Genomic DNA, 72089 nt, shown 5'->3' with positions numbered 1-72089 from the left:
GGGGTGGGTGGGAGACATGAGTGGGGGCCTGGTGGAGGCTGCCCCTGCACTGCTGGGGGGTGGGGGTGATAGGGGACATGAGTGGGGGCCTGGTGGAGGGTGCCCCTCAGTGTTGGGGGTGTGGGGGGTGGGAGACATGAGTGGGGGCCTGGTGGAGGCTGCCTCACAGTGCTGGGGGGTGGGGTGGGTGGGAGACATGAGTGGGGGCCTGGTGGAGGGTGCCCCACAGTGCTGGGGGGTGGGGTGGGTGGGAGACATGAGTGGGGGCCTGGTGGAGGCTGCCCCTGCACTGCTGGGGGGTGGGGTGATAGGGGACATGAGTGGGGGCCTGGTGGAGGGTGCACCTCAGTGCTGGGGGGTGTGGGGGGTGGGAGACATGAGTGGGGGCCTGGTGGAGGCTGCCCCTGCACTGCTGGGGGGTGGGGGTGGTGGTAGACATGGGTGGGAGCCTGTTGGGGGCTGCCCATGGTGGCTGGGGGGTGGGGGTGGTGGGAGACATGAGTGGGGGCCTGGTGGAAGCTGCCCCTGCACTGCTGGGGGGTGGGGGTGATAGGGGACATGAGTGGGGGCCTGGTGGAGGCTGCCCCTGCACTGCTGGGGGTGGGGGTGGGTGGAAGACATGAGTGGGAGCCTGGTGGAGCGTGCCCCACAGTGCTGGGGGGTGGGGTGGGTGGGAGACATGAGTGGGGGCCTGGTGGAGGCTGCTCCTGCACTGCTGGGGGGTGGGGGTGCAGGGAGACATGAGTTGGACATGAGTGGGGGCCTGGTGGAGGCTGCCCCTGGTGGCTGGGGGGTGGGGGTGGTGGGAGACATGAGTGGGGGCCTGGTGGAGGCTGCCCCTGCACTGCTGGGGGGTGGGGGTGATGGGAGACATGAGTGGGGGCCTGGTGGAGGCTGCCCCTGCACTGCTGGGGGGTGGGGGGGTGGTAGACATGGGTGGGAGCCTGGTGGGGGCTGCCCATGGTGGCTGGGGGGTGGGGGTGGTGGCAGACATGATTGGGGGCCTGGTGAAGGCTGCCCCTGGTGGCTGGTGGGTGGGGGTGGTGGGAGACATGAGTGGGGGCCTGGTGGAGGCTGCCCCTGGTGGCTGGGGGGTGGGGGTGGTGGGAGACATGAGTGGGTGCCTGGTGGAGGCTTCCCCTGCACTGCTGGGGGGTGGGGGTGGTGGGAGACATGAGTGGGGGCCTGGTGGAGGCTGCCCCTGCACTGCTGGGGGGTGGGGGTGATGGGAGACATGAGTGGGGGCCTGGTGGAGGCTGTCCCTGCACTGCTGGGGGGTGGGAGTGCAGGGAGACATGAGTGGGGGCCTGGTGGAGGGTGCCCCACAGTGCTGGGGGGTGGGGGTGCTGGGTGACATGTGCAGGTGTGCATGGTAGTCCCCTGTGGTGTCGGCTGCCTGCAGGGGCCGTGGAGGGTGTACAGGGAATACCTGGGAGCACCCAGCCAAATCGCGTGTAGAATTTCCCGCGTACCCCTGAAATACACGTACCCAGCCAAATCGTGTGTAGAAATTCCCGCGCACGTACCCGGCCAAATCGCGTGTGGAACTTCCCGCGCACCCCTGAAATCCACGTACCCTGCCAAATCACGTGTGAAACTTCCCGCGCACCCCTGAAATCCACATACCCAGCCAAATCGCGTGTGGAAATTCCCGTGCATGTACCCGGCCAAATCGAGTGTGGAACTTCCCGCGCACCCCTGAAATCCACGTACCCTGCCAAATCGCGTGTGAAACTTCCCACGCACCACTGTAATCCACGTACCCAGCCAAATCACGTGTGAAACTTCCCGCGCACCCCTGTAATCCACGTACCCAGCCAAATCGCGTGTGGAAATTCCCGTGCACGTACCCGGCAAAATCGCATGTGGAACTTCCCGCGCACCCCTGAAATCCACGTACCCTGCCAAATCGCGTGTGAAACTTCCCGCGCACCCCTAAATACACGCACACGTTATTTTTCAGTCAGCGGGTGTCCGTGTTTGTGGGTACCCCTTTGCTCGTCATTTGTCCTGGAGGGCCACAGTATAGGACATTCATCATAGCTGTATATAGGTGCTATTTGTTGGCGCACCTTTTGGCGCACATTTATTACAGGCGCAGAGACGCTACCGCCTGCTTTCTTGTGGCGGTCGTGTTTGTGCCTGTGCGCTGGTTTGACCGTGCGCTGTTTTGCCCTATTCGATTCCATGAATACGTGTTGTAGGCGAGCGTGTGGGCGTTCCGCGCACTTGCACCCTGTACTTCCCCCGTGATGCCCACATTTTGGCAAGTTGTTCCCCATTCCGAGTGTTACGCCCCGTGTTCCACCTACTTTTGTTGTGTGCGCCGCGCTATGTGCGATTTTCGCTGTGGCCTGTGCGATTTTCGCTGTGACCTGGCGCACGCCGTTAGATGGCCTGTGCGCCAACGTGCGCCGCGCACTTTTTTAGCGCACATCCGATGGTTTTCTCGCGCACGGCCTTCCATGAATCGATGTGCGCTGCTTTTCGTGCGAATTTCACACTTGCACTGAGATTTTCGCTATTCCACTGCAAAGAGCACGTTTTTGGCCACTTGCGCCGCGCTAATTATTCCATGAATCGGCCTAAAAATGTCCTAGCGGGAAAATGTAATGGTAGAATAGCCAATGAAAACTTTCCAAAGATTTTCCTCTGTGTGGCATATTATAATACTCAGCAGAGACTGGGCAAGTTCTCATATGAATGTAAAGAGTTTTTTTTTATTGCAGGATGTACATTCCTTTTGACAGGAAAGGTAATAACCTAGGGATTATGATGTCACCTTCTCCATGAAGGCTCAAACCAACTATATAGTGTCTTGCACGTCGTACTATTTAAAGCTGCTATTTCGCGTATGCCCTTTTATCTCTAAGGGGAACAGTGCAGCACTGGCACGTGCTATGGTGTGCTCCAAGATTGACTACTGTGGTAGTTTCATGCATGGTTCCACCCTGAGTAACATCTGTAGGCTTTAAGCACTGCAGAATGGTACAGTTAGGGTGATTAATCAACTGAAGTGCAGGGATCATATGACGTAGGCTCACTGTGCATTGTATTTGCTTCCTGTGTAAGAACGTCTTGTGTTTCAAATTGCCACCATTACTCATAAATGTCTGTATGGTGCGCTCGAATAATACTTGCCTGCAGGTAACAACACCTTGAGTTAATCTTGAAAGAACTGTCAGACTGACTTTTGATTCGATTGCTCTGAGCCTGTGGAATAACCTTCCTTCCGATTTGCGGGCAATGCGGTCGCTATTGGCATTTAAAAGAGCTCTCAGTAACCTCTCTAAATGTCTCTCGGACTGCCTGGCCTCTCTGATTCGGTCTGACGTCTGGAGTGCTGTATCCCTCTCCGGTCTGGTTTGATTTTTTATGTTTGCTTTTTGTGTTTTTTCTTGTTTGTCTGACTTGCTGTCCATGTCCTAGCTTTGTTGGCTTTGTTTTATTAGTCTGTTTGTATGTGCACCTCTATGCCCATGGGCCGTTAGTGCAGTAAAAATGTATACTCAATAAAATAAATAAATAAATAGCAAACAAATAAATCGTGTCCAACACACGACTAACATTCAATAAATAATAATCAATCATAGGTATAATAAAAATATGAAAACAACAATAAAAGCAAAATAATAATTAAATAATTAGATAATAAGCTATGAAGTTCAAATAATATACAGGACACACCAACCCATATCAGAGTCAGTGGCATGTCCTGTCTGCCAGACTCCTCTGAGTTAAGCTGTCTAGAACATAGACAGTGCCTTCGCTGCTGTCACATCGCCACCGTCAAATAGGAGGACTCTCATCTTGAAGGCCCGAGAGCTGCTTCACTGACTGCATAATACACATCGGGCCACGACCTCCATACTGCTGGCGCTGTATTCGGTCATCTTTGTCATCCCCGTATACGTAGCCAAACAATATCACTTTGTGTTGACTTATCTAGGTTGGAAGATTCCTGCATGTCTTATTGGTTTGCAAGAAGGGTGAAGCCAGGTCAAGATTATTAAGGGAACGAGCTTTGCCTAGAATTATTCGGCATTATCTGTGAATCCGCCATGACCTCACTCAGTGATGACTGTAATGAGGGGGGAGGGTGGAGAGGCAAAGATGAAATGGCCTCTTGTGGTTCTAGTTGATAGCACGTGTTGTTTTGACTTGAGAAGAATATGGGAACGCATCTAGGTAGATGCCAGTGTCATCAAGGAACTGGATATTGGTCTCTATAATTGTGTATTGAATGCATGTGCTATTTGTATTTAGCCTTCGATTGCTGCTTGTCCATTTCTGCGGCTACATAATATTGAATATCAGGAAAACGATGCACTAGAACTGGGTTTCCAAAAAGACATGTTTGACTGGGCACTTTTCATTCGCAATGTGTCGCGCCTTGCTTTGCTCTTTTTTCGATGATCAGTCATTATAATGGTTTAGATGTATGAAGGGGTGCGCGATTGGCGAAGAATCGTGCTATTATTGTAAAACGGCCTCTGTAAGGTTTCATGCAAGGCAAGCTTTACACTGGCGTGTATGCTTGTCGTGAATGGGTGTCATGCATAGATTAAGGGGAGACCAGGAAGGTTTGGACTTTGTTAAAAGTGCCGATTCAGCTCTTTGATACAGGAAAGTGTTGTAGGTGTGTGGGGATATCACACAGAAAGATAAGCAATGTATATGTATATCGTCTCCCATATTCTTTGTGTACCCACTTGTAGACCCATGTGCAGTGCCACTTGCAGAATTACATGCCTGTCCAGGTTTAAGGCCGAGTTAATGTTTGCACTGAAATGGCTCCATACAACTGAGTCATTACAGATAATTCCATTGCACATGCCATCGTATTAATGTTACAAATCATGTTCTAAATGCAAATTAAGCAAACCTTCCCAAAATCCTCATTGACAAATCGAAATTGACTACGTTTATATTGCAAACTCCTCATCCTACGTTGTGAATGCACGTCTTCGAAATAATGCAGCTGACCATGTGACTTTAGATGCCACACTTCTGCTGGTAAGAACGGAGCTGAAAGCTGCCAACCTACCTACAAAGAAAAAGAACATTTGAAGAGAAGACGCTTGGAATGGAATACCACGTGTGCCTGTTTTGTCTTTTGCTTTGGTTCATTGAACACTAAATTGTGACCATTGAACAACGAGCTTGACACATTGAATGCAGGTCACATTTTCAATTAAACCTCTTTAATAGCACTTATGTAGTGAAACAGATGATGCAGACGTGCACTTTAACTGCATGGCCCCTTGTTGAATCTATAATGCAAATATTATTTCTGTCTGCAATGTAAATTGGAGAAATTGCCTGATCCGTAAACTGTGATATATAAAATATAATAGTATAGTATGTATAATAGCTTAGAGTGCAGAATTCAAATATGCAATATGCATGCAGAAAAGCTGCCTTAAGGTCCATGTTTCAGCTCAATAACAATTGATCGCAGAGACCATGCAATTGAGTTGCCCCGAAAAGGTTTATGGTTTATTAGCAAAGTTGTCAGATTGAAATGGGATTCCAAGTGCAAAGGTCACACGAGCAAATGACATATAGGAAAGCATGTTTGTCAGGAATCATGTGTTGGCTATCCGAAAGTAGACCTTTGTTATGGATGGATTTACGTAGGTCACCTATTCCTGTACTGTTAGATTAGCACAGCGTGCAGGTTGACAATATATGCATGCCTTCCACAGGAAAAGTACAGGGAGCAAAATAGCCTCTTGCTTTTGCTATAAGGCACCTCTTACCAATGCAGTTTGAAGGAGGAGGTCAAGAGCGTTTAGACGAGATAGGGAAGTGGTGCTCGCCAAGGCCAGGGACGGGCTTGAGAGTTATAGTTGGATAAGGAGTAGAGAAGACAAGATGAATGCATTCCAAGTGAAGGCATGGATGAAATATGCTCGTCGGGGTCCTGGAATAGGCACACGAGGAAGATAAACCAAAAGATTGATGGCAAAGTCGACCAGCTGGTGGTAATAAAGAATGGATGCAGGGGTGGGGAATCAGCGAGATCCGAGAAACTGTTTCTGCTGAAGGTGGAGAGTACCTGTTTCTATGTTGTGTGTGCTGGAGACCCTGAAAAGCCCAGCACTGCTGTGCCACATCCCCCCTTGCACCACCGCAGACATCCCAGTGCTACCATCCATGCTTGATGAGTCTTGCCCAGCTGCTCCACTTTCTGGTTCTCGTTTTCTTCATTTGCACCTAGCGAGCAACACTGAGCCAATCATTTGTTGTTTCACAAATCTCATACATGTATTCATTTTCCAAAATGAACAAAGGCTTCTCTGCAAATCCATCTGCTCATCACTCTATCCCCCCGAGTCACCCACACTGACACAGGTGGCAATTGTGTCAGATGTCCTCATTATTCACCAGCACCAGAAGCCACTAACACACTAGTCACCTCAAGCTGTGGTCAAAACCGCACACCTACAGCCATCTACACCATAATGTACATTCAGAAAACACCACTATACCTTTTCACTCAATCTCTAACACAGCAACTAACAAGAATCCCTCACACACAGACACCTACAAATCACGCATATGTGCTCACATCATCATTGAACCAGAAATATTGCCACACAGCTCTATCTATTCTTGAAGAAAACTCACCCATACTCGCCAACATCATCGCTCCATCATAACCAATCAAAAGACCATTTAGTTAATTGGAATACAGAACACAACTCACCTTAGTACAATGTACTCAAAACCACTTGCATTGCCATTCATTTACTGAAACAATTTTTCACAAATAGTTTATCAAGCAGTGTTGCTTCCAAGCCACGTACAATTGTCATGCAGTCCAACCTTCTGACAAGATCACCCATCAATAGCACTCCAAACACCACCCGTATTTAACATTTCTTAACATAACTGACCGATGACACTAACAACAGCATAAATCCATAATTATCTAAGAAAAATATGCAAAACACGGCTACTCGAAAGATCGCTCAAACACACCATGTAATAATGTTAATAATACTCATCCCCTCACTAAAATGTTTATCCAAGATACACTGATGACGACACTGGCCCCGTATTACTCAAATTAACAAAAACTGACTTCAAATCGCAAAAACACACATATGCAAACATCCAAAAATCCCACTGCCTTCAGGCAAGCAGAACACTCCTCATGCACAGACACTTATTATAACACCCATCACACACACCTATGTCCACAGTTTGAAACCAGTTCCAATGCTGGCAATCATTACTCCTGTTATCAAAAATAGGGGAGCTGAGATTACAAATACGGCTTTTTAAGCAAACAAACATTTTAGTGTATTCGTAAGAGAAGAATATTATTTTAATGCATTCAATATTAGTCCACATCACTAATTTCTGTTGTGTGCAACAACATACACATATCTAATACATTCTTACAAAACTAGAAAAAGGATGAGTGCCTTGCCTAAACAATATAGTCCTAAATGTCCAGAAATTCAACCAGAATATAATACTACTACAATTGTTAACGCATATACTGGTGCTGTTTGTACTGATTCATCAATATACGACTGCATCAAACGTCTACATGCATGTTTCACCCTTTTCAATTAATTAGGAAATCATAAAACAGCCTCTGCTTTCCACGTTTTTTTTCTTTTTTTTTTATCCTAGTTACATCAGCTAAGAGAACCTGTAAACAACAAAATATCAATAAATACATGAGGATCCCTTCGTTTTATGAAAGGCTATAATATCCTAGACACTTATATCTAGCCTTAGGAGGATGGCTCAGGAGCAACGCGCTCGTCTTGGAAGCATTGGAAGTGGAGCAACACAGGTTAGATCCCCAGGTCTGCGCTTAGAAACCTCTGGGTATTAAGCAAGTTATAAATAGCCAATTACAATCCTAAAATTGTGATATCATGCATCATATTTTATTTTAAGAAATATGTTTAAACATGCGCCTTCTTCTGGGTGGCATCTTGTAGGCTAACCTCAGATCACATGTGCATATGCAAATTTACTGCTATAGAGGGCCCTTTAAGAATGAATCTGTGACTCTGGGCTGCATGTTATAAAAGATAACAAAAATGGATTGGTTTCTTGAAGCCCAGCATTGTTTACCTGTGGCAAATGCAATCTAACAGTAAATACAAGGCCACATTGTATTATTTCACTTGGCAGTAGAAAATATAACTATACGAGTCATTTGTAGGTCTATAGTGTAGGTGGAGGTGAGAGGTGGACGCAGACAGGAATGCCAATTTCAGTTATATTGTATATTAGTACCCGGCGAGAGTCAAGCAGAATGCAACACGCACTCTGATTGGCTCTCGCCGGGTCCTTACCTGGTCGAGAATCCTTCGATTCTCGGACGGGACTCCCGCTGCCTTGTCCTCGGCGGGGGGGCGTGGCAGCCCCTCCACCAATGAGGAGGCTCGAAGCGGGGCCATCCCCGCTCCGAGCCTCCCCACGGCTGAGAGGTTACCTCCGCCCCCCGCTGGGGACTCGGGTAAGCTTTTTTTTTTCCCTTCCCTTCCTCCTCCCTACCCCACCTCACTTACCTTCTAGCTCCTGCGTCCCTGGTGGGGGACGATGGCAGCCTCCAGCAGTGTGGAGACTCCGTGCCTCCACACAGCTGGAGGCTTCCATCGTCCCCTGGCAGGGGCAAAGGTACTTCGCTCGGGCCTATAACTATGGGCCCCGGGGCATTACCTGAGTCGGTAATGTCCCCGCCGCTCGGGTCATATTGCTTAATAGGGTGTTGCAATGATACAATGTGGGCTCGTGGATACTGGCAGACGTGATGTTTCCTCAATTGCATATTCTCAGACTTCTAATCATCAGTCAATATTTCTTGCTTTGTAAAAGTTGCTTTGGCTTGGCAAGAATTAATTTGAAAATGCCTCCCCTGCAGATCCCTATAGCATTAGATTGGGCGGTTTGTTTTCAGCCTAATCTACATATTTATTTGTGGTCAAATTGTATTCTTCAAAGGGGCTACCCATGATTACTTACATTTTTAAAATAAGATATAGGTTGCTCCTCCTTTATAAAACAAAACCACCAAAGGTACCACAACAAATACGCTAAGTGGCAACTTGGAGCACAAGGAAAAAATAACAGTTTCTGATTTCTGAGGAACTTATTCCACGCAACAGACAGACTTGACTGCAGCAAGCCACGCACACACATGTGCATTCCCGGCCAGGGACATTAACTAAAAAGACATGTTTACAGAGATTTGAAATGGCATATAACTTTTCCTCTGACACTCACATAGTGGGAGCATATTCCAAAGACGAGGACCTGCTACTGAGAATCTGCCATCTCCACAGGATTTCAACTTTGATTGAGGCATGGAAGGAGATCCTTATTAGCTGACCTGAGAGACCAAACTGGGTGGGTAGGACCTATGAACCTTTTGTTCCAGATAACTCGGAGCAAGATTTTTCAAACATTTAAACACCAAACACAGCACCTTGAAAGCAATTTTGCTGCTCACTGAAAGCCAATGAAAGGAGTGAAGAAATGGGGTCATAAGAATGGTCCGTGTCAAGTTAGCAATGATACAGATCGCCACATTCTGAACCTTTTGCCACTGATTCATTTGGTATTCATGAAATAATCAACTATAATGAATTGCTGTAGCCCAATAAAGTCAACTAAAGGCACCTGCTAAGACCGGAACGTTGTTTTTATCTATGTAGAGGGATATGTTCTTGACGTGGAGTATTCTATATAATGCCGTCTAATGCCGTCTCTCTTGATGGTCTTACTGATCTGAGAATTCTTATCAAGGTCGGATTGCCCAAAGAAGCTACGATTTTTCATTTTAGAATGCAAAGCACGAGGGAAGGCCAAACACAGCAGAGGGGTGTGGGGAGACATCTCACAGTGATTGTTCTGTGGCTTTTTGATGCTCAAAGTAATACCCTCTGTTTTGAAGATTGTTAACTGAAACTGAAGGTGCTGGTTACCCCTCCTTTAAGAAACAAAACAACCAAAACTGCTACCACAAATTCAGTAAGTTGCAAACTGGAAAACAGGGAAAAAAACAACACTTCCAACTCACGTGTTGAATAACCTTACTCTGCTTCTGGATGTGACATTGAAAAGTTACTCCATCTTTAAAAAAAACATGTCTACCACAACAAATACTCTGGCTAGTTCACCGATATTCCTACACCAGTGAAATAAGTAGGTGTAACTAACTAGTACATCACTCTGAAATCGTTTTACTGTGTATTGTTTATTGCCATCTTCTCAGCAAGCTAATCAGGGTCTCTTAGACATTAAAGCATTATTCATCAAACACATCATCCAAAGAAATAATTGAAAGACAGTCTAACATATTTGTAATTTAACTACAATTAAGTGTAATGCTACCTACCATCCTTATATCAACAGGCTGTACAGACCCATGTTCAACCTTCATAAAATATGAGAGCTCTCTGACCACAATGGTGTAACGGTTTTATAACACGGCACACTCCAGCCGGGGACTCTTTCCCCTGAAAATGAATGTGGCACACAATAAAAAAAACTTTCTATCTTTAATCAACCACGGGTTCTTTTATTTGAGTAGGCACCCAACCCATCTTGCAACCAACCTTCACAAACACCTTGTGTCACAGTGGGCGAGGAACCAGGCTGGTGTGTATCAATATGATATGTATTAATTTGATGGTTTAATGAAAATAATAGCAAAATCTAAAAATTGGTCAGCAGCCACCAATCTTGTGGCAATACAAATGCAAAGATTCCTTCAACACAGTTAGTTAAAAATCCCCACAATTCACATGAATCTTTAATGGCGAAACAGGAAAAATTATTTTCAAGCATGTGATGGTACTAAGGTTAAGCACTCCCCCTGCAACACTCACCCCAAACATCTGCTAACTTAATTCTTTTTGGATGGAAGGCAGTGGCAAGTCAGGATAAAGAGGGAAAAATCGGATTTAGAATTCAGCCCACCACCCCAAGATGGGAGGCCAGAACACAAAATGAAAACCAGATATATGAGCAAAACGGCATAATCAGATTTTACTTGTTACTCGCACAGCAGCTCATAACCGCGGTGGGACAGCTAGAAGAGAAATTCGTGTTGCTACACTTGAGAGCTAAAGAGGCTTACAAACTACTAAGCAGAGCACCAAGGCAACATAAACACCAGGTAAGAAAATTGGTTTTGGGGAAGAAAACAAATACAAAAGAATAAGACACACAGCAGAATGTAAATTTGTTTTTTATACAGGATTTATGATGACAGGCAGCCAAGAAAAAAGGCTTTGCTGTCAAAATTGGAAATCGGTTTCAAGGAAAAGGAACAAACGCAGACAACAGGTAAGATGCTATGCACAATGGATTGCCCTCAATGGGACTACAGTTTGGGTTTTCACTGGGACAGATGTAAGCTAAGAGTTAATGGGGAATGCACCCAAATGCACGGACAATTTGGTTTTCAGTGACAAGGATACTACTTCTTAGAGACTATATTTTAAAGACTATAGTTATTAAAGAAAGACACTAAGTGCAAGGGGGTTAACTTTGGATTTCAACCAGCTTACACTGTGAATTCCCTTATAAGGGAATTAATTAATTTACTTCCAAATAATGCTATGGATTTATACAGACAATTGAAACATTTATCAAAGGCACAGGCTAATACAGATTTATCTATGCAAAGGTGAATGATCTATACTGGCAATTTGAGACTTTGAATGGGATTTTCTATGGGATGAAAGATTCAAAAGAGAGGGGTATGCCATTTGGGACTGGGGTTATTTGCTACTTCCAATGTAAGCTTGAGTTTGGGATTCTGGAAAGCCAGCAAGGTCTCTGGTCGCTTGGGAAAGCTAGGCCAAGGGATCTTGTCACTCTGGACAGCTAGGCCAAGGCCTGGTCACTCTGGACAGCTCTCCTAGATGGGATCAGCTGGGCAGTGAGGCACGGGGTCTGGTCTGGGCACTCTCTTGGATAGGATCAGCTGGGCAGCTAGGCCAGGGGTCTGGTCGCAGCACTCTTGGATGGGATCACCTGCCTCCGTCCTCTTTCTCCTGCCTCCCTGAATTGTTATGTGGGTATCTGATCCTGTGTCTAGTAGAGTCCCCCCTCAAAGAGCCCAAAATGTCATCATTTATTTTACAAACTGGGGGAGGTGTTCTAGAATATCTCCTATCCTGGGATAGGACAACCAACCATTCCTTTCCCCACCTCCTGGTGTCATTGGTTCAAAGGGAGGGGTCACCATCTGTCCATTTGACTTTTATGACAGTTCTTTGTTCCTCAGGTCCACTTTTTAGCAAAACTGAGTTAAGCAGCATAGCTTCACCAAAAACCAGTAAGTGATGGATACACTGCCTATATGAACCCAGCGATTTGCCGGCAAAAAGGACACCCCTCAGCTGGTCTTCTAACTTTCATCAAAATGGGCTCTCATCTTAATGTAGCAGAAGCGCAAGATATCACTCTGTGAATCCATAGACTCATTATACAACAAGAAGGGATTCCTGAGAAGAATTCTGTACAAGACCTTTTGATACCCGGCCACAAGCAATACATGGGTATTTTCAATCTATATTGGAATCCCCAAAAAATATCTGACAACCTCTTCCTAGATTCTTTCTTTACAACAATGGACGAAGACACCTTGAAGTATCCCGGAATCACATTTATCATTTGCAGTGATTTGAACATCCACCTTTTTTCCTCCAATGGCGAAGAGCTCGATGACCACCTGGTAGAACCTCGCGCGCGGCGATGGTCTAAAGAAATGACGGATCGAAAAATGATGCGACTTGACGCCCTAAATGCATCTTCTAACTCATTTACTCCAACGTGGTCACACGGAACCAGTTCTGGGATCATTGACTATATTTATCGCTCACAGAGCATCAAAGAGCCCATACGTCGGATGGAAAATATTGCCACAAAAGATAGCGATCATTACATCTTGATCAGATCATGGTCCAACAGCAAAGAACCATCATTGTGACTTCAATTACCTGAGTTGGAAGTCAATTCTAGGGCAACAAGATTGAAATTATCACAACCTGAAATAAAGTCTCTCCCAGATAAATTCATTAGTACAATGATGATAGACGAATCCAAACTAAACTACGAATGGATACTACAAAATTTCCATCAATGTCCAACTGTTGGACATCAACCGAGGAAACAACATCATCATGCCTACAGCCGCATGATAGCACTAAGGAAAAAAACCCTAAGATCTCAGATCAGGCAATTGAACAAACAACTAAATCCAACTAAATATATTCAGATTAAACACCTAAAACAAAGCTACAAGAATTGGTTGAAAAATGCGAAGGCAACACTCAAACAAAATGACGCAGAGACCATGATAAGAGCTATGGGACCGCGAAAATACACAAGATCTCTGGAAACACCTGAATGAAACAACAAATATAGCCCACCATATGATCTCCGAGGTCCCTGAAACAAGCTGGATCACCCACTACAACCATCTATATCAAAAACGCCCCTTGGTCGGCTGTGAGGAATTAACAACCATACAACCAAAATGGTTGTTCGAGTGGGAGCTTGCGGATTTAAATGATGCAATACGTCATCTAAATGTATCTCGTGCCCCCGGTCCAGATGGCTTATCAAATGCCATTATAAAAAAGAATCCTGACACATGGGCAGCTTTCTGCAGCCATCTATTTGCGCTGATAAATCACACAAAAAAAATCCCTGCGTCATGGCAAAGAGCGACAATAATCCCTATCTACAAACAAGGACCAACTGAGAATCCACTAAACTACAGGCCCATTGCGCTTTTGGACCCATTGGGCAAAGTTTTCGCAAACATCCTTCTTTTGAAACTGAACCACTGGGCCACCATAGCAAACAGACATGCCATCCGGCAAACTGGTTTCATTAAGAATGTTGGGACCAATATCAACTTATTCATTTTAAACCTGCTCAAACATGAAACCATCAGATCCAGTACTCCGACCTATGCAGCCTTCATCGACCTCCATCTCGCCTTCGATAAAATTAATAGAAACATCTTATGGGACAAACTATCAAAATAGGGCTGCCCAAACAACATACTGGAACCAATAAAGTTTCTATATTCCAATACACAAGTGCAGATCCGTTTGAGCAAAAGTGGTCTTGTCACACAACTAATTGAAACCTGGCATGGACTTAAACAAGGCTGCCCACTGGCTGCTGCCCTGTACAATTTGTACACTTCAGATTTTGAAGAGACTATAACTACTCCACAAATGAATCCGCATAAATTAAACTCAACATCAATTCCTATGATTCTTTATACTGATGATATTGCAATCTTTGCCAAAACACTGAGAGGCCTGCAAACTGCCCTGAATAACATTCAAACATATATGCATACAAATCAGTTGGAAATAAATACCAGAAAAACTAAGATCATGTCACTAACAACACAAAAGGGCCCTTCCCAGAAAACACCATCATTCTTTCTACAGAAGGAAAAATGGGGCAAGTTTAAACAATCAAATATCTAGGGGTTTGGCTCAATAAATCCTCTGTTGAACAACCATGGATTGACCACCTGAAAAGTAAAGCACATTATCTAGCGCATCAGGGCTTATTACTACATAAAAAATTTGGGAAATACTCCACGAAAACAATCATCATTTTCTTTAAACAAAAAGTTGTACCCATCTTGACATACGGCGGAGAGACAATGATAAACCTACCGACAACTGTATGGGATCAATTGGAGTGAATCTTTTGGACAAAGGTCTTAGCCATTCCGAAATGTATTCCATCATCTAGAATTCGATTCGAACTTGGCCTCCAATCCCTCCAATCAATCACACGGTGGAAACAACTAGATCTTCTCAGGAAAATAAACAATAACGACCAGATTCCCGCCTTGAATATTCTTCGTCCAATCGCTGGAAATATCAACGCAATGGCTCTGAATAAATGGAAGGAATTTCTTAACCAAGAAAGGATAAGATATGACATTTCACTTGAAACCCTAATCTGTAGACCACAAAGAGCCAAACTCCAAATTGAAACACTCGATTGGATATCAACAATAAAAGAGAAAAATGGATACAAACTTACGCTAAATTGTACCACAGAAGTAAGAGCCTTAAACATGATCCCTCATTATTTGAAGCTGTTTCCTGACCGCCTTATTAGAGACACCTATATGAGGCTGCGTCTTAATGTACTTCCAACACAGCAAATCCTTGGGATACGTGTACAGAAAACCTGTTGACACCAAATATGCAGGTATTGCAAGGAGGATGACACTATTGAAAGTCTACACCATTTATTTATGCAATGCCCAGCTTTGGCAGACAAACGCGTTGCAGTTGCTACACTCTACATGAAATTCAATAAATACATGGACCCTAAAGAACGATGGACACACATCTTATCTGGAAACAACATTTCTATGACAACTGTGGCTATCCGCTTCTGGCAAACAATCCAGATACAATTAATGCCTGGTCATGGACAATTGCCTTGCATCGGATAAATCCAAATTCATTTGTTAAACTTTTTTGTATGAACTACTTTAATGAGAATTTTTCATTGTTGATAAATGTAAGCTTTAAAGTTATAAACCATATGCATTAAAAAAATAAAAATAAAAATAACTTCAAATTTATACTAATCACCGCCATAAGAAGTAGATAGGTGGTTTCAGTGGTCCGCAGGGAATTAGACAGTCCACTCGAAAACTCTGTGCGAGTTAGCATCGCCCTTTGGCACCGTTTGGTAATTTTCACAAAATGCATAATTGTTACAATTCTTCAAATAATTCAACATGTTCAGGATATACTTCTCCACATTTCCACTGACTGTCAAATTTGTCATATTTTAAAATCAGCCAGAAATGAGTCTTGACTGGCCATTTCAGTTCCTCACGTGCTAGAAACATGCACTTGGTCTCTTTACATTTGTCTAAAAATCACATGGAAAACTAGCATAATACAAAAGTATGACTTATTGAGGGTGCTGGGCAAAATGTCTTAAAATGAAGAAGTTCTTCAAGGACAATGGGGAGGATTTGTCACATACGGGGGAGGTGCTGCAGCCATCTACAGCAAATTGTCTCCTCCTGGCTCTGCTTGCAAAAAAGGGCTTTTATGATGCCTTTTGAAGTTTGACAGTTCCTCCTTCAGAGTAGGTACTGGGGGAAATCACACTTCTTGGTCACGCACTAGCCCCACTGGCTTCATTTGTCCCCTCTTCCAGTAATGTCTACTAGTCTGGTAGAGCAGAGAATCCTCACACTCTCGACCACCTTACATGCCATTGTGGGCCGGTTCACTTATTGGTGTGACTTTTCAGTGGGAGGGCTCTCACTTGAGCCCAAAACTGGTTTAACTGGTCTGCTTGTCTCCATAAAGTATCACATGCCACGCCTAGGAAAGAGTATACATTTGGACACTTGCAAATAGCTATAACGATATAACTACTTCACATTGTGTCTTTTACAAGTACATTGAGATTTTGCTTGACCCTAGAGTTCGGGTAACCAGCCAATTGACCAAATCGATTCTTTGTGAAATATTATACCAAACTTGACGATTAAATGGAAAGAATAGCAGCCAATAGATGTAATTGAATTTCATTAAACTAGTCATTAACATGAATCCCTTGAAAGTGCATGTCAAGATTCGGAAAATGACAAGCTATGATTTCTTACTATAGTGTGATGAAAGAGTTGAAATGGCATTCAACGTGACCTGGTCCTTTTCTGAGGTGACACAGGTGGCCTGAAAGACTGAGCTGCTGCACGTGAGGGAAACTAGACAAATGCACAGACCCTTGAGTGAGCCAAGTCTGCTCTCCGTGGCCTGAGGAGCTCATTGTGGGAGGAGAATTGTGGGAGTGCAGCATGGCTCCTGTGAAGAGGCTGAGCAGGTGGTGTGACACAGTGAGGTGCGGTCCATTGCTAGCCCAGCCAAGACAGCGATACTCTCCAGTGAGTGACATGCTTTCTTTTTTTATCCGCCTTTAGATGCGCATCGGGCCTGCCGCAAATAAACTACAACAAATAGCCCTGCAACTGAAATTACTGTACAACACCCCCTATTAGACATACTGGACTTTCCAGCAGTAAATCGAACAGGCTGAAATTGTTGGTCTTTGAACACTCACTCAAATAATGCCATCTGAAAAACAACTGAAAAAAGAACTTTTCACTTTGAACACCCCTTTTCCCCTCCCAGCTCCAACTTGGATCCTTCCTTTCCTCTTTCTCTTTCTCTCTACCTGCGGTGTTCCCCATGGGTCTAACCTCTCACCCTGGCTTTTCAACCAATACCGGGCAACACTCGCCCATCGCATCCCTGCTCTCTGCTCCAACGTTCAGTTCTATGCCAATGACAGTCAACTCATTTTCAGGCTTCCCTCTGCCTCCACTTCTCCTTCTCTCATTTCCGATTGTCTGTCTGTTATTCAGGAGTGGTGTGCCACCAACAATCTCTGCCTTACTGCCAGCAAGACAGAGATTCTCCGCATCGGCACACCTTCAATCTCCTTTCCTGTCACTCTCTGGTCATACTCCCTAGGCCCTCTTCCTACCCCACCTGCGAGGCTAAGAACCTCAGGCCATCTTCGATTCCATGCTTTCATTTTCTGCCCGCATCTGTGATGTCTCTAAAAAGTCAAACTTCCAACTGCACCTCCTTAGAGGTATACTGCCTTTCCTCTCCTTCCCGCAGAAGTTCACTGTCTTTCAATCCCTGGTTCTCTCTAGGTTGGATTATTGTAACAGCCTCTTTCTAAATCTGCCTGCTTCTACTCTACACCAGTGGCAGCAAGTTTTAAATTCAAGACCCATTGAATTGTCCACAAGGCTTTCTGGGGCCTGGGTCAAAAATACCTTCAACTCTCCCTCCGTAAATATCTTCCCACTGGAACTCTTCTCTACTCCACCTCCAACTCCCTCTGGGTCAGTCGTTTCTCAAAGAAACGAGCTGGGGGTAGATCTAAGTCTTTGGTTGGGGACACCCTCTGGAACAGTCTCTCTAGCCCTCTGAACTTGATGAGAACCATCTCTGGTTTCAGAATCACCTCAAGACCTTCCTCTTTGCTTCTGCCTTCTCTCTTCCTCTCCCATGCTGATCTGTTCTGCTTCGACACCGTGCACCTGGTTACCCTCTGATTTCAGGCCCAGGTATGTGCCCACCCTGCCACTCACCCACACGGCCTACTGGCAACCTTTGCACTTGAGTCTGTATCTGTAACCCTACAGTCCTTTCTCTTCTGAACTAATCAGACACCCCCTGTCTGTGCCTTAAATCTAGCACTTGCCACTTGATGGCTGCACTATCACTTGTTTTTTTATCCTTTGCTCAGGACTTTCCACTTCTCCCTTACATCCCTGCACTTTCCCCCTTCCCTCTCCTCTGCACTTGCACGTTCTCAATGCCACTGGGCCTAGTAGGATTATTGTTTTGTTCTCCCTTGTTCCCGTCCCTTGCCTCCTGCACTCTGAGGACAGGAAAAGTTGCGATAACATCTGCTCCTTTGGAATTCTGGAAAACTCAGAGGGTTGGAGAAGATATAACGTTCATGGAATCCTGGATACCACAGCAAATTAACTTTCCCTTTCAACCACAGCTGGAAAACCAGGGAGCCCATAGCATCCGTCGGAGGGAGCCCAATACAAAGGCGGGCCTAAGACCAATAATAATTAAGGCTTCCGTTTTTATGGTATTTGTTGTTGCATCATTCCCGTCTGTATTTATCCATATTTATTGTTTGCCCTTTTTTTCTGTATTAATCCAAATGTATTTTTGTCAGATAAAAAGATAATTCCCAACCAGTATTTTTCTGCATTTATTCTAATAAAAATGCATTTATTAAAGCACACATGCTGCCATATAGGAGAGAACTACTAGCTCCATGGTTTTCCATAACAACAAATGGTTTCTCCTGTGGGTGCTGTGGCTATTTTTTATACAAGTCCTACACTCTACTTGATGCCAGTCTGGAATATGATTGGCCTGTGATGGATCCTATGGATGAGTGACATCATAGAGAACCAGACAGAAAGCAGATGGATTTATGTCTGTATTTATGTGTAAAAATTAGTAAAAATGGAAAACTGGATGCCTTAATTATAATATGTCTTCTAAGATACTAGCAAACCCGACAGATCCACACAGTAGCAAAAAAGCACTTACCAATCCTATGTAATTGTCTTAAGATATTCACATAGCCTGATTTGTCGAGATACATGATGAACAAAACAAACACATTCTTAGAATTTATACCATGTCTTTGTCAGAAACAATTGTGATCCTGCCACACAGGTACATTGAAAGTGCCCATTGAAAGTGATCATAACAGATCATTTAAGTAAGAGCTATACATTCGGAGACCCAGAAGAGGTATCTATATTCATTCTTCGCCAATAGCCAGAAGAAATGCACACCACAGAATAATTACTCATGTACAAGCAACAACACTACACAAGGGAGTACTCCCAACCCTACTTAAAGCAAGATGGAGGGCTCAGTGAAGATCGATGGAGAAGATTTCAATGTCACAAATCCACATTGCCAAAATAAAGCTTTTACGCAATGTGAGCAGACATTTCCCCTCAGCCCCATAACCTTCAGATGCCCCTAGCAGATACAGGTCCAGTCACAAATCCACATTGCACGAATACAGCTTGGACGCAATACAAACAGACATTTCCCTTCAACCTGGCAGATACATGTCCAGATCACTGCTTTTGAATCACTGGATCACCCCTCCTCAACGCAAAATAGGATTTTACAAGTGGGGATAGAAGAGGTACTCTTGATGTCTTAATAATTTAATAAATCCCCCCACTGGAGGTATTGCTTCTGTCAAACTCCCCCATGCAAACCAACTAGTGCAAGGAGCAACTACATGTTGCACCTCTTGCCCTCAAATTGAATTGGTTATGGCCAGAGAGCACTAAATAAAGTTGGAGCCGCAGTTGGGCAGCTTTGTTTAAGTGCCATTTTAGAGCGGCACCTGCCAAAGGGCATCTTACCTATTAACACATTTTGCCACGCAATTAAATAATCCACACACGATAGTCTCTCTTACAAGCTTTCCTGGAATAACAAAACACAATCCAATCATGGGGCACTATGCCGACCCTTAACCAAACCTGTCTTTATCAGATTAAACCAATCCTGAGACCACGACTAATGTAAGGGTGTGAAAGGAGGAAATGAACACACAGGTGGCATGTTTTTGGGCAAATACTTTTTTTAATCAAAGAAAAGAAGAAGAAAACCTACCCATCACTAACTCTAAGTGGGGTTTCCCTGCTTCAAAGAAATGCTGAGGAATGCTATGAATGTGTAGCTACGTCTATCCCTTACATTTATAACTAAAGTAAACAGGATGTGTGCCATCTGGATCCAGAAGAATGACTCCCTTGTTCTGGACGGGTATAGTTCACAAAGTAGGGGGAATGTCTTCTTTCCCCTGGCCTTTCTCAGGTTGGTTTTCACATTTCCACAAAGTTGGGGGAAATTTCTCTCTCCCCCCTGGCCTTTCTCAGGTTTCTCTTGGAAGTTCAACAAAGGTGGGGGGTGTCTCGAATCCCCTGGCCTTTCTCAGGCTGCAATTGGCAGCTCAACAAAGGTTAGGGGTTGTCTCCCTCCAACTGGTCTTTTTCTGGTTTCTTTTGGCAATTCAACAAAGGTGGGAGAATGTCTCCCTTCCCCAGGCTATTCTCAGGCCTCTCAGGGTGGAGCACTTTCACTGGCTCAGTTGGCAGACCTGCTGTACTCCCCTGCCAGGTACTGCCTAGGTTCCAAGACACCTTTACGTTGGTGTATCTTGCTCGGGCCCCCAACCCATTGAATATGGTTTCTCTTGCTTGGGTCCCAGACCCCTTTAAAATGGTTTCTTGTTGTGCTTGGGTCCCAGACCTCTTCAATATACTTTCGCATGGGGCGTGGCTTGCAGCAATTAAGTGGGGGTGCCGTTTCTGCCGCTCTTGCTTGATCCGCTATGATTCATGTTGGAGAAGCAGGCTGAACTGGGGTTATCGACCAAGCCCTTTAAAACGAGGTTACAATACTGTGAGATGGTTGGGGATGCAGAAGTTCTCAAACATCAATAATCAGGCTAACTCAGGAAGTTGGCAAATCATAGCTGCTTTATTTTCAATTGTCTAAAACAGAGTTACAACGAACATCGATAATTCTTTCGATCTTCTTGCTCAGCAAATTTCATAAAAAAGCAGTTTATATAGCAAAACCTCATCATTGCTGACATCTTCCTATGTGGTAAACTACTAAAACTTATTGGAGAAAATGATAGGATTAGGGTAACATCTAGGTATATGTTCCATACTTTCTAAGAGAATGATAGGGTCTCCAACATCAGGTGGGGCAACTACGCCCTTCTATAGTACAGGTCTCTATGAAAGTCATCGAATAGACAAGGTCCCATTGGTTAAACAAACTATAGGGCTCTTCACTACATGGCCCTCTATAATTGGTTGGCACCCTAACATTGATCAGTACTTTTCCACATACGCCAGCAGCACACAAGCTGGTCTTAACCATAGCTTCCCACCAATTAGCCTACTATCTATCATCACTCTACTGTCTGCCAGACAATTAGCCCTTTGAAAATTGGCCTTGAGTTTCTTCATGCCTGAGAATAAACGGGATATAGCATACTCGTTCTCCTTGTATTTGCATGCATCTAAAATACTCTTATTTAATGAACCTCTGACATCTTCAGTGTTTTCGTGCCCGTCTTCTGAACAGGAGTTTGTTCTTTCACACGTTTGTAACTATTGTCTGATCATTCCGGCCCAGAGTGGCCTTGGTTTCTTGGGACTGGTCCAGCTTCACCCTTCTTTGATTCACCTGTGTAATTCAATTGCTTTTCAACTATGATACACTGGAAAAGCCTTCCTTTTTCTGGTCCACCTCTGCTAAAATGCGTAGTGGAATCGTCCATAGTTTCTTCACACCTATATAAATATATTGGCGCATGCCGCAATCTATTCATTACATAGCTAGCCTTAAGAATAATTGTGTCTGCAGGCGTTTTTTTCCATCTGTGCACGTGTAAAATGACTTAAGGCCTTCATTTTTTTCTGTAGCAAAACATCTTCATCTAAATCCCGAAATGTTGCTTATCTTTGATACTTTCTTAACACCTATAGAATGTTTATGTTCTCTTGCCTCGTCATATCTTCTGTGTACGTCGGTCCTACTTCGTGCAATGTCAGCAATCTTCCCTTTTGCTCACATTTCCCATTTCTTCTGGGATTTCATTCAAATGACCTTCGTATTGTCGTGTATGCTGGTATGGTTTTCTCAATGGGAATCTTGCTTCCAGGATTCTCCTTGGCATTAGTATCTTTACTTCTGGTTCCCAAAATATAGGCAGCAAGGGAGTGATGCTTGAGGTGGGAGTACTTGGCTCCTTCTCTAAAAGCCATCCACAATAATTAACCGGAGCTGAAGCTGTATAGACCAGGGTAACACCTGGTGCATACAAACAACCGTATTGCGTGGGAAGAAGGCGTAGGATCGAGTATCTGACCCGACATTCCCAAAGCCCAGTAAGCCGAGTACTGAAACAAGATGGCAGAGAATATACTCGGAGGCCCAGGACACTGAAGCAACTCAGCGCGTGCAGCTTGTCACCAAGAGCGTAGCGTGTTAGGGAGAATTCTCTAATTTCCCAAACCTAGTGAGTCCTCCAGCAGCTTTGCTGGATTTTTGGGGTTTATTTTTTTCTCCTGCTAAGAGTGTGACTCTTTTTCTCCCACTCTTAGGCATGATTTGAGAATGTCCTTTGACTATGTAATGGGTTTTATGGGCTATGGGGTCTTTTACTCCATGGGGCTTCATGTGTTTTTGGTAAGCGTATTATCCAGCACCCTCAGTGCAGTAACACAGGGGTGTCATAGTGACCCCCAAACATAGACTCCATACCCTGATACTGACTACTGTCTCCCAGGGCATGTAAAGTCACCATTGGCTTTACTAGTCTTAAATTGTGAACAGAACCAGTACAATCCATCATATTGTGGAAGTACTGGTAGGGGTAATTCGATTGCCCCTGGGTCTGTTTTCCAAGGGGGCACTGTCCAGTCCCCCTTGTCGAGTTTCTGGCTGGTGGCAGTGGATACCACGCAAAATATTCCACCAGAATATTTCCTATGGGATTTTCCCATTCATTTTAAACGCCCCACTTTTTGGTGCAATGTTAAAGATACCGCCGGGTTATTTATTTAATATTTATTCCCCGGTTGGGTCTTTTTGCCAGGACTCGGTTTTAAAATGGCGTTTGTGTTCGCCTCTGAAACTCTAACCCAAGTCAAGCCCTTTGTTCCACTTTTTGGCGGGCTTCTCTACAGAAGCCCTCCAAATGGTGCCACTCTGTCTGGGGTCAAAAGGATATGTGGGAGGGGGATTAGGCACCCTGGCCTGAGTTGCCTTGGCAACTCAAGTCACACTCTTGTGTGATTGGCCCAGTGGTGAGCCGCCCGGCTCACCTCTTAGCATGTTTGAGTGAAAGCTAGGCTGATGAATGGGGGTTTTGCTGCATAAAAGCAGGGCTTTGGGGACTGGAACTTCAGAAGTCACCATAGGACCTAAAGAATCTGATGGGGGGAGAAGCTGAGCCATCTACAACGATGGCACCACCGGTGGAGCCCTGCTGTACGAAACTCACCACTTTCCCGACGACAGAGGAGATCTTCTTCCAGGAGAGTATTCTTCCCCTTGAGCTGGTGGCACCAACCAGTTCACCTTTTTCACCTTCCTGGATCGTCTCATGGTCGAATTGCCCATGCCAAGCACCCCGGCAGCTGGATAGCCACGCTTCACCACTACCACAAATAAAAGTGTAGTACCTTTTAACCGGGAAAGGCAGCAGCTGGTTTCTTCCCTGGCAGTGCAATGACCTCCAGCTTTCCTCCACGTTGAGATCCTCTCTTCCCCTGGACGAAGCCCTGACTTGCACCCGCTGCCAGGAACAACTGCCACTGCTGGAGCTTTCTCGCCATTTCAGGTACTGTGTTCCGCCTGGTCTCCCTTGCAACAGACTGTCCAAGGTGTCCTGTAAATCCTTCACTCTCTATCCTGGGTTGACCTCGGACCCGTTAACTTTACCTTTCTGAACTGATCCAACATCTTTTGACTTTTCTGCAAAGACTTTGAGTGCATTTTCACTGTGTGATCTTGGGCACATTCCGCCTTGCTCTCTCCAAGAGTGGGCCTGGCCTATGAACTTTTTGCTCTACAGTAGACCCTGCCTTTCTTGACTTGCTGTGGTTTCTTAAAAGTGTTGGTACTGTGTTATTTTCCTATTCTGCCTTTTCTCTCCCTTTTAAAACACATTATTGGAGTGCCATCTATGGTTACGCGCTCACCTCTGTTTTGCTAAATAAGTGGTGTTTTAACCTAGACTTGTCAAATAATTAACTAGGGAGGTGTATATACTTATAGTGACTGGGTTTGAACTTGCTTGACATATTAGTGCCAGTGTATTTTTACAAGTGTGTTTTTAAATAAATAAGTATATACTTTTATACCAAAGCTCTGGTCAGTGTTTGCTTGTGCTACTGTATTTTTGGCCCTATTGTGTATACTCTATATACTGCCTAACTCTTCTTGAGAGAAGTCTGACTGCTCAGCCACAGCTACCAGGTAAATCTGGGTGGTGCAGACTGCTACCAATTGGGTTTACTGCTTACTCCTGTAGTCTTAAACTTGTTGCAGTGGTCCCTGAGGGAACTGCACAGGTTTCTGCCTAACATAGAGTCTGAGAGCCTGTCCACAACAGCACCAAGGCAGAGGAGCCAGTCCGGTAGATGTGAAGCGCAGACATGCAGCACCTCAGAAGAGGTGGCATGGGGGAACCGCTGGGGAGGAAGGCGGAGCACAAAATGCCAGTGCAAAGAGGGACATACGGCTGGGTGGCTGGGGGAGAAGCCACAGGCTCTTGCACCCTGGCCACCCTCATGCAAACAAGATGAATTAAAAGACCCCTGCGGTGTACCAGCGACATGTGCATGAGAGCAAGCCCACCCACGAGGCAGCTTACAAGTGGGCGAACACACAACATCACTCTCACACAGGGCTGAGCCATCCCATTCAAGTCAGGGCCCACCTGGTCTAACTCTAGGAAACAACATCAAGCCACATTAGGAGGAGGATATAAGGAAGCCCAACAGAAAATGTCATACAAGCAAGCCAGGTAAAGACCCTGCACCCCAAAACTCCTTGACTCAAGCTAAGATTTGCAACACAAAGCAGGGGGAATACGAAATGCAGCACGGACAGCCGCCTGAGTCTTTGCACCCTAGGATATCCAAATACACATGTGCAGTGGAGGACGCTTCAGCCTTGCGCTCATTTAAAGGGTGGCCAGCCAAGAACTGGGTTATGTAAGCAGGATGCACATCAAACTGGGTACAAGTGGAATAGGCACACAAAGGGCCATAAGGCCAAGCAGTGGTGTGCCCAGGATCATACGGCAGTCAGCCAGCACAGAGAACCTTCTGTGGAAGCCTAAAAGACCAGGCTATCACTTATAGAGGAGTCCATCAATGCACCCCGACAACCACAACAGAAGGGTACCTACTTCACACCCATCACTTCACATGTCACCCAAATTGTCCAAACACAGGACCAAACAACCCATCATAGACATATTTACAAGGTCTGCAGGGGCTAAAAAGGCAGCAAAAATGGTCACATCGGCTCATGATACACAGGAGGAGCAGGTAGGAGCGGACCAACATGTCCTAGCAGCAAATAGCAGCCCTATAAACCTCACTGGAAGCTGAAATGGACACCATCATCACAGATGTAGGCCTCCTAAAACAGGATGTGCGAGCACTGGCTGAAAGGATGGGGGAGTTAAAAAAACAAGTGGTAGAAAACATGCTAAAGGACACGATAAGAGACACTTATGCGATGCAGCAACCGATAAAGGATATGGAAGGGAGAGCGGATGACGCAGAAGGCAGAGCCTGGACAAATAATGTTAGATTAATCAGGCTCCCGGATAGCAAAGAAGGCACAGACCCCACCAACTACATAAAGAATATGGTATTACAAGAAATAGGCCTCGGCAACTTCACACTAAGATTCACAGTGGAACGAGCGCATAGATCGCTCGCAAGGAAACCCCCACCAGGGACCCCCCGCTGGCCATACTAGCTAAAATATTAAACTACAAGCATAGAGATAAAATTCTGGAACACTTTAGAACTGGATGTGCGATAACAAGATCATCAGCAAAAATCACTGCATATCCAGACTACACCTTGCAGGTGCAGAAAAGCAGAATGCATTTTGCCTCAGTCAAAAAGAGACTCTGGGTAACTAACCTAAAATATATGCTGCTATATCCAGCATGAATGAACATCATATACAAGGGCCATGCCCTCTTCTTTGAAACCCCTGAGGACACACATAAATGGATGGATGTCAAACGCTTGTCACCAGTGCCAAATTAACGTCCAGACCACACAGTTAAAACACAACGCCTTCAACCCGTAAATCCAGCGGCAGGGGTAAACGATAACCGAGCAGACAGTGCAGCAGCGATGCAAGATGGATTGGTTAATAATGGTACAAAGATACAGAAACTGGGACATTAAAACACTACAGCCATAAAATCTGATGCATGGATACTGTAAAAAGCAAGTTCAACACTGAGGAGTGGTAGGCACAGAGGAGCGTCTTCCGACCAGAGCCATTTCACTTTTGGGATACTAGCAGTTACGTATCCACCGGCTGCACCACTGACACCGGAAGTCAGCCTAGATGGTGCAGGAATGAGAAGCGGGAATGCCTGAGCAAGGCCTGGATAGCTGGGCCACAGTTCGGGGTAAGAGGATTGTTAGGGGGTGGCGAGAAGTTACAGGTTTGTTTGCACAGTTTCATGTCATCCCTACGAGAAGAAAGCTCGATGGCCAGCAGGCATCTGCATGGAGCACACAAGAGCAGACACTCCAGCGTCAACTATGGCCCTTACAGAATTTCTCCACATTTACCACAGCACACATAACTGGGGACCTTAAGCTAGTAACCTGGGATGTCCAGGGTCTAAATAACTATACAAAAAGAAACACGGTAATGACTTACCTACGCAGAAACAAAATAGACATAGCAGTCTTGCAAGAAACCCATTTGACCCAAAAAATCAAGCAGGTTCACCCTAGTCTGCGTATGCTAGGGTGTTGTTTATTTGGATAGCGCCCACAGTGCCTTTCAAGGTACTTAAAATGATCAAAGACAATGAGGGCAGAATGGTCCTGCTCCAAGGGGTTTTGGAAAACAAGTAAATATGCATCATCAACACCTATGCCCCTAATCATGATGCTGCCACCTTTTTTCATTCATTATACACAAGCAGGGGACCAGTCAGAAATAGCACCATCGTATAGGGGGGGTGACTTAAACTGCACTCTAGATCCCACATTAGATAGCTATGACAACAAATGCACACCTCCCTACCCCTGGACAAAGCACTGAACGTGCTGACAAGTGCCTTCGATCTAGTCGACATATAGAGAGATCTACACCCACAGGCCAGAAGATGCTCACACCACACCATCCGGCAAAACCTATACACAAAGCTAGACTACTTTTTCAAAGGCACACAGACTTTGGGCACATTTATATATGCAACCTATAAAGACTGAGTGCTGTCAGATCACACCCCACTCCTGGTCACATGCCAAGGGGCCCCCTGAGGGCACGCATCCTGACCTGGAAGATGAGAGGGGAATCTTTAAAAGACAAAGTATTCAGAGAACACCTTAGGGAGAGCACCAGCAGCTGTTTTACGAACAATGCAGGTACTGTGGCATCCACAGGCATACTGTGGGAAGCCTTTAAAGTGGTAAATAGAGGGGAAGCCATAGCAAAAGCAGGAGGGCTACAAGTGATGATAGCAGAACTGTCTAGAGCTGATAAAGCCTAGAAGACATAGAAAGTAGCACAGAAGACTCTAACGACTGGACCTCAGACAGGATCAGATTACAGAAAGAATGCCTAAAACACTAGGATAGGCTGCGCACTCTAAATTATGCAAAATATACAGAGAAACAACTCGCCGAAGGAGACAAGCCGGGACGATTACTAGCTTGGCTCTACAAAAAGGACGCCAAACAGGAAATGATTCAGTCTATCATGAATGCTAATGGCACAAGGAGCACCACACAAACAGAAGTAAATAAGACCTTTTTTTGAATATTATAAAGACTTTTATGTTGACACATCGGAAGTACTATACCTTGAGATAGAGGAGGCCCTTTCCCAGATCGATTTCCCCTCGATAGATGATACAGCGGCACAGCAGCTAAATGCTCCCATCACCGTAGAAGAATTATCAGCTACGATTAGTGAATCGTCAACCAGTAAGACTGCCAAATGAATTTTATAAAGAATATGTAAGTGCAGTGGCACCCCCACTATTAGATATGCTAAATGAAGCATATGACAAATGTGCTCTCCCATTGTCGTTGAGGGAATGCATTATCTTTCCCCTGCTTTAGCCAAACAAACCTGCAACAGGCCACTGTCACTATTGAACCAGGACGTGAAAATACTTACTGCACTACTGGCGAACCGACTTAACAAGATTATAACAGATTTGATACACCCAGATCAGATGGGTTAAGTGCCAGGGAGGAATACGACATGGAACTTGCACAGATTACACCACATAATAGATTGCACTAACACCAGTAGAGATCACTATGCAGTGGCCTCACTAGACGTGGTCAAAGCATTTGATTCAATCATGTGGACTTGGCTGCATGCAGCATTTCGGGATTGTCCCTAAGTACGTAGTAAAAACGGGTAACTAGACATCAGAACAAGGGATACTAGAAAAAGGCACAAGGAAGGGATGCCAACTGTCCCCTATGCTGTTCATTTTGGCCCTAGAGCCAATTGCAGTATACTTACGCAGTGAATATAAAAAAGCAGGCATCAATATACACAGCTAGTGGCATCTGATATCCCTATAGGCAGATGATATGCTACTATACATAAAACACCCAGAAACCAATTTACAATAAATGTTTGATGTACTAGAGCGATTTGCTGAACTCTCAGCATTATGATCTACAGACAGAAGTCAGGCCTATTCCCACTAGTAGGACTCAGAAAGAAGGGAGACGGTCACCTAGCTACACTTCCTGTGTGATGGCATGACAACACTCTTCGGCAGGGGCGTTGCTAGGGGGGGCTAAGGGGGCTATAGCCCCTGATCTTTTGGTTGTAGCCCTGGATAGAATCTCAGGAGCTACAGCCAAAAGACTAGCTAGCCCCCAGTCCCAACAGTTCCGACATCAACTTAGCCCCGGGTCTTTTCCAGACCTAGCAACTCCCCTGCTCTTCGGTACCTTGGCATAGATATATACCATAATCCCCACTTAGAACTCACACATAACACACAACGTGTAGAAGATGGCGAAACAAAATCTGTGGACTTCTGAGCGAGGTTACCCCTCTCGCTAATGGGCTGGGAAGCACTGCTGAAAATGGTGGCTCTCCCCAGTCTATTGCACTACTTCACAAATGTGACATATAACATCCCCAGAACCTTTTTCATAAAGTTAGACACAGTGTGCAGGAGGTTTTTATGGAAAAATAGAAGATGCAGGCTAGCGCTGAACACGCTCCAAAGAACGTGCAAACAAGGTGGAATCAGAGTACCCAATTTTGAATTATATTTTGTAGCAAGCCAAATGCAGTTTGTCATGGGATGGCTGTCTGACGAACCTTCTCTAGACACCTCCCTACTACAACCTACCTGCAGCCCATTCTACCTGAAAGAGGTATTATGGGTATGCACCACACATTTGCAACACCCTGCACATCTACTGGCACTAGGGAATGCCCCATAGCACAGGACCTGCAAGCTGATAGGGTACACAAAAGCTTATTCGCCTCATTTCCCACTGGTCACACTGACGGCGCACAACCCTCAAGGTAGGAAAACCATTAGTAAATACTGGGAGCCCAAAGGAGTAGCAACTCTAGGGGACATGCTCCAAGATGGGAGACCCTCAATGTGGAGACCGGGCTACACGAGGGCCAATACATCATGCATGCCACACTGTTGTGGGCAATCTAGCAAAGATGGCCAATAATTGAGGGATAGATGGAGGCTAATGAAGTAATTGAAACATTACATGATGTATCGGAAGGGGTACATGTGGTATCTAGGATATACAAACCTCTCATAGCCCAGCAGGTGGACTACACTGTATTTGTTCACCAAATATGGGAAAAAGACCTACAAGTACAGTTTATAGATGGTGATTGGCAGAGAATGATCTCATACTACAAACGTGTGCCGAGAAACGCAAAATTGCAACTCCTACAATTATACATAACCCATAGGGGATACCTGACACCCCAGAAAATGTTGAAATTCAACCACACTAACACGCAACACTGTCCCAAATGTAGCCGGGAAAACACGGACATGCTAGACATGTTCTTTACCTGCCCAAAAATACAGCAATATTGGGAAGGGATAGCACAGAAACTATAAAATGCTGCTATTACTTTAGATGTACAGTTCCCCTCCGCTTGCCTAATAGGATTATTCTCATGCCCAAAAAGAGCAAGGCACATTAGCAAATTGAAAGACTTGGCATACGTATTGGATAAGCGCAGAATAACGATGGGTTGGGAAGTACAAAAAAAGTCTGAACGTGGAACTATAGAGGCAGGACATTCAGAAGTGGACTATGGCAGAGACTTCGGTCTGGCAAGACACAATCCGCCACGGACAGGGGGAGGGAGGCATGGACATAGAATCCTGGAGGGTATTGATACAAGAAGTGTTTGATACCATACAAGCTCACAACCCAGTAGGCGAGGCTGTCCATTGCTGTACCGACCAAGCATGCTGAACTGTCTAGTACCTAAATATTTCGAAACATTAACAGTGTACATGTTGATTGTTAGTTAGAGGGAAGGGGTAGGAGGAGAGTTAGAAGGGGAATACAGAATAGCTTTGCATAACACTTATTGGTGTGTAATACAAAATGCTGCAGTCTACCTGTTAAATCAAAAATAATAAAAATGGTTTAAAAACAAATAACATATACTTTCTCATGTTCCTGTCCCAGACCCTGTTAATGTGCTTCAATTGCTTTTGCATATTGTGTCTCAGACCCCTTGATTTGTTTTGATTGGACATTTATATCGCCGTAGGAACCTAGCAAAAAATGATTTTGTTTAATTATCAAGTGAAGAGAACACATATCCAGATAGAGCCAAAGGCTCTAATTCAAAAAGATAGGTTTTCAGCTATTTTCGAAAACTGGATATTTAGTCTCACGCAAAAATTGTGGGAGAGAGTTCCAAACACGAGGACCAAAAACAGAAAAGCATCTGTCTCCCCAGGTAGAGGTACGAGAAGTGGGGATTATTAGTAGTTCCTGTGCGTATGATTGTAAGTTACGAGTAGGGCAATACGATAAGATCTTAGAGCTGAAAAACAGAGGAGCTAGGCCATGAAAATATTTAAAAACAAGAAACAAAATCTTAAATTCTATATGCCGTTGTACCGGCAGGCAGTGTAAGTCTCTAAGGAACTCTGAAATAGAGGCCCTTCATGATGCAGGAAAAATCATGCGTACAGCTAAATTCTGGGCCACCTGCAGACACATAATTTGATATTTAGGGATGCCAGCTAGCAGAGCATTAAAGTAATCAAGCTTCAAGTTTGTTAAGGTGCCTACCACAATGTGGCATCTTTCAGGGAGATGAGGACAATAAAGGTTTTAAGAGCTTAAGCTTTGGTTAACATGCAAATGACAGCTCAGGCCAGCCTGCCATACACAACCGAGATTTTTTACAGACCCAGTGTATCTGGTAGGCAACCCGAACAGGGTGGGAAAGGGGATTCCAGTGTAACTTTGGACAGTTTATTTTTTGGGCCAAGAATAATAACCTCTGTTTTAGAGGAATTCAGCTGGATATTTTCCAGCATCCAGCATTGAATCATTTGGCACACTTTATCAACTGTTCCACTGCTCCTGCTGGATGGCTTAAACAAACATACATTTGAGTATTGTCTGCGAATGAATGACACAGTAATTTAAACTGGTCAAATATATTGATCAAGGAGCGAACATAAACATTAAACAGCAGAGGCGACAGGGATGAGCCCTGTGGCATTTCCCAAGTAACTGGTAATTCATCAGACATGTCTGGGCCGACCTTAACCTGCTGTTGACGAACAGTAAAAAGTGACTCAATCCATTTCATTGCTTCCTTCGAAACATGAGCCAGTGACAGAAGTCTGGATTTAAGTATGTTGAAGTCAACTGTGATGAATGCTGTGAACAAGTCAAGCATGACCAGCATGCTAAACTCACCCTTGTCTGCGGCTTCGAGGACATCGTCCCAGACTGTCACTGCGGCCATCTCGGTACTGTGACCTGTCTAAATCCAGACTAGTGAATATCCAAGATGCTGTGTTCCAAGAAAGTCTGCAGCTGAAAAGTGACAATTGTCTTCAATATCTTTGAAGGCCAAAGAAGGCCAGCAATAAGGTGATCATTTGACAACATTTTATGATCCAAACTCTGTTTCTTCAGCAATGAGTAAGATAGGATTTCTTCAGGGCCAAGGGAACTGTTCCTTAGATTAGTGAGGCATTAACAAAGACGTGTATGGGCTTGCTAAGCACCTTCACATGCTGTTTGTCTAAGCAAGCCAGCATGGGGTCATAGATGTGATTTGTTGGCATAAGATTTTTGATCAATTTCTGATCAATTTCTTCAGTCACTGGTGAGAAATAAAATACTAGTGCATTTTTCCTATGATCTCCATCATAGTCAATGTGAGGGCCAATTTACAAAAAATCAGTCTGAGCCTCAATGTTTAGTCTAATCTGACCTATTTTCTCTATGTGCTTTCTTGTATTCATGTCCCAGACACCTTCAATATGCCTTCTCGTGTTTGAGTCCAAGACCCGTTCATGGACCCAGGGAGCCCTTCTACACTGTTGTTGGGCTCCTGGTCCATGACGTCATTCTCTGGCTTCTCCAAGATACCTGAAGGCTTTTCTTCACCTTGTTCTCTGCTTGAGCTGCCACCAACAGCTCGGCCACACTTCCTAAGCTCCGGCTGTGTGTCTCTGGTCATTGGGTCACGTGGTCTTCTTTGGTGTGTTGACTTCCTTCTTGTGTTTGTCTTCGTCTGCCGGTCCTTGTCAGAGTTGATTCATTTCAGCGGACAAGTGCTATAGTGGGGGGGTCTCACAGGCCACGCAGTCACGCTGCCTGCACCAGGTGTTGGCCATCATGACTGCACGCCCATCAGTCCGCAGGCACATATACCTGCCCAGAACCTGCCCAGAACACCTGCAGAAAGGCATGCTGTCGTCCAAGATTTTTACAGGGTGGCACACTTCCCCAAAGTGATAAGTGCCATTGACTGCACCCATGCACCCATGTGGCTCTACGTCCTCCCAGGGCAAATGAGCACATCTACAGAAACCGCAAGCACTGGCATTGCATCAACATGCAGGTAGTATGTGATGCCAAGGGAATCATCACCTATATATGCCAACTATCCAGGGTCCACCCATGACAGTTTCATTTACAGAATGTCAACCCTAAACTGGGACCTAGAAGCTGGGCGGCATGGTGATACATGGCTGCTTGGTGAGTATAAATGCCCCTGCACATGCATGCATGTCAGATACTGAGTAATGTCACAACCCCACTAATGATACCCATCATCACCTACCCACTGAGCACCCACATGATGACGCCAATTCGGAACTCCATCACAGGTGAGGTAAGATACAACACAGCCCATATTGCAACCCGGGGCATAGTGGAGCGCATGTTTGGAGTGCTCAAGTCACGCTTTCACTCCCTTGACCGCTCTGGTGGGCAGCTGCTATACGCGCCCCCAGTAGTGTGCAGGATCATAGTGGCAGCATGTGTCCTGCACAACGTTGCAACACGCCGGGGCCTGCCGGTGGACATGGTGGTGCCCCCACACCCCCAACCACAAGCACAGCTAATTTTTTCACCTAAAATCACACCCTTGTGGAGTGCACACAGCCCTGGCACATACCAGCTAACAATCAATGATGATGACATAAGGGACAGTCAACTGTCACAACCATACCAGCCTGAGATTGGACACCTGGAATTGTTACATTGTGTGCATCCCTACCTGCCGAAAGACAACCAATGCTGTGTCACAAAAAAACACACATTTATGCTGCGTGAATTACTACCCCCTTGCAAAAAATACAACATGAAAATAGCGCCATGTCACCCAACCCCTCCCCAGCTCCGCCACCCAACACACCATGGCATGTCATGCAATGTGAAGGCAAACAAAGCAATGCACAAGACCTGACACAAGTGTCACAAAGAGCACTGTCCCAAATGGAAAATGTCCACAGACAATATGCTCCAGTAATCAATAACAAACAGCACACATGAAAAAATACTTACCACCAACACAATACAGCAACACACCATGAAACATTGCAAATCATGACAGTACTAAGTCAAAGTAGTGGTAGTCTTACAACCTGAATAAACCAGCACATCGACCCCTTCCAACTGTAGAGTGTTGCTGCCACGCAAATGTTTCAGTGTACTGCATACAACGTGAACTCCATCTGCTAAGGAGACGGCCTTGTGAAGACATGAAGAAGGAAACTGCAAATTAGGAGGAAGACATGGATGCACAAGCACATACACACCATGCAGTATACAATACAACAACAATACCCACTTGGGATGTACACACAGTATTGACTACAGACTGCCCACACAGCTCATGGGAGCCCAATGTCACTGTGTAAGTCACTGTCACTTGGTCACACCCTTTGCAAGTCAATGGAAACGGGAAGCAGGAGGGGTGTGTGTGTCACGAACCCAAGCATCTATCCCAAACTCAGGACAAGCCTACATGTGCTCAGTGGGAATACAGTGGATGCCCATGGGAGCCACACAAGGCAACACACTGTAAAAATAAAAAGAAAAGAAAATCAAAAATGGCCATGTGGGGGATGGGGGGCACCCAGGAGGTTCGAGGACAGGGTGCAAACCAACACGCACCTGTGTGGATGTTGCGAAAAAAAAAATACCTCCATGGGCTCATGGCCTGCACGGCTATGCCATTGTGGGAGAACTGCTCTCGCTCTCTTCACCCTCTGCTGCTGCATCAGGAGGTGGTGGCACTATGGGAGGCAGCCCACGCAAAGCCCTGGTATGGTCCTCCATGGCAGCAAGCATGCAGGTCTGGAAGGTCTGATTCTGGAGGATTAAAGTGCGGAGATCCCCATGCAGCACCTCACGGGTTGGCTGCACTTCTGCACGCATGGCCTCCAGGGATGCCCGGATCTCCTCGCGTGTTGCCTGCAGCTCATCTGAGAGCGAACGTGTGAGCTGCTCCAGCTGCTGTTCTGCCCTAACATTTCGGGAAGCCTCAAGTTCAAGCAGACTCTGCCTGAGATTATGGAGTTCTACCCTCAAGGCTTCCCTGTGGCACTGTGACTCTATTGATATGGCTTTGTGCAGAGTCTCCAGTGTCGCCCATCGGTCCCTGTTGGACACCAACACGTCTTCCCTCTGTGATTGGCAAATGGAGTCTGTTGCCTGCTGTTGTTGCTCCATCTGCCTTTCAGGGGGGATAATGGAAGTGGCCACCCTCTCCATTGCCTGAGCCATCATTTCTACTGATGCTGCCTGTTGGGTTGCCATACCGTACATGGAGTTTTCCCATACAGTATTGCTAGGTGGTGCACGGCAACTGCGTCGGCGGGCACCACACCTGTACAGGGCAAGGCGATCTGCACCTTGCTGTGCTGGCACTGCCTGAGGCTGCAGGACTGCATTCCCCCTCTGATCTGCTGGCCCAGGAACAGGATCAGATGCTGTGGAGTGTGACCCTGCATCCGTAACCGCCAAAGGCAGACCAACCAACACTGACATCCCCATAGAGGGTTCTACCCCTGGTGCAGGTGGGTTGGACAGAACAGAATCCCTGCCAGAAGCACTGAGCTGCGACAGCACATAAGTCTCATCATCCGACCCAGCACCTGAATAGAGGTCTGGGGAGCTGCACCCAGAGACACCCCTCGACAATATGGTCTGCAGTACCAAAGTGTTTTCACCCACCACCACACCACGTCCCCCACTGGTGCCTGGTCGTGGCTGAGAATCCTCCTGGGTCTGCACCATCTCCTGAACCTCACCAGCATCAAGTGCATCGTCACCTGCAAAAACATGAAATACAAGAAATGGAAACAGGCATGAGCAACATAGCACACACATAGGCCTGACAAGACAGAGATCCTGTACATGGTTTACACATGTCCCACATGACTATAACCCTGGCATGCATGCACTGTCAATGAGTTTGAAGGGGAGTCAAAAAGGCAGACAATGAGGACACCAAGATGGAAAAGCAACACATTTGCAGCATGTCATGTAGCACTGGCATCGCACATCAGCCTGTGAGTGGCACGTCCAATACACATACATTACACATGCCAGCACACAGATGTCATGTAGCATAGCCATGGTAAATTAGACAACTACAGCGATATGTCAGTGAATGAGTACTGTCAAACATCCATGTCACATGGAAATGATGAGAAGATTAAAGCAGATGTTGCAAAATATGCATGTACACACACTGCAACACATCCAGTGTACAATAAGACAGTGATTGTAGGCAGATGTACACATCAATGGTTCAATGGTTCGTCACTTCAACATGACAGGAAACAACTATCATGTTCCACATGCAAACAGGCCCTTAAAATAAATTTCAGCAGGCCAATACTCCCTCGCCCTGAATGGTCTAATCATTTACATAACCAGGTAACTAAAGTGGCACAATGTGGGGGGTAAACAATGACAGAAGCATGTCACATATGTGGCATTAGGGATGAAAAAAAGCACATGAAAAATGGGATAATCTAAACAATCAGCCTAAATGAACACAGAAAAAATCAGAACAATGTTGTTGCAAGATGATAGTTCAAGTGCAACAGTAGTAATGTGGGGCTAATTGGCTACAGTGGGCAGAAGGGATACTGTCATACCCAAATCAAAGGCACGTGAATGTAATGGAGGAAGCACATGAGTGACCCATAAAACTTAGAAGTACACACCCTCACCTGGCACTCAATCAGAACCCGTCACCCAAACAACATACACATGGATTACACACACATGCATGGGCACTCACCGAACAATGCGTCGTAATCAGGTAGCTCTCCCACGCCTTGGATCTGTTCCTCTGTGACGAAGGTCCCAGCAACAGACTCATGTTCAGTGAGTCTGTTGTCCTCTGGTGGAGATGATTTGAGGCCAGCTTGTTCTTTGCTCTGCGTTTCAGGTAATTCCACTGCTTGTAGCAATCATCAGCTGTGCGCCTCACAAATCCAAGGGCACTTATGCGGTCCGCGATGGTCTGCCAGTGTGCCCTACATTGACCAGGTGTGGTCTTGCACACTGCAGTTACCACCAGTTCGCGGCTATGTGCCGACACATAGGTCACAAGTGCATCAAGTTCTGCGTCATTAAAGCTAGGCTTCCTTGACGTGCCGGACTGTGTAGCCGTGTCTGGGGTGTCAGCCTGTAGTGCCAGAGCACCCTTCTTCCTCTTTTTCAAAGGTGGAGCTGAGCCTGAGTGGCTTGCGCCGCTCTGGTCAGTAGGGGCAGAAGCGCCGGTGGACTGGGTACTGGGAGTGTGCGAAGGCACAATGACCACAGGTCTTGGTGCCGGCATTGGCTGAAGTGTGATGTTGGCAGGGGCAACGTCGGTTCGCACTGAGACAGCGTCTCCGCTGTGTATGAGGACAGGAGCTCCTGTCTCAGTGCGAAATCGCTTTCAATTTGTTCTTGCAACTGCATCTTAAGTGGAGCCCGCACTCCTATATTTTTTGCTTCTATACTGATCACATACCCCTGTTTCCAATTCAAAGGGCACCCCATTAACAGCCTCAGTAGAAGAGCATGTTGCTCGAAACACGTGTCAGGCTACCGTTTTGCAGATTAAATCTACACCAACTTTAATTTAATCTGTGTGTGTGCGCAGTGTGTTTGTAAAAACAATCTTTTACTGTGTACATGTGCATGTGTGTGTATTTGACAAGTGTGCAACTGTGATGCAACATGGATGCATGTGGCACTGACATGTAAAAGGCTGAATGCCAGATGTGACATGGATGGCGATCTCATCACTCTGACAGTTGGTGGACATGCACACATGCATTTAAGTGTGTTGGTGTGTGTGCATGTGTTGTGTACTCCCCGTGTTTCATGTGACGTCAGGCTCACCTTCGGATGCTGATGCTGTTGTATGTGTATGGATGGTGCTGCCTGGTGCAATATTGCTGTGGAATTGCTCATATGTGTGAGTAGAAATGACATGTTTGTCAGGGAGTGTGATGCCATGTCTGAAGTTTGACACTGCCACTCATGTACAACTGTCATGTGTGTATAAGTCCATTGTACAGTGCCCTGATACCTGTGTTCTATCTCTCCCTGTCTGCAGCGTCAACTGATGAAGAGGGCGGAGAGGGTGCTGTGGAGAAAAGCAGCAGGGATCGCACCACCTGCCGGAGACGCAAGGCCCGGCTCCCCTCCCAGATTGTCATCTCTTCGGGGAGTGAGGAGTCTGGTGCCGCGTCCCAGGCCGCAGCTGCCGAGGGTAGGTCCAAAAGGCGGAGGTTGGAGATGGACTCCTCAGCAGCAGAAGGGGTAGCTGAGGCCCCAGAGGGTCCGACGGAGGAAGATGGCATGGAGTCATCCAGGTTGGTGGGGGGTTTGGAGGAGGAGGAGGTCGTGGAAGGGACACACATGGTCTGGTGGTGGAGATTCCACTGGTGCCAGTGGTGCAGTGCAGGGGCAATGACAGGAGGCAGCACAGGCAGCCGCGGAGGTGCCTGTGTGTAATCCTGTCCCTGATCCTGTGACTGCATCATCCGGCACCAGCAGGGATGCCTACGTCCAGACCTGTTTTCAGGGAGGGGATGGGCGCACAACAACTGGCCTTCCTCTCCCTGCGGACGTGGCTATCCATGACCATGTTGAGCCTGTCCTGGCTGGGATAGCGTTGCATCAACGGGGCATGCGAGTTGACCTGCAGTGTTTTCGTGAAGACACTTCACGTCATCTTGGATGCATCTTTGGCCGCATTGACCTACTGGAACGGGTCACCAGTGCTCGATTCCTCCATGTGCTGAACCTTCTTGCGACCCCCTCCTCACCTGAACCCCCTACACGCCAGTCGTCCTCCATGCCATCTTCCCACACATGTATCACCTGGGTACACTGTGGAGCTGCCTCTGACCCAGCGGCCAGGCTGGTGGAGGACACATCCCTGCCACAGTCGGGAGTCGGACATCCAGCAGGGGTGGCCACCACGACAACTGCACCCCAGCCGGAGGAGGATGTGCAGGCAGCAAGAGTCAGGGCGCAGGCATAGGCACAGCAGCAGCAGCAACATGGTGGGAGCAATGATGGCTCTGGGCCTTCAACATCGGAGGGGAAGGCATCGGCCAGAGGGCAGGAGGACCCAGGATTGGAAGTATCTTCCATGTGGCAGCGGTTGGGCCACACCATAGATGCAGAGCGGCAGCGGGCGGAAGAGGCACGGCTCACAATGGTCAGGGCGGAGAACTCCATGTGGAGGGCACTGAGGTGGGCTGAGTGCCTCGAGGCAATTTGCAGCGAGTTGGAGGCCAACATGTCATCGTCCCTGCGAACCCTCGGGGCCATGGAAGAGGACCGCCTCCAGGACATTGAGCGGGAGTTCGATGATGCCCTGGCCTGGGACATCCAAAAGTGAGCCGTCAGACTAGCCCGCTGCCATTGTAAATAGTTAGTTAATTAGTTAGTGTTAGGTTTCATTTTGGTTTTCATTTTTTTTTGGGGTGCTTGGACAATACCCCACATTTTTGTATATAGTTCTTCATTAGTTAGTGTATTTTTGTAGGTTTCATTTGGACAGTTGGGCTCATGGACCCAGGATTTCATCCTTGTATATAGTTGGAGTGTGGATTTGTCGGCATTTCCTTTTTTGATTTTTCCATGGCTATGGTGGACGGGCTGCCTGCTGGACATGTCTAGGGGTGCAGGGTAGTCCCCTGTCGTATGGGCTGCCTGCAGGGTCTGTGGAGGGGTAGAGGGGACACCTGGGAGGACCCACACTGCCAATTCACGTTAGGACTCCCCACGCACCACACTGGAAACACGTAACCCGCTCTGACAGCAAAATCGCGTGTGAAATCTCCCGCGCACCCCAGTAATACATGTACCCGGCTCGCACAGGGCCAATCGCCTGTGAAACCTCCTGCGCACCCCAGTAATACACAAACCCTGCTCACACAGGGCCAATCACGTGTGAAAGTTCCTGCGCACCCCAGTAACACACGTACCCTGCTCGCACAGGGCCAATGGCGTGTGAAAGTTCCCGAGCACCCATGTAACACACGTACCCCGCTCGCACAGGGCCAATCGCGTGTGAAAGTTCCTTTGCACCCCAGTAACACACGTACACCTCTCACACAGGGCCAATCGCGTGTGATAGTTCCCACGCACCCCAGTAATACACGTACCCCGCTCGCACAGGGCCAATCGCGTGTGAAACCTCCCGAGCACCCCAGTAATACACGTACCCCGCTCGCACAGGGCCAATCGCGTGTGAAACCTCCCGGGACCCCAGTAATACACGTACCCTGCTCGCACAGGGCCAATCGCATGTGAAAGTTCCCGCGCACCCCAGTAACACACATACCCTGCTCACACAGGGCCAATTGCGTGTGAAAGTTCCCGCGCACCCCAGTAACACACGTACCCCACTCACACAGGGCCAATGGTGCTTGAAAGTTCCCGCGCACCACAGTAACACATGTACCCCGCTCGCACAGGGCCAATCGCGTGTGAAAGTTCCCACGCACCCCAGTAATACACGTACCCCGCTCGCACAGGGCCAATCACGTGTGAAACCTCCCACGCACCCCAGTAATACACGTACCCCGCTCGCACAGGGCCAATCGCGTGTGAAATCTCCTGTGCACCCCAGTAACACAAGTACCCCACTCGCACAGGGCCAATCGTGTGTGAAAGTTCCCGCGCACCCCAGTAACACACGTACCCTGCTCGCACAGGGCTAATCGCATGTGAAAGTTCCCGCGCACCCCAGTAACACACGTACCCCACTCGCACAGGGCCAATCATGTGTGAAAGTTCCCGCGCACCCCAGTAATACACGTACCCCACTCGCACAGGGCCAATCACGTGTGAAAGTTCCCGCGCACCCAGTAACACACGTACCCCGCTCGCACAGGGCCAATCACGTGGGAAACTCCCTGCGCTGGGGTGTACATGTATTCGGAGGGGTGCGCGGGGAGTTTTACTGGCGTTTTCGTGGTTCGGGCCTGTGCGCCATGTACGGGATTTGTGCGCTGTGCATGGCACACGGGGAGGGGTTGGGGGCGTAACTGGCGTTGCTGCAGGGTCGCTGCGCTACTCTGCACCATGGCTGGTTTTGGATGCTAACATCCATGAATACGCTGTGCGCGGAAATGGATTTTAGCGCACGCGGCTGGCGCAGAAAGTTGCATGCGCACACTGTGCGCCAGCCACGTGCGCCACTTGTGTGCTGAATTCTATGAATTACCCTGTAAATCTACCCATCCTGTCCCAGGGAGACAGGACTGAGTTAGACTGAGATATTTCATAAGAGGAGGTTAGAGAAACCACCAACTCTTTACCAACGGCCACAGGGTTAGATGGCCTGACCTCTGCATTTTTTAATATCCGTTAACACGTTGTGGCCTCCACACTAGCAAAAATATTCAGAGAAGCCAAACATGAACAAACTGTATGCACTGAACTCAATCAGGCTCTTATTACGGGCATTCCCAAACCATGCAAAGTTCATGCTCAACACCCGAATTACAGACCAATATTCTTCCTCAAAAGTGATATGAATTTACTTGCAAAGGTTTTAGCCAGAGGCCTATGAAAGGTAATTCCCCATCTGTTCCACAACTCCTCTCCAGGATTTGCCCCTATCAGATGATCGAAAAATAACTTAAGATTGTTACTAGATACCTGAACTGAATGATACGCTTCAGCCCTTTCAGACAAGGGCCCTCATTACAAGTCAGGCGGTGGACCATGGTGCTATTAGCACCATGGTCCATGCCGGATTCCGCCATGGTGGATGGCGGAATTACCGCCCCATTCCAAGGTGAGTGGGGCGGTAATTCCCCATTTACCATTTGCCCTTCCCCATTCCTATTTTTGCCCCATAGGGCATAATTGGGATGGGGAAGGCGCTAATTACGGCACCGTAAATTACGGTGCCGTAATTAGCACCAAGGTCGCTTAGCGCCTTGGACTTTAATGCCTGCAAAAAGCAGTGAGATGAATGGGGATGCAGAATTTACTCAAACATCAATGATCGAAATGACTCAGGTAGTTGGCAAAAAAGGTTAACTGTTTTAATATCAATTATCTAAAACAGGGAGTTACACAGGACATCATCCGACGTCGCACAGCAATCTCTTCATTTACTTCAGAAAAAACAAACATTATATAGCGAAAATGCGTCATAAATGTTGTGAGCCTACATATTTACTAACGTCATCCTGCATGGCAAACTTCTAAAACCTTATGGCAGGTGTGATAGGCTAAAAGGGAACATCTACATATACTTTCTATAGGCTACAGAGATGTGATTGTGTTTCTAAGGGAGGTGGGCAACTAAGCCTCACCCTAAAACTGGTCACTATGAACGTCACTAAATACACAACGTCCCATTCAATCTACAACTATAGGGCTTTCAATTATGTGCCCCCCTATCATTGCTTAACACTCTTGCATTTTTCAGTACTTTTCCACCCACGTTTAGCAGCACGCAGGCTAGACTCTCAGGTGCTGGTGGGCTGGTCAGAACCATAGCTTCCCACCAATTTAGCATATCATCCATCATCACCTAAGTAGTCTGCTGTCATTTAAGGCTTTGAATTTGGCCGTGGAAATGTCCCTTTGCTCTGGAGAATACAGGGGAGTGAAGGCACGCTCTGATCTCATGCGTAGGTGTGACTGTCCAACTTCATCCATTCACGTGGTTGAAGAACACAAAATCGAGCTCTGGCGCATTTAAAATACTATTCTTTAATAGACCTCTGATGTCTTCCTTGTTTTGTTTGTGCCCTCTGCACAGGAGTTGTGTTCTTTCACATGATTTGTAACTACTTTCCATTAATCCACGTCTGATAAGACTTCAGCTTTTTGGTCTTCATCCAACCTTGCCTTGCTGAGATCTGCTTCTGCAATTCAATTGCTTTTTCAACTGCGACACACTTGAAAAAGAGGCCTCATCTCTTTTACGCCCAGCTATGCTATACACGTTGTGTAAAACAACCATACTTCACTTGATTCCTAAGTATATACGTTGGCACTTGCCGCAATCTATACACTACGTATCCAGCGTTAAGAATAATTTGTCTGCTTGCATGTCATTTGCGTATTTACACATATAAAATGGCTCAATATCTTTATCGTTTCTGTAGTATACGTTTCTGCATATTGAGCCCAAGATGTCACTTATGTTTGATATTTTCTTGATGTCAGGTCACACAGGTCCTAGGCACAGGAGTGGCTTGAACCAACCACCCCCACAGTGGTCTTGGTGCCTGCAAGTCAAAGTTTACACAGGTATCCATGACCAAAGCAGGGAAGGAGGGTTAGGGTCTCGTTGGTTGGATGGGTATGGGGGAGTTTAGGGAAACTGGATAGAGGGATAGGTAGAGGTTATGGATAGAACTGGGAATTTAGGAAAGGGTTTGATCCCTGCACACTCTTTGACCACCTTCTGTTGGTCGTGGTTCTGGTTTTCCATAATGGTGTTACATACAATACACAATACTACAACATACAATACACAATACTGCAAAAGAGAACAGGATGGGATGCACTAGCACCAGTTAAGACACCACTGGTGTGGCTCATAACATGCATGCACACTTAGCTTTCTAAAGATGAGTCCATTCCTGAGATGTGGTCCCTGGTGGTCTCCAGTTGAAGCCATCCGTCTTGTGCCACGTCTGTTGCTATGAGCAGGTCCAAGCTACACAAAAGAGTACAATGTTACTGTGTGCTCATTGAGTTCATGGTAATTCTACCTTCATGTCACACTCATGCACACACACACAAACCCGTTTTGTGTTCTACAAAAACAAACGTGCGCTGCCGCACATGGCTTATTTCACCCAGTCTAATGGTTTGCCGGAAGGGCCGTTGTCTCTAGACCCTTGTGAACCAATATACTGCCAAGCAATGCCTACACGAGCGTTGCCGCTCTTGGCTTAAAATGTGTATCAGCCATCTCATGTGATGTGCCCGAGTGGGCCTTTGGTGCCACGAGATGGGAAACACCCGTGTCAACTGAAGTCTCAAAGCGTAATCAGCTGTAACAATTTCCTAAACACGTGTTGGACTATGGGCAAGATTTATGAATGACTTGCGGTGGGCCGTGGGCGCAGTCACTTAGCTTGCATGCAGGTGCAGGGCCCCGAACTTGATGAGATTGCCCCCTGCGCTTCCCCAGAATCCCCTCTGCAGCGCTGCTGCACTTATCTGAAGTGAGAGAGGGGTCTGGCTGCTGTTCCGTTGGGGCTGGGACCAACACAAGTGTTTTTGCTGCAGCTTCTCTGCCTGTGTCCTTCCAGGTCAGAGTCTCAAGCACAGGCCCTGTGCCTCCGGACTTGCGCATGCGTGTTAGTGTGCCCCACCCGGTCCGGCTTACCATTGGCTGCTGAACACACAAATCACGCTGTGCAACGTAGTTCTGGCATGCCTTGTGCATACAGAGAGGGCAAAGCAGTCTCCTGTAAGGCGGTATGCCCTTTAACAGTGGTTTGAAAGCTTTTGTAATGTTCATGGCATTGACATGAGTTAAAACTCCTGCACTTCTTCTGCATTTCACTGGTTTTGTTTGTTTTGCCTGCTTTGTTTGCCCTTTTCCTTGTCTGCCCGTGACACTTAATGCCTTATAGAATGTTTTCATTCTCTTGACTCTGCATCTCTTCCATATTTGTCGGTTCAGCATCATTTGTGTCATTACCAGTCTGCTCTTTCATTCATTGCTTCTGCTTCTTCCGGGATTTCATTCAAGTGGCCATCATACTGTCTTGTATGCAGGTATGGTTTTCTCATTGGGAACCATACCACCAACATTCTCCTCAGTATTGGTAATGTCACTGGTACTGCATGTGTCTCACATTCTGGTACCCAACATATAGGTAATGTGGGCGAGATGGTTGTGGTGGGGGTACTTGACTCCTCCTTTACTTACCATCTGGCAAGAAAGAAACAGGAAAAACCTGAACTGGTGTTATCGCTCAACGCCAAAAATCCAAGGTAAAATGTTGTTATTGTCCAGCAATGGGTTAGTTTCCAACACATTGAACATTTACAGAGGCACGTGACAGGGTTGCCCCCTATGAATCCTCCTCTTCCTTCTAGTCCTGAAACAGTAGCTAACAATTTCTCTAGCTTGAATATTTTGAGGTAAAATTAGAGTCTTGTGTGGAGTGTAATTAGATGCACCAATGATGCTACTGTGGTACTGTCAACAGGCTTGTTCTTGTCAAATACTGGGTTCAGTCTGTACTAATGACCCCATGTTGGAGTTGTTCTTGCTTTTAAGCACTGCAAGGTGTGTGGTGTATTTACAACTGTGTCCATTCAAATTGGGTTGGTTTAGTATCAGTTTCCGTGCAGCTTTATTTTGGTTATAAAAATCCCATAAAAGCAATACAAGGTCAACATAGGTAAAACCACAACCTAAACCAACTCCTAGATATAAAATCCATTCCAAAATTTGATATAAAATTAGTTAAAGTATCTCTCACATAGAAAAATATCAATATTCAATTCAAATTTCATGGACAGTATTATGCAATTAATAAAAAATACATCTCGGGGCACTGTCTACAAAGAAAAGACAAATAGTCAACAGCTCCATTCATGAATAGGATTGCTTGACAGCCATGCTCAGCACAAGGCAGGATATATTATAACTTTAACTATTCAGTTATTCAATTTCAATTTCAGGGTCTGCCTTCTAGGCCAAGCTCAGATCAAGTAATTTGAAGTACAGTGTACTGCCATACTGTCAATGGAGAGGCTGCAAAGAATCATTGCTTCAGCTGTGGTCCTGACCCACCACTCTCTGAAAAGGGGGTCTAAGGAAAATCTTCCTTAGATCCAAATAGGATGGACATGTTAAAACAAAGGGCATAGTGCTTGCAACTGAAACCGGGCAAAAGGGGCACATTGCTGTAACACTGCTACTAAATTTTTTGCACAGACTTGCGACTGGAAGCATATCTAGAGATAGCGGGTCTAGAGACAACAGCCCATCCAGCGAACCATTGGACCAAGTAAAATAAGCCATGTGTGCCAGCACACGTTTGTAGAACCCAAAACGAGTTTGTGTGTGTGTGTATATATGAGTGTGACATGAAGGTAGAATGACCACAACCCTATGTAAAGAGCCTCATACATGTAGGGTTTACAGAATATAAATATGTCTCATTCCTAGATGATTGTCTCATACCCCAGTATCTTATCAACATGTTGGATTGACCTATTTTGTTGGGTGCTTCATGCTCATACTTGGCTACAAAAGTCTCCTTCACTGTCACTTTAGTCCTGCTATCTATGGTAGTATGCCTGGTCCAGTACTCACTCAGACTAATATTGTGTAACTAATTCATGATGTACACAATTCATGGGACCAACCTAGCTCCACCCTGCATCATGAGGTCAACAAGTGCCTCTCTATCTTTTCTGAGCTGTTCAGTTGACTAAATTCACACCCATTAATATAAAGGCCTACCTTCACATAATTTATCAATACATTGCAAATTGGTCTCTAAGAACATCATAGAGAATGTGGCTGCTATGAAGCTGCAGACTGTTTAACCGGTACTGCCTTGTATGGAACATCTGACAATCTAGTATGGCTAAGTCTTGGTCCTGCTAAATCTAGAAAACGAGTTCTGAAATTAAATGAGGACATAGAAAAAAATAGCCAAAAATGATCCCAACATCCAAGACATTTTGAAAAACAATTTACTAGACACATACTACCCAAACAGGAGTACCACTTTGGAAACCATGTGTCTATACAACGTAGCCCAAAACTTTACATACAAAAATAATATTAAACCAGATGAAAAGAAAGTTAGATACAAAGTAGCAAATTGTGAAGGCAGCTTAGTGAAACTTACAAAACACAGCCTAATTAGTCATATCAAATTGTCATTTAAAACTCCTCAACATAAAGGACTGTGTTACACGTTCCTGCTACAACTTTTTAAACCATGGAGAAAAGAAGAAGACTTACTGGATGCGTATGACTCCTATGAAGATGCTTTCAAAGCAAATTAAAGCACTATAACAGACATAGGCCCTCATTACAAGTCAGGCGTGGACCATGGTGCTATTAGCACCATGGTCCATGCCGGATTCCGCCATGGTGGATGGCGGAATTACCGCCCCATTCCAAGGTGAGTGGGGCGGTAATTCCCCATTCACCATTTGCCCTTCCCCATTCCCATTTTTGCACCATAGGGCATAATGGGGATGGGGAAGGCGCTAATTACGGCACCGTAAATTACGGTGCCGTAATTAGCACCAAGGTCGCTTAGCGCCTGGGACTTTAATGCCTGCAAAAAGCAGGCATTAAAGTGTGAATCAGGAGTTAAGGGTTAACCGACGGCGCCGTTAAACCCTTAACGCCTGACTTGTAATGAGGGCCATAAACTTTACACAGTACCAAACAATGTTGCACAATGAACAGCAACACGAAAAAGAACTCCAGGCGCAACTAGATGTGGACACTCCTGACAGTAGTCAACCTTCTGTAACAGGAAGCCAAGAACCACTTGGACAGCCACTAATAGCAAATGAGGCAGAATTAGCCATGGCAGAAGTATAAAAAACCATGTGTCAGTATGAGCAATCTACAGAAGACTTTGCTGTACTCAAATCACAACTAAACACTGAGCAGCGTACCATTTTCCAAGAAGTAACAAAACAAATTCAACAAGATGTGCAACATGAAAAGAAAAAACTGTACAAACCTATACTGCTATACGTGAGTGGTCAAGCTGGTTCCGGCAAAACATTCTTAATCAAAATCATCTCACCCTAAGTTACTGATGAGGTCCAACCAGACCGAAACACGTGTCTGGGGTTTCTGTTGGTACTCTTGTTCAGAGGAGAATTGCCTAGCATTTCGGTGCCGGACTGCCCAGGGCAGGACAAAAACTGATATGTTTGGGATATTTCTTCTCTGTGAAAGATAGTGAGCTAAAGACTCTGGGTAAGTCTCTCGTAACCAGGACTAATGTCTGGCAGAGAGACTACCAGGACCCCCTTGTTAATTTGCATATGTAAGTAACTTTGGGTCTCACCCTAAGTTACTAGGGGAATCCAGACGTGGACCCCTTGCTCACTATTCTTAGAAAGGCACAGATCCACCCTACTGATGAGGTCCAACCAGACCGAAACACGTGTCTGGGGTTTCTGTTGGTACTCTTGTTCAGAGGAGAATTGCCTAGCATTTCGGTGCTGGACTGCCCCAGGGCAGGACAAAAACTGATATGTTTGGGATATTTCTTCTCTGTGAAAGATAATGAGCTAAAGACTCTGGGTAAGTCTCTCGTAACCAGGACTAATGTCTGGCAGAGAGACTCCCAGGACCCCCTTGTTAATTTGCATATGTAAGTAACTTTGGGTCACACCCTAAGTTACTAGGGGAATCCAGACGTGGACCCCTTGCTCACTATTCTTAGAAAGGCACAGATCCACCCTACTGATGAGGTCCAACCAGACCGAAACACATGTCTGGGGTTTCTGTTGGTACTCTTGTTCAGAGGAGAATTGCCTAGCATTTCGGTGCTGGACTGCCCCAGGGCAGGACAAAAACTGATACGTTTGGGATATTTCTTCTCTGTGAAAGATAGTGAGCTAAAGACTCTGGGTAAGTCTCTCGTAACCAGGACTAATGTCTGGCAGAGAGACTCCCAGGACCCCCTTGTTAATTTGCATATGTAAGTAACTTTGGGTCTCACCCTAAATTACTAGGGGAATCCAGACGTGGACTCCTTGCTCATTATTCTTAGAGAGGCACAGATCCACCCTACTGATGTGGTCCAACCAGACCGAAACATGTGTCTGGGGTTTCTGTTGGTACTCTTGTTCAGTGGAGAATTGCCTAGCATTTCAGTGCTGGACTGCCCCAGGGCAGGACAAAAACTGATATATTTGGAATATTTCTTCTCTGTGAAAGATAGTGAGCTAAAGACTCTGGGTAAGTCTCTTGTAACCAGGACTAATGTCTGGCAGAGAGACTCCCAGGACCCCCTTGTTAATTTGCATATGTAAGTAACTTTGGGTTTCACCCTAAGTTACTAGGGGAATACAGACGTGGACCCCTTGCTCACTATTCTTAGAGAGGCACAGATCCACCCTACTGATGAGGTCCAACCAGACCGAAACACGTGTCTGGGCTTTCTGTTGGTACTCTTGTTCAGAGGAGAATTGCCTGGCATTTCGGTGCTGGACTGCCCCAGGGCAGGACAAAAACTGATATGTTTGGGATATTTCTTCTCTGTGAAAGATAATGAGCTAAAGACTCTGGGTAAGTCTCTCGTAACCAGGACTAATGTCTGGCAGAGATGCTCCCAGGACCCCCTTGTTAATTTGCATATGTAAGTAACTTTGGGTCTCACCCTAAGTTACTAGGGGAATCCAGACGTGGACCCCTTGCTCACTATTCTTAGAAAGGCACAGATCCACCCTACTGATGAGGTCCAACCAGACCGAAACACATGTCTGGGGTTTCTGTTGGTACTCTTGTTCAGAGGAGAATTGCCTAGCATTTCGGTGCTGGACTGCCCCAGGGCAGGACAAAAACTGATATGTTTGGGATATTTCTTCTCTGTGAAAGATAGTGAGCTAAAGACTCTGGGTAAGTCTCTCGTAACCAGGACTAATGTCTGGCAGAGAGACTCCCAGGACCCCCTTGTTAATTTGCATATGTACGTAACTTTGGGTCTCCCTGCTCACTATTCTTAGAGAGGCACAGATCCACCCTACTGATGAGGTCCAACCAGACCGAAACACGTGTCTGGGGTTTCTGTTGGTACTCTTGTTCAGAGGAGAATTGCCTAGCATTTCAGTGCTGGACTGCCCCAGGGCAGGACAAAAACTGATATATTTGGGATATTTCTTCTCTGTGAAAGATAGTGAGCTAAAGACTCTGGGTAAGTCTCTTGTAACCAGGACTAATGTCTGGCAGAGAGACTCCCAGGACCCCCTTGTTAATTTGCATATGTAAGTAACTTTGGGTTTCACCCTAAGTTACTAGGGGAATACAGACGTGGACCCCTTGCTCACTACTCTTAGAGAGGCACAGATCCACCCTACTGATGAGGTCCAACCAGACCGAAACACGTGTCTGGGGTTTCTGTTGGTACTCTTGTTCAGAGGAGAATTACCTAGCATTTCGGTGCTGGACTGCCACAGGGTAGGACAAAAACTGATATGTTTGGGATATTTCTTCTCTGTGAAAGATAGTGAGCTAAAGACTCTGGGTAAGTCTCTCATAACCAGGACTAATGTCTGGCAGAGAGACTCCCAGGACCCCCTTGTTAATTTGCATATGTAAGTAACTTTGGGTCTCACCCTAAATTACTAGGGGAATCCAGACGTGGACCCCTTGCTCACTATTCTTAGAAAGGCACAGATCCACCTTACTGATGAGGTCCAACCAGACCGAAACACGTGTCTGGGGTTTCTGTTGGTACTCTTGTTCAGAGGAGAATTGCCTAGCATTTCGGTGCTGGACTGCCCCAGGGCAGGACAAAAACTGATATGTTTGGGATATTTCTTCTCTGTGAAAGATAGTGAGCTAAGGACTCTGGGTAAGTCTCTCATAACCAAGACTAATGTCTGGCAGAGAGACTCCCAGGACCACTTTGTTAATTTGCATATGTATGTAACTTTGGGTCTCACCCTAAGTTACTAGGGGAATCCAGACATGGACCCCTTGCTCACTATTCTTAGAGAGGCACACATCCACCCTACTGATGAGGTCCAACCAGACCGAAACACGTGTCTGGGGTTTCTGTTGGTACTCTTGTTCAGAGGAGAATTGCCTAGCATTTCAGTGCTGAACTGCCCCAGGGCAGGACAAAAACTGATATGTTTGGGATATTTCTTCTCTGTGAAAGATAGTGAGCTAAAGACTCTGGGTAAGTCTCTCGTAACCAGGACTAATGTCTGGCAGAGAGACCACCAGGACCCCCTTGTTAATTTGCATATGTAAGTAACTTTGGGTCTCACCCTAAGTTACTAGGGGAATCCAGACGTGGACTCCTTGCTCACTATTCTTAGAGAGGCACAGATCCACCCTACTGATGAGGTCCAACCAGACCAAAACACGTATCTGGGGTTTCTGTTGGTACTCTTGTTCAGAGGAGAATTGCCTAGCATTTCAGTGCTGGACTGCCCCAGGGCAGGACAAAAACTGATATATTTGGGATATTTCTTCTCTGTGAAAGATAGTGAGCTAAAGACTCTGGGTAAGTCTCTTGTAACCAGGACTAATGTCTGGCAGAGAGACTCCCAGGACCCCCTTGTTAATTTGCATATGTAAGTAACTTTGGGTCTCACCCTAAATTACTAGGGGAATCCAGACGTGGACCCCTTGCTCACTATTCTTAGAGAGGCACAGATTCACTCTACTGATGAGGTCCAACCAGACCTAAACACGTGTCTGGGGTTTCTGTTGGTACTCTTGTTCAGAGGAGAATTGCCTAGGATTTCGGTGCTGGACTGCCCCAGGTCAGGACAAAAACTGATATGTTTGGGATATTTCTTTTCTGTGAAAGATAGTGAACTAAAGACTCTGGGTAAGTCTCTCGTAACCAGGACTAATGTCTGGCAGATAGACTCCCAAGACCCCCTTGTTAATCTGAAATCACAACTAAACACTGAGCAGCGTGCCATTTTCCAAGAAGTAACAAAACAAATTGAACAAGATGTGCAACATGAAAAGAAAAACTGTACCTGCCAAGATTACAAACCTATACTGCTATACGTGAGTGCTCAAGCTGGTTCCGGCAAAACATTCTTAATCAAAATCATCAGAAAGTTCATCCAACAATTGACAAACAACAAACTGTCAGCTGTTGTCACTGCCCCCACTGGTTTAACTGTCTACAACATAGGCGGTGTCACTTTACACCGATTACTATTCCTTCCAGTAGAACACCAAAACAAATTAGAATATTACAAACTTTCCACAGAAGCTGCAATGGAACTATGCAGAGTTTTCAAACAAATGAAAATGCTGCTAATAGATGAGGTGAGCATGGTCTCCAACCTAATGCTGGTTTAAATGCACCTCAGACTACCAGAGATCCTCAAAACAGACTACGAAGAGCTCTTTGGAGGAAAACACATTATTATTTTTGGAGATCTTCTTCAATTAACACCAGTGAAAGCTGAACCTATTTTTAAAACCTTAGGGCACAAACGGTGCTGTAAAACTCTTGGCAGCATAGGACATATCAACCTTTGGCAACATTTCCAATACAGAGAATTAACTAAAAATATGCTTCAGTCTGCCAACCTGACATACGCAAACATTTTAAAAAGTATTAGAGTTGGTGAAGTATCTCAAGAAGCACAAACTATATTAAAAACCAAGCACACCCATGTACTCTATGGCCATAATTCACGTGATACTGTTGTCATGGAACAATTAGCACTCAAAAGTGTCAATTGTATGTCCTTGATGCCAACACTTGCAAGCTGTTCATAATTTAATGAACAATGTTAAAAAAAGAAATGCAACCAATAGTTCAAATTGCCTCCACAGACAAACTGGATATACATGATATGACACTACCCATGTGTCAGCAAGCCACAACAAGGCTAAACACCTTCGAAAACTCTATCTCTAACATAACTGGTTTGGAGAAAATATTAAAATTATCTTTAAACTATAGAGTAATGCTTAAACATAACCTTGACGTGGACCAAGGAATAGTTAATGGAGCACTTGGCACAGTTGTTGGCTTTCAAACATACCCACGTGACAACAATATTCAATTTGTCAATATTCTCTTTGACAAACTATCCGAAGTTAAAATTATAGGACGCTCTACTGCTGCTTCCTTCTTTTCAAAGACATGTATGTATGCAGAGAACAATTTTCTCTAACTCTAGCATACACAGTCACCATTCACAAGTCACAAGGGCTTACCCTAGATAAAGCATTGATAGATATTGATAGCGCAGTCTTTAAAGAAGGCATAAACTATGTAGCACTATCACGGTTACGTACACTTGACAGACTATTTCTAATCGACTTTGATGCAAGTAAAGTAAATGCTGATATTTCTTGCATTCTAGAATACAATAGACTGTGTTCACTCTACACCCCCCCATCTAAAAACCTATTCTGTTCTGCAAAAAGCAAAACTTTGTAAAAGAATACTCCTTCAGACTCAATCTATGCAGATTCTCAGAGCAATTCCTCCAAAGAAAGTAAAAGAAGGTAATACTTCATCAAGGACAACCAAAGAAGAATCTACTGCTCAAAGTAACTCAACTACCTCTTCAAAGAAGCAACACCCACTCTCAACAAAAGACTTGGACACAGAACTGTCAGGTCTATTCAAATTTTCAAATACAACTGATGTAAATTGCTATGCAAATGTAGCAATAAATATTCTATTCCAATTGCCACCAATTATTGACAACATTTACTTACACGGTAAAGACCAATTGTGTTTGCAAATGTTAGTCCTTCATAGAAATGCAACCAACAATCCTGACAACACTTACAGTGTTCATGTAATAAGGCAGGAATTGGACTACTGTGCTGGAATGGTCAAATTCACTATAAACTCACAAGAGGATCCACAATAATTTCTAATGTACTTGCTACAAGTACTAGGAAACAAAACCATACCTATAAATGAAATCTTCCAGATTTCATACATGTGGAACCACACATGCACTCTTTGCAGGCATGTAGTACAAGAACAAGTTCCTAATGAACGCTTTGTGTATATATCCATACCTAACTGTGAATCCATTCCATTTCAGCAACATGTACAAAATGCAAACCATGGCAGATTATGTACTACCTGCAATTCCGCTAATCCTTCCACCTTACAAATACAGACACATAGTAAATACACAATACTTATGCTTTTACGTTATAATGAAGATTGTACCAAAAACAACTGCAAGCTGACTCGATTCACATATGATCAAATATCACTTGGTAAGAAAACCTTCACAACAATAGGTATAATCTACCACGCAGGAGCCATAACCAATGCAGGTCACTATACTACATATATAATAAAGAATTGTGGATGGTTCGAATGTAATGATGGTACCATTACTCTAAAGCAGAGATTACCAGCAAATCTTGTAAACGCTTACTTAATATTCTTAAAACCAAAATTTAATAACTAATCTGTGTATGAACAGAAACAAAACTTGAACTTCAAAACAATGACCAGTTAGAATACGCCAACAGGCATCTAACTGCCCCAAGAATCTGCAACAAAGAAACACATAAATGATCAGTGAAAAAAACTTTGTTAAAAGGACGTTATGGTTAAGTTGCTCTGCTAAAAACCTATGAAATTCATTGAAAAAACCTTGTTAAAGGGATGTTGCGATTCCAAGTAAAGCCGAAAAACCCCTGAAATTCACCAGTTATGGTAAGCTAAGCAACCATAAATCTCGCCACCACTGTGCACTGCTAAGACTAACACCCAGGACATCAAGGTTGACATCACTGATGACATCACATGTGCATTTACTTTTCATGAAAAGTCTGTACAAGGGGTTCTTATTGTAATGTTGATAAAAAAGTGTCAAGGATCATTGGAATAAATATTGTGAGGTAAGTAGTGCATTAAGCAATGCAGTGATATAAATAGCATATTATGAAGTTCTTTCAGTACACTAAGATACTCATGTAGAAACATAGGCATTGTGTGTGTGGAGCATACATGATGGAGGTGCAATATTAATAATCTTGCCATGTTGAATAGTAAAATGATAAATGCTTTCTTATTAGAGTTTTGTGTACTGTGAAACATTTGATAAGTAGCTAATAAAAACCAGTTACTACATAATTCCATTATTGCAAACAAAACAGAAACAGACAACAACCCATACAAATATGAGCATGTACAGGGAAAATTAAGTAAACTAAAAAACAGCAGTATTACCAGACAATCTTCATGACCTAACTGATTAACTTCATGCACAGAAATGATTGGTGTTTTTTAACAGACCGTAAAGACATTAAAAATAATATACCAAGAGAGACGTTAGAAAATGCTCTGCAACAAATGGAGCTAAACATGGATCTGTTAATGAAAAATGTAATTCTTTTAAAACACTTTGTAGAGGGCCATATAAAAGAAAACATTAAGGGGCCGATTCATGGAACAAACGTGCGCCGAAAATCTACGCGCAAGCAGGCGCAAGCAGGCGCAAGCGGAAAAAAACATGCGCACGCGCACGCGTGCGATTCATGGAAGTCCCTGCGTGTGTTTACCTCGGGATGTGCGCCAAACCCGTGCATGGCGCACACGTCACTGCAACATCCCAAAAGACGTGCGCGACGCGCACAGTGAAAGCGCACAACCTCGGCGCATACACCAGAAAGTGGGCGGAACACGGGGCGTAACGCGCGGAATGGGGAACAACTCGCGAAAACAAGGGCGTAACTGGGGATGTACTGCAGGGAAGCAGACGGAACGCCCACACGCACCCGAACTACACGTATTCATGGAACCGAATAGGGCAAATCCACGCACAGCGAAAGACACGCACAAGCCGATACACGTCCGCCACACGAAGGCAGGCGGTAGCGTCCCTGCGCATTACAAAAGTTGCAACATACAGCAATTGTGCGAGCGGGGCACGTGTATTTCAGGGGTTCGCGTGAACTTACTCACGCGATCGGGCCTGGGGGAGCGGGCTATGTGTATTTCAGGGGTTCGCGTGAACTATCTCACGCGATCGGGCCTGGGGGAGCGGGCTACGTGTATTTCAGGGGTTAGCGTGAACTTTCTCACGCGATCGGGCCTGGGGGAGTGGGCTACGTGGATTTCAGGGGTTCGCGTGAAGTTTTTCACGCGATCAGGCCTGGGGGAGCGGGCTACGTGGATTTCAGGGGTTCGCGTGAACTTTCTCACGCGATCGGGCCTGGGGGAGCGGGCTACGTGTATTTCAGGGGTTCGCGTGAACTTTCTCACGCGATCGGGCCTGGGGGAGCGGGCTACGTGTATTTCAGGGGTTCGCGGGAAGTGACACACTCGATTGAGCGGGATACGTGTATTTCGGGGGTGCGCGGGAAGTAACACACGCAATTCCATCAGGGTACGTGTATTACAGGTGTGCGCGATATCAACAGGGTACGTGTATTACAGGGGTGCGCAGGGAGCAGCACACTTGAATTGCACGTGTGGGTCCTCCCAGGTGTTCCCTCTACACCCTCCACGGCCCCTGCAGGTGGCTCACACCACAGGGGCCTACCCAGCACATGTCATGCAGGCACCCCACCCACCATGCCCATGCCCACCAGCCAACCCACATGTCAACTTGCACTACTCCCCCCCCAACGCATGTCCCCCTGCACCCCCAGCCACCAGGGGCAGCCTCCACCAGGCCCCCACTCATGTCCCCTATCACCCCCACCCACCAGCCACCATGGGCAGCCTCCACCAGGTCCTCACAATCCACAACACACATGTCATTACAACTCGCACACATGAGCCATACCACAGCCATATCGCAACTGCCACCACCATCCATACACATACAACAGCATGAGCAGCCAAAGGTGAGCCAGACATCACATGCAACACAGGAAGTGCACCACACATGTACACACACCACCACACTTGCATGCATGTGTACACCCCTGCCAAGTGTCGCACTGTTCAGACGGCCATCCATGTCACATCTGCCAATCAGGCTTCCACATACCGCTGTCACATGCATCCATGTGGCATCACTGTTGCACCCTTGTCAAATACACACACATGCACATGTACACAGTGCTGATACATGCAGCCGAAAACAAGATACATGCGTGACATCACGGACATGTCTACTCACATACACATTCATCCAAACATGTGTGACCACACAACTGCATTTGGCATGCAAGCCTACACACACAAGCACCATCCATGTCTCACACATCACAGCCCTCGCATATGTCAGCCCCACGGCCCTGTACACCCCCACCCATACTCGACCCCATACAAACAGATGTGCAACCTGCACACTACCGAATAATCACCACATGCACTGCTCACAATCAGGATGCATGTACACTCACCGCTCTACTCCAGACGGGTCTGCTTCTCTAGGACCTGGACGTGGAGCGCTGGGGATATGCGTTCCAGGACCCTCATCTGTTCTTCCGACAAGTGGGCCCGGCGCCCCTTGGCATCCGCTGCCTTCAAGAGGCGCCGGCCCTTGTTCAGGGTCCTGGACCTGAAGTCCTCCCAGCGCTTCCTGACATGTTGTAAGTTGCGTACTGCCACCCCCTCCGCCTTGATGGCAGTCAGATGTCAGTCCAGATCCGAGTCTGTCCTTCCTTGTCGGCGCGGGAACTTCCGAAGAGGGCATCATACTGCCCCAGGACTTGCTCCACCAGGACACCAACTTCGGTGGCACTGAAGCTGGTGCCCCTCTGCCTCTCTGGCCGGGGGTTGTCAGTGGTCACACATGGTGTTTGCCCCGACATGACAACCCCAGAGGCAGGAGTGGGTGGGCAACTGGGTCCTGGGGCTGGGCTGTGGAGCGATGGAATCCCAGTCGGAGTCTTCGGTTCCAGCAGGGATGGTCATAGCAACAGCACCCCTGGCTGATGTGCAGGCAGCAAATGGCAGTGCACGTGGGCAGCAGGCAGTCAGGCAGCAGCAGATGGCAGGTGGGAGCATGCTCGGGCCCTGGGGGGCAGTAGTTCGGCCTTCTGGGCAGGAGCGTGGTCTTCCGTGTGCATACGCATGGGCAGCTTGATACGGAGTGATTTGGCACGTGAAAAATCTGCACGTCAGCATGTAATACGAGGAAAGGGCCATGCGAGTAAGCGCGCGTGGAAACTGCATGTCCGCGTGTAATACGAGGAAAGGGCCATGCGCGTAAGCGCGCGTGGAAACTGCACGTCCGTGTGTAATACGAGGAAAGGGCCATGCGCGTAAGCGCGTGTGCAAACTGCACGTCCGCGTGTAATACGAGGAAAGGGCCTATGCGCGTAAGTGACGTGACGCGCGCGTGCGTTTCCCTCAGCACGGGTTAAAGGTAAGCGGGCCCAGCAGTTCGCTGTACGTGCCTTTCGTGGAGACGGACGTGTGTTGCTGCTTCCTGTTGTTTCGCGCGCCATCACAACTTCACAGCTATCAAGGACGTATCTCTTCTTATGGCGGGGGTATTGGCTACGCGTGTTTTTCTGCATCGCGCTAGTCAGGCGGTGAGTCACACACGCTCTTTTTCCCACTGCGGGTGCCCCTGTGTATCGCACCCATTTTCGATGTCATAGTAGCCTGCGTGTCCCACGCGTACGCGTTATTCGTGTTACTGGGTGCCACCGCGTACTGCGGGAGGTTCAATCCATGCACGTAGGCTGCAGGGTTGCGTGCACGGTTTTACTGCAGTTTTGGGGTGCCTGAGCGTTGCGTGACCCGTCACCACATCACCGGGGTCACATACAGCCTTGCAGGTGCAGGGGGGCTGTTAACATCTTGCTTCCCACCCCCTTCACCCCAATTGTCCAGGTCAATTGTGGTGTACACCTCCCATTGGCACCACTCCATCTGTGCCAGCACTACTACATCTGTGCCATGGTTGGGAGGCCACCAAAGGTGAGGGGCGCCTCAGCTGGGCGTACTCCTCGTGGCGGGCGTGGTCGGGGACGTGGCCGTGGTGACCAGGGAGTAGGGGGACTCCAGGGTGTCCAGGGCAGCCAGAGAGGGGGAAGAGGCTGGGGTGCGCCACTTGAGCACAATGTTGTGCCATGTGTCGGTGCAGCCATGCCACCACCCCCTGTGGTTCCGGGGGATGCAGCTCCTGCATCTGGCACTGGCACCTATATGACCCGGCAGTCCGTTCCATCGACTGCCACGGGCCCAAGGGTGGTGGTAGCTGCAGGTGTAGCTGTGGACACCGCCACCCAGGCTCAGGGTCTGCCAGCGCAGGCTGCGTTGGCACTTGAAGATCCCTTGGTAGATCTCCAACAGGCCAGGGGGGAAACCATAGGGGCACGCCGGGCTGCCAGACCAAGACACATGTCCCTGGGGCAGTCATGTCATCTGCTGCCCCGAACAGCCGGGTGTTGGCAAGTGCAGGGGCAGATGCACCCAACAGCACCCCGGTTGTGAGTCTGCCAACCAGGACCGTTGCGGTCAATGACCCTGCCACAGCTGATGTTGCTGCGCAGGGTCCATTAGTGGGAACCCAGCTGCCACTGACACAAGTCAGGCCTTTGGTCATCCCTCCACCTGCCACTCCCTTGGCTCAATCCACCGAACCCACTGGCCATGCTGGTCAGGGCGGCATTAGCCAGCCAGGGTCTGCGCCACAGTCCAAGAGGAGGAAGGTTGCACCTGCAGCACAGGCTGGGACCCCACACACAGCCACGACCTCCTGCACGTCGAGGAAGAAGCCTTTCTGTAAGCAGGAACTGGACTTCCTCGTGGACTACGTGCGGGGCCACAGCCGTGACATGCTAGTGGGTGCCAATAGTCAGACCATGGCTGCCCAACGTGACACCCACTGGAAGCATGTTGCGGAACATGTCAGTTAATTCGGCCATGAGGTGCGCACGGCGCAGGAGTGCAAAAAGCGTTGGAATGACATCAAGCGCAGCACTAAGGCCAAGCGTGCCTCAAATTACAACTTGACTCTGGTGACTGGCGGTGGGCCTGCACCAGAGGAGGAAGAACTCACTCCGCATGAGGCTCTCGTTGCGGAGTTCATACCACCTGAATTGGTCGAAGGAGTGGGAGAGAAGCTGGACTTTGATGCCCAATCCAGTGAGTGTTGATGCGTGTTTGTTGAGGACGTGTGTGTTTCACTTGTGGGATGTGTTGTGCATGATTGCTGCTACATGTGACGTGTACATGGTTCTGATGTGTAAGTAATGCAATGCTACCGTCATGCATGTCTCCTCTGCCTGCATGCGGGACTCCATGTAGGCATGCTCCCTTGCCCCTCCTCCGCCACTCTGCACCCCAGTTCCACCTTTGCACTGGTCTGCTCCAATCTTGCCAATGTGTAGTTTCTTGTCCATGTGTCCTGTGTAGATGCTAACTTCCAGCGTAGAATCTGCCAGACATATGCCATGTCGTACAGCCTTAGTACTCGATGCAGGATATCTCACTTGTACTGTGCATGGGTCAGATGTCCCGCAAGGACATGAGTGCCCATTCATGCTCCATGTGCATTGCACGCATGCCCCTATGTGTCCCTGACTGGATGATCACTGTAATATCAGTCCTTGGTTACATACATTGCCTGCCATCTCATCAGCCTTCCCATGTCAACTGTGCCTCAATCCAGCGTTGCACACATGTTTAGGCTCTGATAATCTGTGTGGCTCACAGGCCTCAGCCTGTTCAATGGCCAATGACTCTGTCCAACTCTTGTTGTGTCTTCTTCACACGTGGGCGGCCTCCGGAGTTTCCATCATGTGTCCTGCCCACTGTCCCAGCATCATTTGCAGTGTTGTAATTTGAATCACATGAAGCTGTTGATGCCAGTCAACACTGCCTGTCAATACACATGTGTATGGTCAGCCTTTTGATACCATGATAGGCATCCCTGCTTTGGTACTGGGGTGGAGGGGTGCTTGGCTTCTGGACATGGTACATATTGAATGCACAATGCACGTGATGTCTGATTTTGACATTGCACTGCCTTCACATTTCTTGGCACACACCATGTAGTGCTTGTACATGTAGGTAGTGAGTGGCGTACACATTTTCTGCACTGCATAGACCCACTTCCATGGAAACTGCCACCTTTCAACAGGTCTGATCACAGAAGCTATTCAAAGTAGACCCAGCATGCATGCCAGGTCATATGTTGTGTGTCACATGTCTGCCTGATGCCTTTGCTGTCGGTGTGTGTGTGTGTCGTGTGCTTCTGACATGTGTATTGACCTTTTCCTCTCTATTTTTCAGGTGATGACGCAATGGAGGCAGAGGATGGTGTTGTCATGCCAGACACAGGGTTGGTAACGCCACATCAACCCGGCACTAGTGGGGGTCGTGGGGTGGTAGGCCACGAAAACCCCCAAGTGCTGCAGTCCATCTTGTCTCTGGCTGCCTATGAGTCCAGCCTTGATGACGACTCTGACGTCCATGTTGAGTTGGATGACCATCAAGTCCATGTGTCAGGGGTGAGTGATTCTGATGTGGACACTCCTCTGTCTGCGACACCTGCACTGAGGGATCAGACAGTCTTGGTTCCTCCGCCCGTGGTGGATCGGGACGCAGGGTCACCCTCCACACCAGTCACTGATGTGCCTGGGACATCACGTCGACGGGGGCATGTAGTCGTGCAGCCGCAGGCGGTGCCAACACAGCGAGGACCCCCGGTCCTTGGGTCCCGCAGGGGTCAAGCCCGGCAACGCGGTCGCCGCGCGCAACCGCTGTATACTGAGTGGGAGCAAGACATGACTGCCAATTCCGAACGGCAGGGGGCAGCAATGGAGAACATCACTGAGAGCATGGAGCGTGTGGCCCGATCTGTGCTCCCCACTGCTAGGCAGGTGCTTCTCCAGCAGCAGGCGGCACGGTCCACGGCCCGCTCGCTCAGGCTGGGCATGGCGGCCTCAGACAGGGCACGCCAGGCTGAAATGTCGTCTCTGCGTCAAGCAATTGCTGCTCACGCAGAGGCGCACATGGATGCCTTGAGGGATGAGTATGCTTCCCTCAGATCCACTCTGGGTGTCCTTATGATGTCCCAGAGACAGCGGGCAGAGGAGAGGTTTGCACAGCTTGAGTGTACCATCTCGGCTGAGCTACAGGCTTGCCGGGAGGTGCAGCGGTTGTCCAGCCAGGCCTTGCAGGAGGAACTCCGTGTTACATGTGCTACCTTGCAAGAGGAAGCACGTGTATCACGGGAGGTTCTGCATGCAGACCTACGTCACATCGCCACACAGAACCAGGCTCACCCGTCTGGCAGACTTGCTGCCGACGAGGGGCAAGCTGCGGCTAGGCGTGGCCAGGCTACTGTGCCACGTCCTCCTTTCCAGGATGAGCCAGACTCGGACGACCATCTATCTCCCACATAGGTCGTGCTGTGCAGGCGTTGAGCCCATGGAGGTTTTTGTTTTGGCTCAGCATCATCGCATGTGGATGTTGAGCAGCACCCTGTACCTCCCCCCTCCTGGGTGCCTCCCCTCCCCCCCGGGTCGTATGTGGCCATTTTTGATTTTTCTTTTAGTTTAGTTAGTTAAGTTTCTGTTTGATAGTTAGTTTAAATAGGTAATGTAGGTTTTCCATAGTTAGTGTAATTAGTTAATAGTTGATTTAGTTTAAAATTGCTAGTCTATTGTGCTTCCATGTGACGGTGCAGTGCTTTGTGGCTTTTGAAGGCATCCACTGTCTGTCCCAGCTGGGCCCTTCATGGTTGTCTTGTGTATGTGTTTGCTGCTTGGGTTCCTTGACTCACATATGCCACTCCTGCCTCCCTTATCCATTGGCTTGCAAGGATGGTTTGGTGTTACAGCATTTTGCACAAGGGCATTGGACTGTCATATCTGTGGCATGTCTGGTGCTGTGTGACTTGTGTTGACACCCCTACTGGGGATGATTTAGGTGTCATTGTCCACTGTTCAGCTTTTGCTAGATGGGGTGTATCATGATTAATGTGGACATTGATTGCTATGCATTGTGTAGTATGTTTCATTTCTTTCCTGTACATGTGCTTGTTGCAATTCATGCTGTAGATAGTGTTCCACACTTTGGAGGTGAAAGACGGAGTGATGGTGTGATTTGTGATGTGACTCTCTGACATGGTCAAGTAATGAGATGCCTGATGAGACACACACAGATGACTCTGAAGCATTAATCATGTGTTCCATGCCCTTTCTGCAGGGGGGTGAGCCTCCAGAGCACCTTTGCCAGCAGACATGTCCCATTGGACGACGGAATTCTGGACCTGTTTGTTGGTGCCCACATGCACATGTGTGCAGAAGCAGAGGCACAGTGATTGCAGACCCACATCCTAGAACTGCTGACATGTTCCAAGGAACTCCAGGCAAGGTGAGCATCACAGGGGGGCCACGACACAGCAAAGCTTGCACCAGGCGAGTTGCACATGCAGGCTTAGTCACAGCACTGAGGGTGAGCTTAGACGAATATTGGTGTTGAAGCACACAATGCAGCTCAGATGTGTTTGTGGACTGATGGCTGCTGATAGTAGGGTTGTCTGGGACACATGCAGGGGCAGTGGCACATACCCTCCGGTACACCAAGGTCCATTGAGCCACTTGTATCAACCATGTAGTCGTCCGAGACATGGAAAGGGGCAGCTCACAGGGACATGCAGCAAGGGACATACTCGGGTGCAGTGCATGTCTTTTCCACGTACTTCATGATAAATGCACTGCCAACTTTGTTTCGGTCATGGTGGTACGCAACTTGCTCTGTAGTCATGGCTTGCTATATGGGTCTGTCTGCTTACCCTGGGAACATTGCATGTTGTGTGAATTGTGACACATTGGTGTTCCATTTGCCACGCACCCAGCAGCGGCTGCCTTACTGCATTGACTGTGTATGACCCGTCACAGGGGTGATGTTATATATGGGTACGAAGCATCAACCACAGATTGTCTGTTTGTAGAGTAGTCTGTTGCTATGGGGCATGTTTGGTGTTGTGTTTTTGTGCAATTGGCACGTACAGGTTGTTGACTGTGTCTCTCTTTGCAGCATTGCAGTGCTCCTGTAACCGGACCTGAGAGTGCGCAGGCAGGAGGCCAGCACTCAAAACCAGAGCTAAGTGTCTTGTTGTTTTTCTTACAAACTGCTCTGCATAGGCTTGCTGGGGAGTGTACTGATGCATGGATGTATGTGTGGTTCAATTTGGTATGTTATTTTCTCCCTAATCACCCGTGATCCTATGCAATTTTGAAACCTGTACCCTCTACCCGGTGTTCCTGCTTCCCGTGCCTATCCAAGCAACGTTCCCTGACCCTCTTTCCCCACTGGGGTTGCGGATGCCTGTGTAAGCCCCGAACTTGCAGGCGCCAAAACCCTAGAGGGGGTGGTTGGTTCATACCACTCCTGAGCCTGGACTACAGAAGGCCATGACAATGATGTCCAAGTCTGTTTGGATTGTGTATGTGTTCATGCAGGTTGTACATTTTCGTGCATTCCCTAGTTTCATGTGTCATTCCACCTCCCCTCTCCTGCCGCTCATTCCAGTCATCCAGTGTGTCAACACCTGTCCCGACTGCATATCCCTGAACCTCCTTCCCCACCAGGGTCTCAGGGGCCTGTGTGAGTTTTACCTTGCAGGCACCCGGGACATGGTGGGGGTGGTTGTTTCGTGGCACTCCCGCGCCTGTACAGGGGACCTCTGACAGTACACATCCATTCATGGTGCATCATCCTATGTCATGTACCACACATGTCTCACATCCTGTCGTGACATTGTTTTGCTGTGCTACCTTGGTTGTTGCATCATTGTGGTAGTACTTGGCCTTTGTGAGGTACTGCTACATCAAGTCATCTACTGGAGGGTGTTTGGGTTCGTTTTTATGCCTTGGATTTTGTGTTTTCGGAAATGAGTGTGTATTCTGAGGGTTCAGGCATCTTTTTACACACAAGTTGGGAGATGGTGACGAAGTGTAAAGGTGATCCTGTGGCCAGGTGGAATTGAGGTTTGGGGGCTCCATGACCCAGGTGCAGTTGTTCAGTGGGTCATGGTCATTTGTGAGGGAGGGGGGGGGGGTTGTTGTTGATTGTTGCCTTGCCCTGCAGTGTGATGGGAACTCTGACATAGTAATGGTGGTATCCCATGTACATGTTGTGTTCTGCTGATCAATGCCTGTTCATGTGTTGTGTTTTCCTTTCAGGTGCAAGGGGATAGTTGTGGTTTGACATGCTGGGGTGTACACATGGTGGATGTTCACATGTGATGTGTAGGGAACACTGATGGTCACTTGAGTGCACATGCATATGTGGAGTGCATGTCCTTGCAGAACCACACACTTGCACTCTGATGCACTACATGTACTCCCACCCTTGCATATACACGTGTACACTGTTTGCCTTCTGGTGCCCACTGTGTCCCGGCAGCACATGTTCTGTGACCGATCATGGATCCAGTACATGCCTGATTTGATGTTTGACGTGGTCTGTCACTTAGATGTGATGCTCAGGGTGTGCATCACACACAATGGCTGTTCACTGTGCTGTGCGCTGAGCAGTGTGATGCAGGCGTAGGACACTGCACACATGAGCTGCAGTGTTGATTTTGCAATGCATGATGTGCATGTAGACAGGCATTCATTGTGATGTTACGTCTACGACAGTTGTAATGCATTTTGAAATGACTTATTTTGGGTGGGAGGTTGTTGGTCTGTCATTTCATCTGATCCCGGGTCAGGCAGCAGTGTCCGATGCCACTGTGCATTTAGGACATGGCAATGTGTACCTTATCGTTACTGCATTGGTTTATGGGTATTGCGTGCCATGACATGTTGATGTTTGGGAGGGTTTGTGTGACATGACAGTGATGGCCATGGCCTGGTTTGCAGGTGTGTGTGATGCACATCTTGCATGTCCGTGTCATCCGCTTCTCAGAGCAACTAGCTGGGGGTAGATTTCTCTCCGCAGCAGGGCCCTCCCCCTGGAACAGACTTCCGGCCTGACTTGAACTTGAGGGGAATCATCTCCAGTTCTGGAAGCACCTCAAGTCCTTCCTCTTTGCTTCTGCTTACTGTCTGCCTCTCCCTTGCAGAATTCTCCACTGGAACTGCACAGGAGCTGCAACTGGGCCACTCTCACCGACCTCGGTCCCTGGCCCAGCCACTCTCCACTTGCACTGCCTCCCTGGCAACCCCTGCACTACAGTACTGTCTCTCTATCCCTACAGCCCTCCCTTCCCAGCACTTGTCTGCACTCACCTTTGTAGTTGCCACCAGGCGACCTATGTATTATTTTTTTGGGCTACTTCCCCTGTACTGGACTCCCCCCCACCCTTCCCCTTGCACTTTTCCCATTCCCCCTACCCCTGCACTTGCACGATCCCAATGACACCTGGCCTAGTAGTACCGTTCTCTGTGTTCCCTTGTTCCCCCCTCCCTGCCTCATTGCGCCTTGGAATACTTGTGTGTGGCCCATATCATGTCATATGTCATATGTGTGCCTTTTGGTCACACAGGATAGCTTGTGTTTAAGTAGCTAGGGATGCAGACGATGTGGCACTTCCATTGCAACTATCTCAGGGTGGTAAGGTTGTGACAGTTGACTGTCTCTTTGTCATCATCGATTGTCACCTGGTATGTGCCAGGCCTGTCTGCACTCCGCAGGGGTGGGAGTTTAGGTGAAAAATGTGGCCACAAGCTGGGTCCGGGCTTCCTCGCCACGTGCCCTGTCCCCTCCCATGGGCAGCGCCTGTGGTTGGGGATGTGGGGGCACCACCATGTCCACCGGGACGCCCTGCCGTGTTGCAACATTGTGCAGGACACATGCTGCCACAATGATCCTGCACACTACTGGTGGTGCATAGAGTAGTTGCCCACCAGAGCGGTCAAGGGAGCGGAAACGTGACTTGAGCACTCCGAATGTGCGCTCCACTATGCCCCTGGTTGCAATATGGGCAGCGTTGTATCTTACCTGGGGTGGTGTGGTGGGGTTCCGGATTGGCGTCATCATGTGGTTGCTCAGAGGGTAGGCACTGTCCCCTGGGGAGATGATAATAGTTGAGATTATTAGGGTTTGGATATTTGTCTGTGTGTGACTTGCATGCATGTGCAAGGGCATTTGTACTGACCTAGGAGCCATGCGTCGCCATGCTGCCCAGCTTCCAGGGCCCGGCTCAGGGCAGACATTCTGTATATGAAACTGTCATGGGTGGAGCCAGGGTAGTTTGCATAGACAGAGGTGATGATTCCCTTTGCATCACATACCACCTGTACATTGATGGAATGCCAGTGCTTGCGGTTTCGGTAGATGTGCTCAATGGCCCTAGGTGGACGTAGGGCCACATGGGTGCAATCTATGGCAACAAGCACTTTGGGGAAGTGTGCCACCCTGAAAAAATCCAGGACAACGGCCTGACTTTCTGCGGGTGTTCTGGGCATGTATATGTGCCTGCGGACTGAGGGGCGCGCTGTCATGATTGCCAGTACCTGGTGTAGGCAGCGTGACTGCGTGGCCTGTGAGACCCCCCCCACAATGGCAGTGGTCCGCTGAAATGACCCAGTGGCCAAAAAATGCAGGACATTGAGCACCTTCTCCAAGGGGCTCAATGCTTGGGAGCAAAGGGTGGGGGATGTGAGGTCATCTTCCCACTCCCTGACCAGGTCTAGGATGATATGGGGTGGAAACCTATACCTGCCATAGACCTGGTCGCCAGGCATCCCAAAAAGGCTTGTCCGTGTTGCGAAAATGCGTGCCCTGGCTATTCTCCTCCTCCTGCGGTGTCCCACGATCAGTGCAGCGACAAATGGGTCATTCATCGTAGCTGTATATACGCATTTGTTGTTTGCGCGCACTTTTATGCTGTGCGCGGGGACGCTTCCATGGCAGACGCGTTGACGCCTATGCACGTCTTTTGCCGTGCGCGTGTTTCCCGTGTTCGGATACGGTCCGAGTGTCATCGCGTGTGATCGGAGGGGAGTGTGCGCACACGCAAGTGGTCTGGGTACGTGTGTTTTGGGGTGCCCGGGAAGTTCCACACGCGATTAGCCTGGGTACGTGTGTTCCGGGGTGCCGGGAACTTTCACACGCGATTGGTGGAAATCCACGTGTGTTGTGTCATCACGTGCATTGAGGGAAACACCTGCGCGCGTCACGTCACTTACGCGCATAGGCCCTTTCCTCGTATTACACGCGGACGTGCAGTTTTTCACGCGCGCTGAAATGCGCATGCACGTCTGTACGCGTCACGTCACAGGGGCGCTTGCGCTTGAGGGGCCTTCTATCCAATGAAAATGCATATGCGTGCAGACGCGCTTACGCGCTAAGGGCCTTTCCTCGAATTACACGCTGACGTGCAGATTTTTCACATGCCAAATCACTCCGTATCCAGCTGGCCACGCGAAAACACACGGAAGACCACACTCCTGCCCAGAAGGCCGAAATACTGCCCCCCAGTGCCCTGAGCAGCCTCCCACGTGCCATCTGATGCTACCTGCCTGCCTGCCTGCCTGCTGCCACCGTGCCCTGCGATTTGGTGCCTGCACATCAGCCATCTGCAGGTGTCCAGTTGCTGTGTCCACCCCTGCTGGAACAGAAGACTCCCGACTCGAATGACATCGCTCCACAGCCCAGCCCCAGGACCCAGTTGCCCACCCACTCCTGCCCCTGGGGTTGCCATGTCGGGCACATCAACATCTGGCACCAGTGGCAACCCCCTGCCAGAGGGGCAGAGGGGCACCAGCTTCAGTGCCACCGAAGTTGGTGTCCTGGTGGAGCAAGTCCTGGGGCAGTATGATGCCCTCTTCGCATTGTCCCGCGCCAACAAGGAAGGACGGGAGAGGATCTGGGCCGACTGTGTGATTGCCATCAACGCAACCCGCACCATCCAGAAGGTCAAGAAGCGCTGGGAAGACTTGAGGTCCAGGACGCTCATGAAGGCCTGGCGCCTCGTGGAGGGGGGCCGGGGCCGCATGAGTTCCATCCAGATGAGGGTCCTGGAACGCGCACACCCAGCGCTCCACGCCCAGGTCCTTGAGAGGGAGACCCGTCTGGAGTTGAGCGGTAAGTGGCCAAGCATTGCTGTGTGAGACAGGGCATGTTGCAGTGTGCTGGTTGTCTGATACTTGCCTGCATGTGTGACATAGGCCATGTACGCATGTATGTGTGCAGGGACATCATGGGAATGCATGTGCGACCTGTAATGTGTGAACCGCATGGTTGTTGCATGTGTTTGAATGCGACATGGGGAGCCCTGTGCAGATCGCACACATGCGAGCATGGCTGTCTCTGTTCCTGGACATGGGTGGGGGCGAGGGATGGGTGCTGATGCCAGATGCATATGTGGTATCCATGTCTGTGTGCCTGACCTGCGTGTCTGTGACTTGTGAGTGCCATGGATGCATGACACATGTCTGTGACAATGTACAGATTCACTGATGCAGCCTAGTCATCCTTGTATGCACTGTGATTGGGGTGTACGGGGCCAGATGGAGGTGAAGTGTGTGCATGTGATAGGCATGACCCATGATGCATGTGAGTCCCATTACATTGTATGATTCGAGAGTCCATTGGACATGCATTGAAATGTCCATGGCACGCACCATGACTGTCACTGTGTGTGTTTTGCCTGGACTGACACATGTGTTGTGGTGTGACATGATGGAAGTGTACTTTGACAGTGGCACTCATCTGTTGTTGCTTCCTGTCTAGGGGACCATTGTACAGTACCCTGATGCTTGTGTTCTATGTCTCCCTCTACGCAGCGGCTAGTGAAGGAGAGGGCGGAGACGGCGCTGTGGAGTAAGGTGGCGGGGATGCCCCACGGCTGCAGCGGAAGGGGTGGGTGAGCCCCCACAGGGGCCTGCTACGGCAGTAGACGGCGAGGAGCCATCCAGGTTGGTGGTTTCCACAGAGGAGGAGGAGGCCGCCACTGAGGCGCACATGGGGCCTGGTGGGGGCATCCCTGCTGGTGCAAGTGGTGCAGTCCAGGGGCAGGGGCAGGAGGCAGCACAGGTCTCCGTGGAGGGGCCTGTGCATGTCGCTGTCCCTGAACCTGTGGGTGCACCACCTTGCACCAGCAGGGATGCCCCGTCCCAGGCCCGTCCGCAGGTAGAGGGGATGTCCATGTCATCTGACTCCCCTCCACCTGCGGACGAGGGGACCCCTGGCCGTGTGGAGAAGGTCCTGATTGGGGTCGCGATGCGCACGGCTGTGATTCGTGATGCCGTGCGTGCTTCCCAGGAGGAGCACGCACGTCATCACGAATTGCACCGTGCCGACGTGGCCCAATTGGGATCGGCCATGTTCGGGGGTTTCCTGCATGTGTCGGCCAATCTGGCGGCCCTCTCCTCCTCTGTGGAGACTATACGCCAGTCGTTCTCCTTGCCGTCTTCCGGCCCAGATGCCACCAGGGACCCCTGTGGACCTGCCCCGACCAATGCAGCCAGCTCGGTGGGGATCCCATCCCTGCCACAGTCGGGAGTCAGAGGTCCAGCAGGGGTGGACAACACGGCAACTGGACCCCAGCAGATGGAGGATGTGACGGCATCATCGGGCAGGGCACGTGCACGACGGCGTCGGTGGTTTCCATCATCCTGGATGCCGTCGTGCTGGCAGAGGCAGTGGCGTCGGAGGCAGCAGCAGGCTCGACGTGGGAGGCATCATGGCTCGGGGCCATCAAGATCAGAGGGGCAGGCATCGGCCGGAGGGCAGGAGAATCCTGGGATGGTAGTGTCTTCCGTGTGGGAGCAGTTGGTCCAGCGGATAGGTGCGGAGCGGCAGCGGGCGGAAGAGGAGCGGCTCACCATGGTCAGGGCGGAGTTCTCCATGCTGCGGGCGTTGAGGCGGGCTGAGTGCCTCGAGGAAGCTCGCAGGGAGTTTGAGGTGAACATGGGGTTATCCCTGCGAGACCTCGGGGCCAGGACAGAGTCCCGCCTCCAGGACATCGATATGGAGTTCGATGATGCCCTGGCCGGCAACATCACAGAGTGAGCCGCAGGACTTGCCCGCTGCCATTGTATATAGTTCTTTAGTTAGTTAGTGTTAGGTTTCCTTTATTTTTTGAGATTTTTTTGGACCGCTCAGACAATGGCCACTTTTCTGTATATAGTTTTTTTATTAGGTAATTGTAGGTTTCATTTATAGTGTTGGGCTCATGGACCCTGGAATATTCTGGTGTATAGTTGGATTTTTTAAAATACATTTTTTTGATTTATATTTGTGTTCACCATGAGGCAATGGTTTTTCATTATTATTTTTCACCATGATTTTGCTTTGGACAACATTAGTTTTTGGATTCCTTTGTTTTTTGGTTTGTTACATTACTTATCGGACATGGACAATTTATTTTGTTATCCCCATTGTTGTATGTTTGATTTGTTTACTTCATTTTCTTCGAGAATACATGTTTTTTTTGTGGTATTTTCTCATTGGTTTCATGCATGTCATGATATGGGTTTTGACATTCACTTGCACCCATTGTGTATGTGTGTGTGACGGACATGTGTTCATTTACATACTTGCCATTGGGGTTGTATCATGTAATTGCATTTGCTATGTGGGTGGATGCAATCCTTGGCTGGGTGTTTGTGCTGGGTATGCTGCCCATTACTGCCATGATTGTGTATCGTCAGGACCTGGGGGCAGGGGGACATGGTTGGGGGCCTGCTGGCAGGTGCCCCACAGTGCTGGGGGGTGGGGGTGGTGGGGAACATGAGTTGGACATGGGTGGGTTGCCTGCTGGCAGGTGCCCCACAGTGCTGGGGGGTGGGGGTGGTGGGAGACATGAGTTGGACATGGGTGGGGGCCTGCTGGCAGGTGCCCCACAGTGCTGGGGGGTGGGGGTGGTGGGAGACATGAGTTGGACATGGGTGGGGGCCTGCTGGCAGGTGCCCCACAGTGCTGGGGGGTGGGGGTGCAGGGGGACATGAGTGGGGGCCTGGTGGAGGCTGCCCCTGCACTGCTGGGGGGTGGGGGTGCTGGAAGACATGGGTGGGGGCCTGGTGGAGGCTGCCCCTGGTGACTGGGGGGTGGGGGTGCTGGGAGACATGGGTGGGGGCCAGGTGGAGGCTTCCCCTGGTGACTGGGGGGGTGGGGGGGTGGGGGGT

This window comes from Ambystoma mexicanum, chromosome 5p (genome assembly GCF_040938575.1).
Source record: "Ambystoma mexicanum isolate Mex_15411 chromosome 5p, UKY_AmexF1_1, whole genome shotgun sequence".
Lineage (NCBI taxonomy): Eukaryota > Metazoa > Chordata > Amphibia > Caudata > Ambystomatidae > Ambystoma > Ambystoma mexicanum.
This window is presented reverse-complemented; position numbering follows the sequence as displayed.